Below are 56,864 nucleotides of genomic sequence, written 5' to 3'. Positions count from 1 at the left end.
TGCACGAGGTGGAGGGCCGCGAGCTGATTGGCTGGGCCGCCCCGGCCCTGCCTGCGGCGGCTCAGCGGATCGAATTCAAATCGGTACCGGGAGCGGCCGCGGCGGGACGGGCCTCAGCGGGACCAGGTGGCGGCGGCACCGCTCCCGGTGGGTGTCGGCTCTCACGCGGGGCGGGCGACGGAACGGCAGTAGCCATGGAGCAGCGCTCCGGGCTCGGTGCTGGCGCCAAATGTTTAAACCGGATCCCGGAAGGGCGCCGCCCACCCGCCCGCCGGCGGCGGCCAATCGGCGGGGCCGCGCCCTCAGCGGCTAGTGCTGGGCGGGGCCGGGGCCGTTGGGGCGGCGGGCGCGGGCCGGGCCCAGAGGCGGGAGGCGACGAGAAGGTCCCCGGCGGCGGGAACCGGCCAAGGTGGGCGCCGGTGGCCGGTGTGTCCCCACCCCCGCCGGTTTCCCGGTTAACGCTTCACCTCCTCCCGCCCCGCAGAACCGGCGGGACCCGCGATGCGGAGCGACCGGTGAGCGTCCCCCGTCCCCGACGCTGCGCGGCGGGAGAATGCAGCAGGCGGAGATGGGGACCGGCGACAAGGTAATGCCTCCGGGGGGGCGGGAGAGGGACGAGCGGCCACCCTCACCCTTCCCCGCACCCCCGGGGGTTCCCGTCTCCCGCGGGCGGCGGGGTCGGGCCGGTGACAGCCCCCGGCGCCGGTTCTCCGGGCGTGGAGCCGCCGGGATCGCAACGAACGCGCGGGAAAAAAAATTTCTATCCGTATTTCTATCTTCTTCTAAATTTCTATCTTCAGTTTCTATCCGTAACAGAATTTCCTAAAACTTATCTTTGCAGCGAGCAGGACTTCCTCCTCGCCCCGTTTTTTTTTTTTTCCTTAATCAAAGGTTTTTTTCACTCATTCTTTTTAGCTTTCTGCTACGCATTAATATTCCCCTTAACTATATTTTCCCTAGAGGGAAAGAAAAGGAGAATTCCCTCGGGAATACTGTGGGTGCCAGGGCTCAAGCTACGCCAGAGAACTGGTTTCAAGGTTCCTTGGTTCAGAGCAAGGCTGCGACCTTTGACTTGGAGCTACCCAAAAAATGCAATTAGGTTTGATTCCACTTTGACTGTTATCAGCAAATGGATTATGGCGCTGCTGGGTTTTAACATCCCTGTCTTTCTTTTTTTTTCTTGATGCATAGGAAAATCATTCTTCCGAGCCGTACAGAAGCGTTTTGAAAACCCCTTTGAAACAAGCAGCTACCTCACATTCGGTGTTGACGGAGCTCCAGCCCGACTGTCAGCCTCTCACCACCCCCCCAAAACCTAAAGAAATCCTCCCAGCGGATCCATGGACGCCGACTTCCAACCTGAAAATGCTGATTAGCGCAGCCAGTCCGGAGATTAGGAGCAGAGAGCAGAGAAGAGAGCTGTCAAACAACCCCAGTGAGGTCCTACAGGCAAAACACTGTTTGCAGGTACATTGTAAAGCTGTCTTCTGTATTTACTTTTTTTTAAAAAAGTTAGCTGAAGGCTGTTTATTCAGTATAAAAAGCTATACATTAACATGCTGCAACGGTTTTAAAATTTTGATTTCGGAGGATTTACCAAATATAAGTAGGGATATTGCCTAGTATATTGCCTAGTTACAATGGGTAACGTTTTGCTGGTTTTATTTCACAGACAAAGGAAAACACCAGTCCTTTGGCACTGCTCACAATAAAGCTGTTAATGATCTCCGTTTGCACATTTATTGAAAAAAATTTCAAATTCTCTGTTTCTTATTTCCATGCAGGAGCACTTATCGGGAGACGAATATGAAAAATCTCAACCAAGTCGCAAAGAGAAAAGTCTAGGATTACTGTGTCATAAATTCTTAGCTCGATATCCTGATTACCCCAGCATTGCAGAGAATAGTTACATTTGCCTGGATGAAGTAGCTGAAGAGCTTAGTAAGTTGGTGTATATGCTATTATATATTTCTTCATACAATCGTGCCAATAACCTACATTTTTGCTCCGTAAAATTCTGAGTCCCTGCTGCATACTCGCAAACTTATTCAAACCCGTCTTTAAACTCTTCATTCTTAGAGCAATTCTTTTAAAAAGCTGAAGTTTCTTCAATGAGCTGAATTCAGAAACTCTGAATTATGTTTAATATTAAACATCTAAATTATTGCCGATACCACAAATAACCAGTTGCACCTTTTTGGATCTAGAGATGATGGCTCAGATTAGGGGTTGGATTTTTGCGGCAGGAACTAGCGTTTCTCAAGCTGAACCTATGACTTCCTGTCCAGTCGTGACACCAAAGTGAGAAACAACTTTCTGCTCTCTGTGATAATTAAACTTTCTCCTTTTGTATCACTATTTTTAAGTCACGCCAATGATCTACGGAGAATCTGAGTTGCTAACATTAAGCTGAAGCTTTTTTTTTTATCAGAGCAATGAAATTAGAGAATTCTACAGATTATAAAACTGATAATAGTTACAATTTATACTGCTATAAAATATTTGGTGTCATTATATCTTCAGAATACGTTGGGGGACACAGAAGAGGGATGAATTGCAAATTAAACAAAATTGTCTATTTTATTTATACTCTGTACAAAATATCATCTCTTTTAGAAAACGCCTAGTCAAAACAAGAATTTAACAGTCAAAAGGACAGTGTGTTAATAGAGTAACATATACAAGCAAGTTGCAGAACAGTTGTCTACCATGAGTTACCCAGGATATTTAATGAGATGATCTAAAATTGATGCAATGAATAATTAAAAATGGTTTGGGATTTTTTAAAAGCTGTATTGAAACCCATCGAGTGGCTCTTCTGGCAACAGTAAGTTTTCTTAAGGAACGCTGTAAACCAAGTGTAACTGTGGAAAAGCAAGTCCTTATATCTGAAACAAGAATTGTTTTCCTTGCTGGCGAGATCTATGAGGGCTATTTTCAGAAACCTTTGTAAAGAGGAATTGGCAAAAGTGGCTCAGAAGTGTATTAAGAGAAGGGGGAAGTACAGGTAACTGATGCCTTCTCCGTGCAAACCATGTTTCAGGTAAACGTCTGACGAAACATATTTTATGTAGTCGAGATGTCACGTTCATCTTTCCTTTTTTTTTCAGATGTTGAACGTAGACGCATATATGATATTGTGAACGTGCTAGAGAGCCTCCACATGGTGAGCCGCCTTGCCAAGAACAGATACACTTGGCACGGGCGACACAATCTCTCCAAAACCCTGCAGGCTTTGAAAAAAGTTGGAGAAGAGAACAAATACACACAACAAATTCAGATGATCAAGAAGAGAGAGTATGAGCACGAATTTGATTTCGATGGTGAAAGAAATGAAGACATGGCAAGATCTTTTGGCTCAAGTGAGCATTCAGAAATGTCTTTTGTCGAGCTCCCAGGAATGGAATTTCGTGCTGGTAATAATAGTCTGTAACGCCAAGAATAATACATGCTTGTAATGATAAATATCTATGAACTTGGAAAAAACATTTATTGGACCTTTTTTTTTTTTTCTGAAATGCTAGTGCTTGAAAAGCACCACAACTGTTTGTGGTGAGAAAAAGTGCTCTACGCTCTTTCAGTTCTCATTCATTCAATTCTTGCACACGTATTTTGTTCTTACAGTGCAAGAACAAGGGGGCACCAGGTGAAACTATCAAACGTACCCAACATACAGTCCAATTTGCAGGATTTGTTACCATTGAATGTTATAGAAGCCGAAAGTATAAATTACTCAATCTATTTTTTTAATTTAGGTTTGATTAGTGGAAGAAATGTTAATTAAGGGTTGTTAAATACATTGTATAACCTGCAGTTAAGCATCTTTAAGAGTACAACTTGATAGGGAACGTGTATAAGGGGGAACATCGCACTTCTTTGTAGTTAGACGTGGTATCCACCTAATTATCTGATTCTTGCCATGTAGAAACACGATTCTGGAGTCCACGTCAGCCCTGCCTAGTTGCTGTGTTGTTTGTTGTTATAATAATTGTTAGTGACAAATTTCTTCAGTGTTTTAAAAATGTCTGTAGCTGGCGTGTCACCTAATACTTTAATCCTTTCTCCTGTCTGCTGCAGCGTCAGTAAATAGCAGGAAAGACAAGTCTTTACGAGTGATGAGTCAGAAATTTGTGATGCTGTTTCTTGTGTCGACTCCTCAAATAGTAAGCCTTGAAGTTGCTGCTAAAATCTTGATTGGAGAAGACCAGTTAGAAGACTTAGATAAAAGCAAATTTAAAAGTAAGTAAAATGCTGCTGTTGCTGGCTGCTTTTTGATCTTACTCTAAACAGAAATATCAAGTGTAAGCTTAGGTAGTGTAAAATACCATCATCTTTTTCCTGCCATAAAGATATTTGAGCCTCCAAAAACTCACTAAACACCTTGCGCAGTTTTTAATAGGGACCCACTTGTGTATAGTCATGGATCCATAATGACCACGTAAGAGAAAAAGTCCATTAAATCCTCTCTCCTGAATGCCACAAGGCTGCTTACTGGTCACAATTTCTCTTTCCCTTTCCTCAAGCAGTGTTTCAAAGATTTCACCGGCATTTCATGAAAGGTGCCCCAGAATCATGCAAATCTGTGTTCTGCTCATATAAGTTATTTGTTGGAAATCTAAAGAAATTCTGTAAAAGTCCTGTTAATAACTTACACGTGAGAGGAAGTGAAACCCAGTGCTTAACTGCCAATTATTTCTTCATTCTTTTACCCTGCTCTCAGTTCCCTGCATGCTTCCTCCTTTTCCTCTTCATTCAAATAAAAAGGTACTTCTAGGTCTAGCTGTGTATGTCTAGAATAATCAAAAATGTGCCTGCTCTTGAGGGATCAAGAATTAATTGCGGGTTTCATTGAAAATTACACCCTTCCTTGAGTCTCAGACAGACTCAATTGCTTTTTTTTTAGTGGAATTGTGTCTATGCAAAAAAAAATCCTGATCCTTGTTGGTTTCAGTTCGTAATTTCCTTTCCACTGCATCATGGCAACATAGAGAGAGAGGGTGGGTGTGTGCTCAATAGGGAGTTTTTGTTTGCTTTCATTTTTTCGTCTTCTTCCAGGATGTCTGTCTTGCAATAAAAGCATTTTCAGGGCATTCCATCCGTGTGTCTGTATGTCAGGTATCGCGTGTTTTACTGTGTTCTTGGTTAAGAAGCATAGTCCCAACTTCTACAACGTGCTTGACTTTAAATTTTCAGTAACAGCAGCTTTGGCCTAAGCACGTTCACTTTGCAGCCCAGAAGTCACTTGTGATTAGACTGCTGCCTAAAACCTTTCCCCAATTGCTCACCCTGAAGACAGTTAAAAACCACGCAGGATGATTGTCCCGGTGGATTTTAGTGTGTCTCTTCCCTCTAGTTCCCATGTTCAGCACTGCGTGTGTGTACCTGCCTTTTAAGCTACTTATTTTCACTACAGAATTTAGAATCCTATTGTATAGGTTTGGTCATTGCACAGAACCTAATTTGTTTTGAAAATGTTTTTTTCCTATATTTAGCATAATATACTTAGCGGTAATTTCTAGCTCTGTATCTGACATTCTATATTACATATAATTATGTAAATTATAATTTTGTGATATCTTATATTGTGATATGTTATTTCATAGTATAAATACCTGTTCCACAAAATTGTTCGTATAAAAAAATAATAGAAGGTTTTCCTTTTAGCTGCTAAAAGGGTGTTATAACATTTTTAATCTGAACTATGTTAACTTGTTAATCAGAATTGCTATACTTTACATTTGTTTATTTTATTTCAGCCAAAATTAGGAGACTTTATGACATAGCAAATGTTCTCAGTAGCCTTGAGCTTATCAAGAAAGTCCATGTTACAGAGGAGAGAGGCAGAAAACCAGCATTCAAGTGGACCGGACCTGAGGTCTTGCCAAATATTCAGGGTAGGTGTATGTGTCATTTCCTTTTGTTCTGCTGATGATTTTGATCGTTTCTTTGTTTTCTCTGCTAGAATTTTTTTGACCAAAACACAGAGTAAACTAAGCAGAAAGTTTTTACTAGTCACACCACTGTCCTTGCCAGCGCCGCACACCAGTATGTATTTCCACGTAGTCGATGTACTCATACTGAAACTCTCACGTCTCCATTTTTGCTGCTGCTAGTTCTTCAATAATTATAAGCCAGGCTCAAATAACTGCTTTTCGTTGCTGAATCTGCATACGATACCTATTTACTCTCTGGGTTTTTCTCTGCTTTTTAGGTACAAAATTTGAAACAACTTCTACGACCTCTCCCTGCCCTATTTCAGAATCCATCCCTTCCAAAGAGCAGTGTTCGAAAAACCTTTTTCCTTCAAGAGGAAAGCAAAACTTCACTCGGCATCCATCTTTAATAAAGTTAGTTAAAAGTATAGAGAACGACAGAAGAAAGATCCAGTCTGCTCCCACCAGTCCAGTTAAAATAAGTGCAAGTACGTCTCTTTTTCTAAGTTTGTTTTTAACTCAGATGTAGTCTTGCATTACATATTCAGACTTGCCATCTTCTCGCAGGAGATACGGATGCGTGGGTATGCCTGCTTACAACAAACATGTCTTAAGAACTGTCAAAAATACACAAGATGGGGAAAAATATACATCGCCTGTAAATCTGAGGCCTTACAGGACTGATAGTGAAGACAAAGCTGAACTGATCTGTGTTCAGCGCGTAAGCTCTGCAATTAGTAGAAGCTCTTTCCAGTTTGGTGGACCAAATCCAGGCACAGCTTGTGCAATTGCAGCGAAGTAAATATATTCATTGAGATCTGGACCAAATTCAGCACTCTATAGGGAACTCCAGTTGCCTCTTTCACACCAAATACACGAAGAGTGGCATATTACTATTTTGGGTTTAAAATTAATATTAAATCCCTTTTAACATACCACTGTCTACGCTTTGTGTGATGTCTTACTAGCTACAAACCTTCTGTTTGTGTAGTGTAGCTGATTCTCTGGATATTGTATCTTTCTGTATGAACTGCTCTAACCCTGGTTTGTTGTGGAAACTGTGCTTTAGATCTTACTATCTAAGCAGTTCTGTATTCCATAAAATTGCCAGAAAATTACCTATCAACATTCACGTTCTCGTTAGGTATCCTCTTTGGAGGGAAAAAAAAAAATGGAGCTGAGGCTTTAAAATTTGGTTGACGTAAGCTACCGTCCAATTGATCAAATCCAATCTGGGCTGCGGTTTGAGGATAACATGAAGCCTTAGTGTCTTCTCATTAGATGTGTATGTCACGTTAAATAATGTATTCTCCTCAAGCCAAAATTTAACTTTTACATTTGATGTACTAACAGGTTTGTTTTGTTTTCCCCCCTCCAACCAGGTACTGATCAAAATATATCAGCTTTCCCAAGTAAAATGGCTCAGGTTCCAGTAATTGCTAAACATCAGCTGGAAGGACAATCAAAGTAAGTTAGCACAATTATTAAGGTGAGAAGCTTTATTTTGTCACTGGCTGTTAAGTTAAAGCTAGGCTCCGTTTGAATTGGGCAACAATCTGCAAAAAAGGGTAATCCCTGATACTGCAGGCTATTTTTTCACTTATTTTCTGTTTAGTGGATTGAGAAGTACAAGTTTACGTTAAGTCTTTGTATGGCAGAAAATACAAATATACGAATGTCAGGGCATTCATTTCTGCATGAAGGTATTAAAATTTTTTTTGGCTTTTTTTGTTTGTTTGTGGTTGTTTTTTTTTAAGGAAAGCAAAAGAGATGAAAATGAAATTGTCGAGATCTGCTTTGGACTGTAATTTGTCCTTGCCTGAGGTGGTCCTCAAGCCCCAACCTCCTCGCCCTGCAGCACCCTCTGAGCAGCCGGCTCTCCCGCAGCCACTGGGCGTCTGTCCTCCAAGCCACAGCCCAGTCTCACCAGTCATCCTACCTCAGACGCATTCTGGTGTTTCCTATGCCATTTACCTGCATCCTTCCCCAGCCCACACTGTGACAACGTACAGCCCGAGTTTCATGTTGCAGCCTCTACCGCGTGCTAATTTAACTGGAATTGAAAGTGTTAATTCAAAAGTAGTAAATAAAATATCCACTGAGGAAAGGGACAATCAGATAGCTACAGATGATCCAACAAAGTGCCTGACAGCTAAAGAAAGACCGAATACAAAATCAGAAAATTCATCAGAGCGGTGCCTTAAAAGATCACAAGCATTACAAGAGAATAATTTATTTAAAAGGTGTAGAAGTGATGAGGAAAGCTTTGATACTTCGCTGGTAAGTTCAACTATTTTTAAAATGCCATCTTGTAGCTTAATGATGTTGTCACCTACTCATTTTCAAAGTGATTTAGGAGCCTAGTGTGTGGGGGTGTTTTAAATAACATTATGCTTGAATGGGTTGACATTCATCTGTTGTGCTTGCTGATGTTTGGGGGGCTGTTTACACACACGTGTATCTTTCTCTCTCAAGTATCACATAATCTTACTGGTATTTGCAAAGCATCAGGCAGAATAAACAGTAAATATTTCCGTCTAATGCGCACGTTGACGTTGGATTGTTGTAGGCGTAATAATGCAGCACATGAAGAGAATAAGAGGTTCAGATAACACTTGATGCGTATGGAGAGACGATCTGGATTTCTTTCTGCTCCTTGGTTGCTGAATGCTTTAGTGGCTCTGTAAATTATTAGTCTGCTTTAAATTGCGCTTGCCAAAACAGTGGTGAAATGTTACCAGCGTGTTGTGACAACACGTGGTGTCAAACGTCCTTGAGCTGTGAAGGAGCAAGAGGGGATAACATGGATCCGGTTGTCTTACTGACTAGAAATGTTTACAGCACAAACTTGGGAATCAGGAGAAAGGAGAAAACTTGCCTTCCTAATTTTGTATAAATGTCATTGTAGACCTGTAATTGAGAATGTTAAGTCTTACAGTCTCTGCCTTTGTCTTTCTATGTGCTTTTTTTAAAGGGAGAATCCATTAAAAATGAACGACCACCTTCCAATAGCTCACAAATGAATCGTGAAATGGACAATTTCCAGCCAGAGAGACAGAACAAAACTGAAACATTAGGTCAAAACATGGCAAATTGCTCTGACCAGTGTAAAAGAGAAGATATTCCAGAAGATGAGGGCAAAATCAAAACCAAACAAGACATACCTGTAGCATTTGCCATTCCTGCTCACGAGGTAAGCTTTGTCAGACCCCACGGCACAGCTTGCCATTACCTGGGAAAACACCACTCGGAGTCTTTGCAAAAGGAACAAATAAACATATAAAGATTGTCTTTGGTTGGATTAATTTTAGTGTGCTGTTAAAATCTTATTTTGTAGGAATGTAGGACTTCTATTTCTGCATTAAGTACAACAGTAAGAGGACACGAAGTGACTTTCATGCTTTCATTGGGATGAAGATCATAACTAAGTAGATGAAGGCAACATTGAGATCCCTTACCTCCCCAGTCCTTTATTTGTGTATATTTAGTCTCAAATACTTTGATTTACAACAGAATCACATGAAACTCTCTTAGTCAGTAAAATTTGGTATTCTGCAGTTAAGACTTCCTACTGTAGAAAACCTGAATGAAGAACAGTTCTGTTGATGAAAACAGAACTTGTAAATGCAAAAGGATTGTCTTCCAATATTTGTCTTAGGAAAAACACAACCCAAGAATGAGGTGACACGATGATTACGGGGTCCAGATGTTTCTTCTGGAAAAAAACCCCGAAGTATTCAATATCAGGATTTCTCTTTTGCCCAGTGTAATTGAACTGTGTTAATCCCAGATGGATTTCCAGTTCCTCACTGGGGATATCAACTGGAAATGGAGCCAGATGACTCCTGCACAGTCGGGCAGTCTTAATTTAAAGAGGGTGTCCTTGAGTCAGTTGTGTCTAATTTCAGACAGAAGGTAGTACAGGCATGGAATACAGGATCCTGGGAATACAGGGGATAAAGAATAAGAACAAGGCAAGGGGGACACAACTTTGGAGAAAAACTTCGTTTTGTGTTAATTACGCATTTGGGGTAAAGGCGTATTGTCTTTTTCTTTTTCAGACTTTTTTTCCATCTGGCTATCTTATTCCTCTTACTCAGTGCACCCATGGCAACAAGGCAGGCTTTCCTGATGAAGAGAAAGCTGGGATATGTTCACTGCAGCACACTACCTACAGCTCACCCATTGCTGGTGAGTATTAAATCATAGAATCATAGGGTGGTTTGGGTTGGAAGGGACCCTAAAGATCATCCAGTTCCAACCCCCCTGCCATGGGCAGGGACACCTCCCACCAGACCAGGTTGCTCCAAGCCCCGTCCAGCTTGGCCTTGAACACCTGCAGGGATGGGACAGCCACAGCTTCTCTGGGCAACGTGGGCCAGGGGCTCACCACCCTCACAGGAAAGGATTTCTTCCTGATATCTCATCTAAATCTCCCCTCTTTCTGTTTGAAGCCATTACCCCTCGTCCTATCACTATATGCCCATGTAAAAAGTCCCTCCCCAGCTTTCCTGGAGCCCCTTTAGGTACTGGAAGGGGCTCTAAGGTCTCCGCAGAGCCTTCTCTTCTCCAGGCTGAACCCCCCCAACTCTCTCAGCCTGTCCTCACATACAGCTGTCTGGCTTAAAGGATTGTGGGCCACGTTCATCCTACTAAGGCAATGGCTTGGGTCCCAATTTTTAATGCCCTTCAACACTTGATTTTTCTCTTTCAGGCGTCATTCCAATGACGGCATCTGAACTGAAAGCAGTAAACATCCCTGCTTTTCATATAACGCCCTTGAATATAATGCTGTCGCCAACTTCTATAGCTGCTGCACCTGTACTGAGCGGCTCCAGTCTCAATTCAAGCAATACCAGTTCTGCCCCAAATCCCAGTTCTTCGGTTCTGAACTTTACACTGCAACACGTAGGACTGATACCTGCGGGTGTGCAAGTTCCTGCAAATCCCGTTCTTCAGCACGTGCCAGTCTCTTCACAACCAGAAAACGTCAGCCATAGCTCAGAAAATGTGAACTTGCAAGAGGAGAAGGTAAGTAAAAATATATTGCAACTTCCTGAGCGTGGTGGGTGGAGTGGGGGGTATAGTGCAGTTATTCCTTTACAGCTGGTAACATTTTTAAACAAACATATTTTTTTTTAATCTTTATAAATCAGCAGTGTCGAAAAAGAGCTGGCAGTGAAGGCCAGCGTAAGTGCAATATGATTGAGAGGTTAGAAAGGAAGAACAAGTATCTCACTTGTTGTGGAAGCGGAGCCAGCTGGGAGATGACAATACGTGAAGAGACAACTGTTTTAGAGGGAGGATTTTGCACAGATCTGAGATGAGACTTATTAACAAATTGTCCATTTTTTACTTTATCTTATCTTTCCTTCTTGCTACTCTCCTAATCTACTTTCAAGTTAAAGAAACCAGATTTTTATTTAATTGGGTTTATATATATATTCATAGATATATCAAGGAATACAGGTATATTGTTCTCAGTAAAGAGTTGTTAAGTTTTGAATTTTCAGGAAAAAAAAAGTAGTTAGTGAAAATCCTGCAGAAACCTAAAACTAGAATTCACTTTTTTTTTTCTTCCCCTTAAATGAAAGTAATTTTCTCTCTTCTCTTTAGCCTTGTGTTCCAAAGGAACCCCAAGTGCCCCAGGCAGCTACAGAGAACTTTTTCCGCACCCCAGGAGGGCCGAACACGGGACCTTCACTATCTGTTAATTCAGATGGTACCAATAGAATCTCTCAAGGAACTCTGTATATTCCTCAACGAAAACTTGAAGTGTCAGAAGACTAATTTGAGGGTATCAAATTGCTGAATGTGTTGGCAGGCATCGTTACTGCTAACACAGTGCACACATCTTGGGTTGTACGATGGACAATGTGCGCTTTGGACATCTATTGGCGAGACCTCAGTACTGGAATAGCCTTAATTAATGCTTTGGAATTAAAACTGGCTCTTAATGAGAAAGTTAATGTCTAATAATTTTTCCAAAAGGCTTACCCGAAGTATTACGGCAACAGAGTTGTGTATCTAGTGGTTTTTGTGTTGCTTTTCTGCTATGCAAAGTAAGCTGAGATTGTCTTTGTACGGAAAGGTACAGTCTAGCAGTCAGTACAGATTTTGCACAAAGAAAAGTACTGTGAGTGTGTACATATTTCATGGCTTAACAAAAAGCCCGTAGTTAAAATGTCTTGCCTCCTACGTTCAAAAATGCTCTTTTGTAAAGTTAGTAAAAAAAAAAACCAAACAAACCCAAACCAAAAAATGAATTCTTAATCAAGTTTTATATAAGTTAAGAATTATTTATACTGTATTTCTAAATCGATTTGTTCAGATTAAACTTACATCAAACTCAAATTTTGACTTTTTACCTGAGTTAAGTAATACCTTGTGTATTCACTGGCATCTCTTAATTCTTTCTTTGTCAGGCAGGGGTGTCTCTGTCTTCTGAAGAAAGGGAAAATGGTATTTCATCAGAAGGGGATTTAAGTAACTCGGTCTGACTGCTGCACTCTATCACTAGAAATAGCATCTCCCAGTAGTAACGGTTAGAGGAAAATATAGTTATGAGGGTTGGAATTCAGAGTACCTTTGTCACCCTGGAGCATTCTGGAAAGTGCAGTCCAGATATCACAGAACTGAGAAGTTACAAGGTTTGGGCCTGGAAGTAAACAATGTTCGTAAGATTTGAAGATGCTCACTCATGGTTTGCCTCTCTCCTCCTATTAAGCTCAGAGTTTGAGCCCGGTGCACGCTACTCTACACACTCTAGAGGTTCTCCAACACTGGAGAGGCTTCAAGCCTAAGAGAAAGTTTTCATAATATTTGACCTAAGGTTTTTTAACCGTCTGAAATGGTTTGTGGCAGAAATCACCAGGGCGGTCGCTGAAGTCACCGGCTGTTCCCTGCTGCAAACAACCTCAGGTCTGGCTTCCAGCAGGAGGGAGCCCCGTGTCTTGGACGTGCCCACACCGTGCAGAGGCCGGACGGGTCGGTTCTGCGTTCTAGCTGAGACCAACATCAACTTCCAACTGTTGTTTCTCCGCTATTCCAATTCCATACCAAACAGGTTAAGTTAAACCGACTGAATGTAAGTACATACAGCAGAGTCTTCTATGCTGAAGGAAGAAAGGTGAAGCCTCCTCACGCAGCTCACGCTCATCTTAGATGACACAGAATAAGTAACAAATTAAAGGAAAATACAGTGGATCTGCCTCCCCAGGGGAAACATGCCTGGCTGTCCAAAGTAGGACAGGAGAAATGGTAGCACAGCCCAAGATTCAGGCTTGGACTGGGTGAAAAAACAGGTAAAACAGCTAAAACAGTGAAACTAACTGCTTTGCTCTTTAGTAATGCAAAGTTATAACACAAAATACACCTGGCAGTATAGGAAATACTCCTACATGAGAGGGAGAGAAGAATAAAAGGTGCAACATGGAGGAATTCTCACTGCAGTGGTGAGTAGGTTTTTTTTTTCTTCTCCAAAGGGGTAATCGATTGATCTTCCTTACACCTGCTATCACTTTAATTCTAGAAGTATAAAGGCAGAGACTTACAGGAACTTGCATTACTCAAAGGAAACAAAGTACACACCTTTCATTTTTGGACACGGCAGTTGACAGAGGAAGAACCTGCAGTAATTAAGCTCGGAGAAATGGCCTTCTCACAAACTGTGCTCCATTCTGAAAATCTTAACATATATTCTGACTTGCTGCCTGGTGTCCCTCGGCTCCTGTCAAAATACAGCTGCTTGCTGCTTCACGTGGGCTTTATAACGCCCAGCACTCTGTTCTCGTTCATTTTGCAGGCTGAAAAGCCACCGCTTCTCTGCCTCTGTCACCCAGAAGACTTGCTTTTGGCTCTGCCTACCTGAGCTCGCTGCTCTGCCCGCCCGCCTCGCCTCCCCTCGAACGTGACCCGAGTGCCCGATGTGCTCCCTTGCCAAGCTCGAGGGAAGTCCCTCTGATCCTCAGGCTCGTTTCGCTTTTGATATGCTGCGTTCCAGTGCTCTGAGCCGTGGTTTTTTAATCCCTACCTTTGATTTACAGAAAACACTACATTCCTGCTCCACCAGGGATATAAAAATCCGTGTGTGTGTGTATGCTCCAGTTGCGTATTTCCAGTCTGTTCTTCCAACCTCATGTCCTGATAGCCACAGTGGACCAGGGATTATACGAAATGCCAACTAACCCATAGGGGCCCGACTGCTCCTCTGAGCCGTAAAGAGCCTCTCAACAAGACTGGCACCCAGGGGCCACCCCGTATCTGGGTTGGCACAGATGTACAGGAACGAAGCGACACTCAATACCAGGAAACTAAAGGTTGTTCCCTGCCCTTTCCCCTTGAATTCTCTGACAAACTCAAAGGGAAAATACTTAGTGCCATTTCAGGGCAAAATCTTGCTCCAGAAATTTCCCCCCACTTGGTTACAGTGCGAATCCATCCAAGTACATGATCTACACAGAACCATAGAATGGTTTGGGTTGGAAGGGACCTTAAAGATCATCTCGTTCCAACCCCCCTGCCCTGGGCAGGGACACCTCCCACCAGCCCAGGTTGCTCCAAGCCCCGTCCAGCCTGGCCTTGAACCCCTCCAGGGATGGGGCAGCCACAGCTTCTCTGGGCAACCTGGGCCAGGGGCTCACCTCCCTCACAGGAAAGAATTTCTTCCTAATATCCAATCTAAATCTGCCCTCTTTCAGTTTAAAACCATTACCCCTCATCCTATCACTACACTCCCTGATCAAGGGTCCCTCCCCATCTTCCCTGGAGCCCCTGTAGGTGCTGGAAGGGGCTCTAAGGTCTCCCAGGAGCCTTCTTTTCTCCAGGCTGAACCCCCCCAGCTCTCAGCCTGTCCTCATAGAAGGCATCGATGTGAGTGAGGATCAATGAAGATCCAGTTCCCTCAAATGTCAAGGGTCCTATCTTACCGGTCACCGAGGGTGCATACACAAAGTGGTTACAAGCTTCTCAGCGCTTTCCCTGAACTCCAACAGCAAGCTCAGTCCTGACCCAACCCCCCGCTGCTGTCTTACAAGGAGTCATAGAATCAAAGGACGTGTTGGGTTTGAAGGCACCTTTAAAGGTCACCTAGTCCCACCCCCCTCCAGCGAGCAGGGACATCTTTAACTAGATCAGCTTGCTCAGAGCCTCATCAAGCCTGGCCTTGAATGTCTCCAGGGATGAGATGTTCATAACATGTACATTGTTCCGTCACCTCTGCATCCAGCCTTATTTGACATAGGCAGAAGAGTTCCATTAACTATCCAGGGAGAATGACCAAGAAGAGATGGAGTCCAGCTCTCCTGCTCAGGGGAAGAGAGTCCTCCAACTTTACACCAAGGATCTGTCTCTGCATTAACAAACCTTTGCTGGACTCAACAGTCAATGGTTCTACAGGTTCCCAGGAGTTTTCAAAGTAGCCTCAGCAAACAGACCCCTAAAATCCTAGAGCCTGACATGGATTTGGCATCTAATTTCCTTTCGCTCCCATCAAAGTCCCGGAGTTGAGACTCTTGGCTTCAGACTCCTGGTGTTGAACCCCAAGGCTGTGAGAGCTTGGCCCTTTCACACACAGCAAAGTCCAGGATACTGAACGAAGCTTCCACATTCAGACACCCCTTTAGAAAAAGAGAATCAGCTTCTAAATCTTTCAAGCACTTAAAATAAAACCCTATAAAAAGTGAGTTTTAAGGGCTTCATACTTTAGTCTCCACTTCTCTAATAGGTCTGCAGCATCATCCGTTTCCAAGGCATGGCAAATATCACTACAATGCTGAACTTTATATATATTAACTAGCCATCTTAATGCCTAAAGCCAGTAAAAATTTAAGATTAGAGTGAAAAGCCTAACTCTCTGTGCCCTAAAAGACAAGCCAGTTGTATCTATCAGATCATGAACTGCTGAATGAAATTCTATTTGGTTCAAAACCGTTGAGTTCCAGAGGTTCCTACAAAGAGGTGTTTGGTGGTTTTTTAATAGCTGTTTTGGCAAATTACTTTTAGCAATGTGACCGTTTATGAGTAAATCCGCGCTTCAGGAACCGTTATTTATGATTCACCTTTAAGCAATGCGGTAGCGACCGTAAAACTTCAATCTGTATTTCTGATGGGTTAGGCTGCAGTTCGGAATGCCCTCTAGGTGTAACCCGAGGGGCTGCATTGTTGTCCACCTACTCACAAGTGGACATAAGGGGACAAAATGCCAGGCTTTTGTCAGAGGTTATTTTCAGCTCGATGATAGCAGTGGCATTGCTCAGATCCCCACAGCCCTCTCGCGTTCCCCTCCCCTCCCAGCTTTTATAGGGCCGACAGCGGTGGCCACTGCATTTAAAGAGTGCTGGAATCCGTCGCGTTCAAACCCTCCGAGCCCTAAGAAAATAGGGCGAAACATCAAGCGACGCCGGTAAGTAGACTATATCGTGTTCTGCCAAGCCTGTCTGATATAAGGGTATTATTATTATTTTTTTTCCTAACAGGTAGTAGAAAGAGCTTATTGCTTGACAAAGAAAAAGGTGTAGGTATTGTACAGAAAGGCGAGTCCTACCGAGCTGACAGCAGTATTGTAGGCTTGGAGCAGCCAACTGATAAGAGAGATTCTTCTGGGCTTCTCGGCTTGGGTAGTAGCGACCGGTGTTACAGGAACGGGGCGGTGGAGATCCTCGTTAACGAGAGACGTGTTTTGAGTACACGCAAGACTGGGTAACAGGTTTCAGAAGCTTTACAAAATTTAGTTAGAAAGCTCCAGAATTAGGTTTTCCACAACCAGCGTGTCTTTGTACGTATACTTTTTAAAGCACACAGATTTACGTGCTTTCATAAATTCTCGGATAAAAGTATTCTAGAAGTAAAAAAACCAACCAACCAACCAAACAAAAAATAAAAAACAACCCCAAAAGCTCAAAATATTTGGTTTTTATTATAATGGGGTTATATATTGGTTTTATATCAAATGAGAAGAAAACTTCTATGCAGACTCGACAGAAAATGGCCAGATAAGAATGCAGGATGAAAGAATTCCCACATCCACCACTCAAGCATTAAATGAGCACGACTGGCCAAGTCTTCGGAAAAGCCCTGATAGTTTAAAAATAAAAATTATTTACTTTGAAAATTTTTCTACCTAAAGGTAAGATCATTTCAAAGAATAACGCCTTGCGGGTAGATAAAATAATTCGGTGTCTGATCTCAATCATCACGGCAACATTTCGCAGTCGGTTACAGTTTTGCTTGGCACTTAAAAGACTTAGTGCGTGGATAAGGATTTAGAGAAGGATTTTGTGGGAGGAAAAGTGAAAGCTGATAGCCCGGGATTAGGTCTGGAAAAAGGAACGGGTCATTTGTACAGCAGGATGCGGTTTCCCCACAGCAACGGGAATCAAACTAAACTCTGCGCGTGTAAGCGCGGGGTTGGTTTTCTCACGTCAGAGCCAAGTACCTTGTTCCAGTGCCTATTTTTTGGAGGTGCAACCTGGAATTTCTGCAAAAGTGTGGATCGAGGAAGTTTTAAAAGAAATGCAACATCACTATGCCAGAAAATAACAGAAAATTATTAGAAATTAGAAATTATTAGAAAATTAGAGAAAGCAAGGGATTCCATCACCTTTGTCCATCATGTGCTTCGTATCGAGTCACTTAAAATCTTTTGTTCAAAAGGGCTCCCGTAACTTAGAGTCACCAGTGTCAAAGAAAAAAATCAGCATTTACTTTCCTGGGTCAGCGTGGAAATTCCCATCCCTTGATCTCCATGCGCTGGTTTACTGCAGAAATAAAGGAAAAATGGGAGTCGTCATGAGATCGTGGTGGGGGCTCAATCTATGACACTAACTAATAGAGTTTACCTGTGTCTATAGTCCGCTGAGTGCACCGGAATATAAGAAATATGATTATAAGTACATAACGATATTGCATCCTTCATTAACTGAGCTCGCTCCTCAACCACAAACGTTTTCTCTGTTGTGGGTCGATTCTGCCGAGGGGTAACGCTTGCTGCAATGGAGTGGATTTTGACGCACACACCTTTCGGCTTTGTTTTTTGGTGGAGTGGCGGGAATCGTGCTTTACGCTGCGGGCACATGAAGATAAAACGTAACACAGTGAGTGTTAGTTGCAGAGAAAGAGAGAAACTACAGCAGCATTTTATTACTGCTTTTATAAAGGAAGCTCTATGTCATTATCCCCACGGCGCCGGCGAGGCCGGTAACGCTGAGGCCGGCGGAGCGAGTGCCTGGTGGTCACAGGACGGGTCAGCGGCGGAGCCGTGATTAGATACCGGAATGAGGTCCCGGCTGCGTTGGCATTTCCCACAGGCTTCAGCTGGGAAAAGAATTTCAAACGTAGCCGTGATACCCGCGTTTCAATGTAGGCAGCGATTTAATTTGATACCATTGCTGTTTGTTTATTAGGTTAGGAATCAGTCTTTTACCGAGATTAGACCAAACAGCTAGCTGGGACTGAAACCGAGACACCAGGCACATCCTACCCATCGCTCCCGGGTCAGCATTCCTACCAGCCCGCATCAAGACAGACACGTCCCATCCTGTTCATCCCCCTCAAAGCCACCCTGTAGCACACGTGGCACCCTCAGATAATCCTCCCAGCCACCCCAGACGGGCCCTCTGCAGCCCATTCAGAGGTGAGCTGGGCTCCAGACTATCAACTGCTTCAGCATTTAGCAGGGAAAAGCCTCATATTTAGCAAGGAAACACCAGAATTACTTTCAACACCTTTTCCACTTGCACCGCGCTGTCTCACACCAGCGCTGCCTTTTACTCCTCTACACAACTTCGTCGGGACAGAAGTGCACCCACTTCCCCTTTAGATCAATGGATCTAAATATATTTTTGGATTATATTCTTATCAATAGCACTCCGACCAGAGTGAGACGCTCTGTGACAGTTGCGTGACATCCAGATTTGTACGGTATGACTAATAGCTCGACACAAGACGGCTCACGCGGTTTTTTTGTCATGCCTGTGCAGAGCACAGAAACCCTTCAAAGGCTTCCTTGCTCCGAGGGTAGCCTATATAGCAGAGTTACAAGCTCTAAATAATGAGAGGCACGTACCCTTGGCCGCAAATCTAACGCGTATGAATTCTACTCCCCGTAGTAGCTTCATTTTGAAAAGGAACGACACGAGCTGCTGGAGACTATTCGAGCACGACCAAGAACGCTCCTCCAGCTTAACAGTACCGTGCCTGCCTGCCAACACGCCGCAATAGTCGTACTCAAAAATGTCTCTGTCACGTGTTTAATCCATCTCGAGTGGGCCCACTCTACTGCCCACGAGATCACCAAAATATAACAAGGACCACGTGGTCGGCGGCCACGGCACGTTAACCAGATTTAGCCAACAAAGCGCAGGGAATTTCAAGGGGATTTAGATACTGACACCCGCTGAAATTAAGTAAGACTTTGGGTATAATTTTTTCTACGACAAATAGGAGAACAACTTCTATTTGCACATTGTGAGGATGGAGATTTATCCACCGCTGTAATTTAGATGGGTAGAAACCTTTGAATGCCATACACCCTGTGGAATTTGCTTGCTCAGGGTAACGCGGCTGCACAGGCAGCATCCGCAGGGATGGCCGCTGCCATCCAGGGCTCGGAGAGACGAACAAAGCAAGGATGCGAGGAGCAGGGACTTGCCCCGGTACCTCACCCAGCAGCTCGTCCAGCCACAGACACCACGGCATCCGCTGCCGTTCTCACGCCCCCATCCTTACCGGAACGTTTTTTACTGTGACTTCTTTCTCCTACAGCTTCCCATCAGGTGATGCCAAGAAAACATGGAAAATGTGTGTGCATGCCCAGTCACGTTACTATACTTAGCACCAGGAGCGATGGCTCTTTTAAGAGCTCTAACCACGGCCCGTAACAGCACAAGGTTCGCTATCGCGCATTATCAGACGTTTTCAGAGATTATTTTTTGCCTTCAGCTAATGATGTAATTGGAGCTACTTTCTAACGAGCATCCCAGTGCCGCAGACTGAAACGCTTGGTGTGCCTTTGAGGGGAACTAAAGCAGTTTTAGAGAGACTTTAGAGTTGTAGGAGATACAAACTGGTCTCCTCCAGCGCTGCTCCAGCCAGGAAGGGATTCAACTGGAAACGTGATTTGAAAGGGAAGATTGTGAACACAAAAAAAATCTCATTTCCATTTTCAAGAAAGTGTCGCAAAACTGATCTTTATCTCCCATCTCTTCTCCTTCTCTTAAAATGTTTGAAGCATTACCTGAAGTATTCTTTTAAGAGAAAAAAAAGCCACCAATACAAAAGTATTTTAAGAATAGGAGAAAATATAGAATGGAGGAATGAGACGAGAAGATTTTACCTCCATGAAAGATTTCTCGCTGTTCTTTTATCTCCCATTTAAAAGAAATAAAAAAAAATCATAGAATCATAGAATTGCCTAGGTTGGAAGGGACTTTTCAGATCATTTAATCCAACCATCAACCTAACTCTGACAAAAAACATCATTAAACCATATCTCTAAGCACTATGTCTACCTGTCTTTCAAATACCTCCAGGGATGGTGCCTCAACCCCTTCCCTGGGCAGCCTGTTCCAATGCTTGATAACCCTTTCAGTGTAAAAAGTTTTCCTAATGTTCAGTCTAAACCTCCCCCGGCGCAACTCGAGGCTGCTTCCTCTCGCCCTATCGCCTGTTCCTTGGGAGAAGAGACCGACCCCCCCTGGGTCCCCCCTCCTTTCAGGGAGCTGTAGAGAGCGAGAAGGTCTCCCCTCAGCCTCCTCTTCTCCAGGCTGAACACCCCCAGCTCCCTCAGCCGCTCCTCACAGAACTTGTTCTCTAGACCCCTCACCAGCTCCGTTGCCCTTCTCTGGACACGCTCCAGCACCCCAAAAATATATATAAAATATATATTTTAAGAGTGCTATCCAGTAAAGTCCTCACTGAGTAAGACGGGACCAACTTCAGCCTGTTCCTCGCGTGCAGTTATTTTTCTTATTTCAGCTACATCAGGTTTTTGCTTCTTACTCGTTACATTACAGATAAACAGAGTTAGAGGCGAGCTGAGTTTTCTTTTCCTTCTTGCATCATTACTGTTTTGCGACTATCAGAGCAGGTCGGCTGGTGAGCAGCCTCCCGAGAGAACCGATAGGGTCTGAAAGAGGTTAACGATGTATGACAGCAAGAGGACGAGGCCCATCGAGCTGGGGAGGTTGTTCAGCTGAGCGTCGGTCAGCCTCCCAAAGCGGAGGAGAGACGGGCTCCTGCCTGAGTTCGACAGGCATGCTGCACACCGCAGGTAACAGCCACAGCAGTGAATATCGCAGAATCCCAGCATGGTTTGGGCTGGAAGGGACCGTTAAAGGCCATCTGGTCCAACCCCCTGCCATGAGCTGGGACATCTTCAACTAGACCAGGTTGCTCAGAGCCCCGTCCAACCTGACCTTGAATGTTTCCAGGGATGGGGCATCCACTTAAACAGGGTGAAGGATATACTAATAACCGCAGTACTGAAGCAGAGATGTTTGGATATGCTGGTACCTCCACTGTTATCAAACATCGATGGTTAAAACGTGCTACGTCTTCAGTGCCATTGTTTCAGCGTGTGCGCACACTCCTGCGCCATCTTCCTGTTGCTGCACAGACACGTCTTTTATACCACTGCGTGGTTTTTAGTGTCACAGACACGTCTTTTATACCACTGCGTGGTTTTTAGTGTCACAGACACGTCTTTTATACCGCTGCGTGGTTTTTAGTGTCACAGACACGTCTTTTATACCGCTGCGTGGTTTTTAGTGTTAGCAGCCAGAAAGAATTCCCCGCGGCTTCAGGTTAAGCTTGCAGAGCTGGCAATTTTTCATTTCATTCCAAAATTCAGAAGATAGATACACTACAGAAGTCGCTAAAATGGTGATAAACATGGGACATTGGCGTCCAATGTACAGGCATAGTAAAACGTTAGTCAAAAATGCCAGCCATTTAAAATACCAGCTGTGTTACGGCACTGCTGTGATAAATTCCCCTCTTTCTCTTGCTTGACTTCAGAAGAACATTCTCAGGGACCGGGCCTCATTCAGCCTTCAAAATCCTTTTCTTAGTTACAAATAGCTCACGGTGAATTTAATCAAATACGAATAGCACAAGCAGGCTGCGAAAGAACTATAATAAGAAGGTGACGGGTTTTCCAAGAAGGAGAAGGAAGGTCTGCGCCAGGAGGTCGGAACAAGCCGATAATACGATGGGCAGATGACAAGATGACGTCCCAGCCTTTCCAGAAACGATGACTCAAACCAGCAAAACAAAAGGGCACGCCGTAGGCTGGAGTCGCTTCAGAGGGGTGACAGCGCAGTCAGCAGGAAGGGCACTTTCTGAGCCGCCCTGGCTCCGACACTGCTCTCCTGCGTGACCTTGGGCAGGTCACTTCAACAGCACCTGGAATAGTAAGGACTGGAATAGTAAGGACTACTCTCCTCTTTTTTCTTTTTTTTTTTGTTTTAATCAGATGTTTAGATTTTTAAAACAACTGACAAAGAAAAACACGCCTTAAGCCCCTCAGGAACCTCTCTGTTATTCGTTTATGACGGCTGTGCAGCACAGTGATCTCACAGCTGCTGTATGAGGAATTCAGAAAAGGAGCCAACAACTTTTTCTATTAAAGCATCCTCTGAAATAACATCGTACATTTGTTAAACTTCAAAGCGGAACTATCCGGGTATGAATTGTATCAAACGATATCGCACTGACAGAGAAAATTGCCTTTGTACATGTTACCGAGGAGGCTCACGTGGCACTGGATGAACAAGCACTTGGAGAGGTATAAACGGTACTATAAGCTGTCTCTTAACAGAGAGTTTAGGTAGAACACTGTTCTGTAGAAAATTTAATGCCAAATACCATCCACACTTTTGCTTAAACTCCAGCAAAGCTTCAAAGTGTTTGTTAGCTTCCATTAAAGTTTGCCTCGCAAAACCAGATCAACACACACAAAGCAAAACCGGAGGGGAAAAGGCTACACTGGGATACAGGGGAGAGCAGGATTGAAAGGAAATGGCTATTTGTTGGAAAATAAATCCTAGATCCACTTCTCCAGAAGAGGTTTGAGTGATGCTGGCACCTTTTTACTGAAACGCTTTACAACCCTTTCACATATTTACCATCACAACGTACTGAGCTAAGGAATATCCTAATTGCAAAAGAAGGTGGCAGAGGATTTAGACTGTCCCTGTCCCCTGAAGCGCTGGGGGAGCACCTTCACCCGTGGATAGGACACGTTCCCGCTGCCGCACAGGTAGGTACTATATGTGGGCTGCCAGCCTGCCCAAAACCCCGTGACACCCACTGTCCCAGGTCTCCCGTCCTCAGCTGGGCTGTAGAAGCTGGGTGGACTCCAGCTGCCGCCTCATCTCTCTGCCAGCAGATAACCTACACGTACTTGCGGTGCAATTCTCACCAGCAGACATTGGCTCGGGGCCACCCTGCAATAGCAGTTGACTGGAGAGGGCGGGGGGGGGGAATAAATTAAAAAAAAAAATTAAGATCAAACTGTTCCGCTTGAAATAATTCACTCTCACTGATGTATTTATTTCTGTAATGTGATTTTTCTAGGCCACCCTTCAGATACCAGGATGCCGAACTGGGGAGGAGGAGCCAAATGCGGTGCCTGTGAAAAGACGGTGTACCACGCGGAGGAAATCCAGTGCAATGGAAGGAGTTTTCACAAGACGTGCTTCCTCTGCAGTAAGCTGGGCTACACTCTTCTAACTTCACAATAGTCCCATAGCTCTGTATAAATCTTCCATAAAAGCTAGTAAATCTGCTTTTGTATTACTTTGCATGCAATAAAGAAGCTTCAGAGTTCCCCCAATTTAACGTGCTTGCTCACAGGCCACTGACAGCAGGCTTTTTAACACCCTGAGCAACGCACAGGACGGTAGAAGCAAGCAGCATCAGGCTGAATTTCACAGGGGGAAAGTTTTGTAAAGCATCTTCCTTCTGGGAAAGTTCGAAGCAGAGGGCAACGTGTTAACCACCCTGCCCGAAATAGCACAGCAAGACCGATTCTGGCCTGGCACCCTCTAGAAACCTAAAGGTGAAACTTGTTTCCCACCCTTTTAGTAACGGAAGGATGGAAAACTACCACATCAGTTTTCAAAGCAGCAGCCCGTTTTCCGAAATGCCAGTTTGCCACTCCACAGCAGCTCTTAATATATTACCAAGCCCTTTCTAGCCCTTTACCCCGAGCAACCTGCCTCTCAGGCTCCCAGCTTTTCTTCTTCCAAACCTGCGTTGGATGATTATTGTTGGGGACACAACAAGTGCTGCAAAATCACAGACTGGCAGGGGTTGGCAGGGCCCTCTGGAGATCATCCCCTCCAACCCCCTGCCAGAGCAGGGTCACCCAGAGCAGGTGGCACAGGAACGCGTCCAGGCGGGTGTGGAATGTCTCCAGAGACGGAGACTCCCCCACCTCTCTGGGCAGCCTGTGCCAGGGCTCTGCCACCCTCACAGCAAAGAAGTTCCTCCTCATGTTGAGATGGAACTTCCTATGCTCAAGTTTGTGCCCGTTACCCCTTGTCCTGTCCCCGGGCACCACTGAAAAGAGCCTGGCCCCATCCTCCTGACACCCCCCCTTTCAGTATTTATAAGTGTTGATAAGATCCCCCCTCAGCTGTCTTTTTTCCAGACTGAAGAGACCCAAATCCCTCAGCCTTTCCAGGTCCATCTCCAAGAAACCCTACCTTCTGTCCCACAACGTAGCATATTATGGGTTTGTTTCAAGTTAGACAGTCTAAACAAACAGCACTCCTAAGACAGAAATGTGTCGTCTTAGGATATTATAGGAGATCGCTACTTTTATGGTGAATCCTAACATTAATTCATTTCACACAAGAAAGCTGAAAGAGGTTACCCCGGTGTCATCAAAATCTCCCACCGACAGCCTACAAGCGCCTCAGTCTCCTCCTTCCCCATATTTCATAGAGGCCCATTTCACTTACTCTTTTACTCCATGGACCTTGGTAACATTTGGCAGGGAGATTCCGGGAATTTCACTTTCTCTGCAGATGAGGTAGCACTTGAAAAATTAGAGAAAAGGTGTCAATTCAGCTCCGCTTGCCCTTTGTGGAGGGAGTAAACAATTTGATAAAGGACTAACAGTTTATTCTGCAGACAATGCTTGAGACTTAGTACCTTTACGGCATGAATTCCAGCATGTCGGCTCAGAAGCCACCGAATCCAAATTTTCACTCTCTTTTCCAGGAGGGATAGAGAGCTCTCGTTTGGAGGCATGAGGCCGATATTAAACGCTTACATGACACAGTAGAATCTGTAGAATCGGTCCAAAGGACACGCTTAAGTCGTCTCTGCCTTTCCCTGAGTGCCCGGCAAGTGATGCCTAAAAGACCGAGTGAAAAAGAATTCCCTCAAAAAGTTTTCAGTTAATTGACAACCTTCGGCCAATTCTTACAGAATGGTAAAAATCTCACTTTTGTGGAAACCAGACACTCGTTGCTTCCATGTGCTGCCATAACAATGAACACTAGGTCCCAGAGAAACAGGAGGGAGAAGGACATGAATGTAGCAATCATGAGAAAAGGATTAATTTACACTTGTGCTTTATCAAACGCTAGAAAATGATATGGCACAAGACGACAAACAAGCAGACTCTCCAGTGTCTAACAAAAATAGACTGCTGTCCTAATACGGCATAGTTAATATAATAATACTTCTCTCCCCCCTAATATTGGAACAAGTTTAAGCTTCATTCCTGGTATGACTGATTTTATTTTTTTTTGTTAGTGATTCAGGATAACCAACAGACATCCATTAGCGCCAAACATTTGTTTCATTTGTTGTGGTTTGGGTTGGTTTTTTTTTTTTGGTTGGTTGGTTGGGGTTTTTTGGGGGGGGTGGGGGGGTGTTATTTTATTTGCCCTTTGTAGTTTTAAGTCCGAACTAAATTATTAATAGGTTAGGTACTAAAAAAAGTATTCCCAGCAGAAGTATGTTTAAGGTCAAAACCTAAAGATGCATCTAAGCCCAGCTGGCACGCGGGAGGTATGTTAATTGGCTTTACTTTTCCCATGATTCACACACACTAATCAGCGGCTCAGGACGACTCAGCGTCGTGTATCATGTTCACGAGCTTTTCAATGAACCCATTATAGGATTTCATTTCTCAACAGAAGAAAGACAATCCTTCCCGACCTAATCTCAGGTACGGAAACAGGTAACCGATTTAACTGAGCTGTCATACGTTTTTGTATTAAATATATTGAAAATATATTTTATATTTTACATTATATTTGACCAGACACACAAAACACGCCAGCATTTTTTGATCAAAAAGTTCGATTTGGACAAAATTATAAGCAGTTCAAGCCAACCTGTTAAGACCGTAAGAATGAGAGAAGCTGAACTATAAATCACACTCTCTCCACTCCATAGTTTTTCCCTACAAACATTAGGGGAGAGAAGCTCCTTTCCAACAAACCCTCTTTCCCATGCAGATTGCCGTTTACCTACCGTGTTTTCCCTGTCAGCTTTTACCTAAACGGCAGCTGTGAGGGACATTTGGCAGGATCTCACGCCATCAACCTGAAACTTCTTCGTGCCGGCTCGTGAAGAGTATCTGCCGGCGGATGACAGGTCTCAAAGTTATTTCAACAATAGCCCTTCAAGGGCTTTTGCTCCATCTGTCGCAGTGAATTGATACTCTATCCCCAAGGTGCCCGAAATAGAAGCACTTTATCTGCTGCTAGAGTTTCCATCATCCCTCAACTCCCTTAGCAAACATAATTATCACCTCAAAGCAGAAGAGACTGTAGCACGACCAGATCAGGTTCGCGCATTTACAGAAGCCCCTCGTTTTGTTTCCATTCACTACAAAGGTCCTCGCAAATTATTCTCCCCTCTACGCGGCACAGTGACAGAACTAAAGCTGCAGCGGTTCCACTATCAGCTTAAATTCTCTGATGTGGATGAATTTTAGACTCACAGCAGGACAGTTAAAATAAACATGGAAGGGAAAAGGGACTGATCAAACACTCGGTCAGCTCTCCTAGAGCTTGAACTTCCAACCACTTTCAATACTCGTGTATTTCACAGGTTTCCGATGTTTACATGAGCTGAGCAACTTTATTTTCCAAGCTATCAACAGCCCACGCTTGGCTGGAATGCCCTCTGTGGGGCACGCACTTTTCAAAGCAAGTCAGAGAGTCTAGAGGCAGTCTATTTTCTTATTTTCTTTTTTTTTCCCCCTCTCTATCACCGTTGACACTGTACAATTTGTAAGAGGTGCTGAAACTTTAAGCATACTATGAAAACCCTGATTTTCTTCTATTGGCACTGCAAACAGAAAGCTTCACCCTCTCTCGATGGGGTGGGGGGCTGTCTCACACCAAGTTCCCCAAACAGCGCCAACATGAGGAGTGTAGCTACTGTTTTTATTCCCATTCATTATTGTTCAACTTTTACGCGTAAGCACCAAGGGGATCCACTGGACCAGTAACAGGATTCAGCCTCTAACCACTGTGCGGGTTCCAGATGAGCAGAGAACTGGGGAGAGAGTCATCTGGCTTCCACGGCCACCTGATGAGAATAACCACACATGAGACCGGCCTCAGCAGCACTCATTAGCTCCAGGTGTAGCTTGTGTTTCTCAAAACACGGACACTTGCTTGATGAGACCCCCAAATAAGCACCTGTTAGCACTCGTTAGCTTTTGGTCCTTCCAAGTTGAGGCTGGGGTTCAAGCAGTGCCGTAGGGGATAGAACTTGTATTCCATTATGAATGTCAGGCGTCCCAAGGACGACTTCTGTCCTGGAGCCTCCCAAGACCTTTCCTGGTGAGCTAAGCCAAGCAGGACTTCTCTGTAACGAACACGATGAGGAAGAGGCTTCTGTTTTTGGAACAGCTATAGTCATACTCTCGCCATCCTGGAGGAACTCTAACAGATCCACGACTACCAGTTATTTGGGGTCATTGCTTCGCCTTGCACTACAGCTCAAACAAACAAGGCTAGATAAATAAAAAAAATCCACAACCTGCTTGACTCCGTCTGGACAATGTATGTACGTTAAATCCTCCTTTAGAAACACCCCACATTAAAATAGGGTGGGCTGAAATGAGAAAGCCACCACGGACTCCGAGTGACTATCTTGGAAGGTGCAGATGCACACAAGAATGAACACCGCTACACCTGCCTTTTTTTTTTTTTTATTTCTTTTCTTTTTTTTTTAAGGCTTGGGAGTTTAGGATGATGATCCCAAATCCGTCTGAAGCTTCCCAGATCTAGACAAATTGTCTCGACGAGCCCATGATTTTCCTAGGGTTAGGATATAACTTCAGAGTGGCAGAAGAGGAGCACGTTGCATGCACGAACAACTATTTTAGCAACAACCCAGTGACCACAGACTAACACCCTTTTCCTGTATTTTTAAAGATAAACAAAAAAAAAAACCCCAACCACTAATTGCAATTATGCTGAATCACATAAATTCAAATTTGAAAACACGGATGTGTATCCCTGCCTGTCTCTCCCCGTTTTCAGTGGCTTGCAGGAAAGCTCTGGACAGTACCACGGTGGCAGCTCACGAATCTGAAATCTACTGCAAAACTTGCTACGGGAGAAAATACGGTCCCAAAGGCATTGGCTTCGGACAAGGGGCAGGATGTCTCAGCACTGACACTGGCGACCACCTGGGCTTGAATCTGCAACAGTGAGTTAAATCCCACTGCCGACACCTTTTTCTGGTGCTACCTGTCACTTAGGCGGGTATTTTAGATATTTTATTCTGTTTCCATAACAACATCTAGCGTAAATAGCACAGCAGACTTTCCTACAACCTTTCCTTCAGTGGACATAGTAATTTGCCAGTTTTTAAATGACGTTCAGGCTCTTTAAGCCTTCTTTATAAATTATCTCCTCCTTCAATGGGCAATTATTCTGCAGAAGCAGCCTTTATACGCCACCACACACATAAATATTCACTGCAATTGTAATTTGCCATTAGTAGCACAGTAGTAAAGTCACATTCACTGTAGAACACGAGAATATATATTTTTTTTTTCCTGTCAGAGGCTAAAATACAGTTAGGTTTTACTGTTAAGAGAAATAATCACACTACCACATACTGTTAACTCCTCTCAACGGGGGAAATAACATTTCTAAATCCTCCCTGTGGCTCGCATAACACTTACAAACACACCGAGAATATGTTTGAACAAAGGAATTCTAATGGGATACCATCTTCCAAAAGCCTCAGCTGCACATAATTATCTCTGACAGCACATTTTTGTAGTATTTTTCTACGATTCTCAAAGCTGCGCATTTCCAAATCAACGACGCTTTCTTCTGGTATTACTATAAGGAAACCAATTAACCAATACGCTACGCAGGAAATAAAAGCTTAAATAATGTATCTAACGGTAGCTCCTTGTAAGATATGAATCCATTACGGGCAGAGTTCTGCATCAGAAATCGTCACGTCCTGTAGATTTAATGACCTGTTGCAGCCCAACAATCCGATAATTCGAAAGTCATTCCGTGAAAGGCTTTACGCCAGCACAAAGACATAAAGCACGAAGTCCAGAAACACAAAGCAAAGCTGCTTTCCGGAGGCGCCTCTGACCCTGGGCCAGCTGAGAACGCCAGTTCCCTCTCCAAACGTTACACTCGCTAATGAAACAACTGCATGCAAAAATCGAATTTTTATTTTCCACTCACTGAATACCAGCAGCCAGCCAGTTACAAAGAACAGCGAGGTCTTTTGCTTGTATTTCCCCCCTTGCCTCCCAATAAGACAAAATTCTTTTTTACTTTCACTTTTCATTAATCTTTTCCGCATCTGGCTGCTGTCAGCTCCATGTCTTCATCCCAAACCAGGTGACATCACTCTTTACAGTATCAGCTTTTCAACCACACAACATAGAATTCAACAGAATACTGTCATTTTCTCTTTTTTCCCCTCCTTTTGCATGTCTTAAATACCAGTAATTTAGTATTTTTTTTTAATCCCTTACCAAAAAATCATGACATCGTTATTTCTAGACCGAAGGTAACATTTTAAGCAGTATTTTAAAACACTGAAAACTTCTGTTTTAGGGGGTCACCAAAGTCTGCTCGCCCTTCTACACCAACTAATCCTTCCAAGTTTGCCAAAAAGATAGTAGATGTGGATAAATGTCCCCGTTGTGGCAAATCAGTGTATGCTGCAGAGAAGATCATGGGAGGAGGAAAAGTAAGTAGTTACTACAGCACTAGAAACAAAACATACTCTTATAATGGGGATGATAAAAGGCCAAGGACCTCTCTGCTGTAGTTTGAATTTTTACTGGTAGTCATTCTACTACCATCTCTGGGGATATTCATAATTTAAACGTTTAGTTGTAGTGGCAATTGCTGCTATATTAAAGAATTCCGGCGACTAGAAAAACAAAAGCCTGTCTCACGTGACATGCTAGCTCTCTGCTCTAGGAACTCTCACGACAATATTACTTCTGCACATCAAAGCAGCCAAAACAAGAGTAATATTTGTAGCTCCCCGCTTTTTACTGGGCATTAAGAACAAAGTCACTAGGTGAGATACTGATATGGGATAATAAAGTAATTGAAAAAAAAGACTTACCTAGAACGACTAAAAATAGAAGCCATAAGACCAAGAAAACAATTTTAACGTTTTCACACTGTAAAAAGCAATAGCTCTTTGTTTCTTGTCTCTGCTAGCTGTGCGCTTTCTGTAACATACGATGAATTGTCTTAATTTCCTCAGCCTTGGCATAAGACGTGCTTCCGCTGTGCCATTTGCGGAAAGAGTTTAGAATCTACAAATGTTACAGACAAAGATGGAGAGCTCTACTGTAAAGGTAAGATCTGTAATGAGCCGGACCGGGTTATCCAGTCAATCTAAAGTTACTCTTATTAGACCTAGTATCGCCATCATGATTCACCCTGTTGCATGCTTAACAACTTAGTGAACTTTCATTTTATCTCAACAACTTTCTGAAAGCGAAGGAAAGAGCTACGGTAACACTGCAGTTGCCTCTTCTACCATTAACATTTAAATTTCAAAATTGTAATTTTTCTACAAATATGCCAATCTCTCAGATCCATTCTCAGACCTTCTAACAGGAACACTGGCCATATCTGCTGGGCAGGCTCTCGTACCTGCATTCTCTCTCACTCAAAAAAACCACAGCAAACCAAACCAACCACAAAGATACAGATCTTCAAAGGCCGTCTGTTTAAGGTCATGGTCCAAACTGTACTTCTTCCCAGTAAGAGTTAAAAGATACTTCCAACTACAGTGGTAGTACAGAAAACACTTTCATGCTGAATTATACATCCAGGTGTTCTTCTCAGAACAAGAAAATTCACAGACTTCACTTGACTCTCAGAAATAGCTTAAAGGGGAAAATATACAAAGTTTTTGTATCCTAGGCTAAACTTTACAGAGAATCCTAAAGCAGAATACTTAACTTCTGTGACTTTGGGTGCAGTCTGACAACTGCCAAGTGATCAAATTAGCGTATTTGCAGAAAAATGCTGACCATTACTACTTCCTTGGCAAAGTTGTGACAAATAACCGCACATACTGAGCAACACCGAATTAGAATGGCCTGGTTTAAACTACCATCGACAGTTTCTGGACTATGCTCTAGTTCTTTTAACCCCCTTTGAAAAATCTCTGACTTACTACTCAGCCTGTATTACCCATACAGACCAAGTTTTACTGAGTATTTTCAGGCAGGAAAGTAGCTTGAATGAAAATGTTACTTAGACCTTAAATACATACCATTCCTTAATGTTTTTTTTTTTTTTTTTGGAGAAGATCAGATATGACTTGCTTAATTCAAATACGTGATTCCACCTTCACTATTAGAACTTCACTATTAGAACCACCTTCACTATTAGAACCTTCCTTCCTTTTAATAACTTAAATTTGGTTGCAATACTGAAACCAAAAGTCATTTACCTCTGTATGAAAACATTCAGAATACCATTTACCTCCCTCCTTCTTTTGCAGTTTGCTATGCAAAAAACTTTGGTCCCAAAGGAATTGGGTTTGGTGGCCTCACTCAAGCGGAGAAGAAAGAGTGTGAATGAGAAGACGCAATAGACTCAAACTGCTGTTGATGCCACCAAGTGATAGCTGTCGAGTAAAACATTAAACTTATCACATATTGCTAAGAACCTAGGGCATTTGTTTAATATTTTCCACTTGTAGGAAAAGCTTGTGAGCATATATCTTAAGAAATCCTTAGATTAGATTTAAAAAGTACAGTAATAAAACAAGAGTAATGTTTGTTTTACAGTAAATAAAGACAAAAAAAACCTCTTATGGAACATTACTGCTTCTTAAACTAGTATTTACGTCCCTTGAGTCTGGAATTCTAAAGACTCAGCATACTGTCCCGCTAAGACAGAGGTACTTCATGGAGCGCAAGGGTCAGAACGCTCCAAGCTAGGCCATGCTTTCCTTTGTTCAGAATGTAACGCCGTCTACATTTCTACCAAACTCCTAATGGAGCATTGAATGTTCTGACATTTTGTGTTATGGCAAAGTAGATGTTATTCACTTCGAGAAAATTAAAAGGTATTTGAAATTCTTTCAAAGGGAGAGATTTCTGAAGAAAAACATTTTTGTAGAATAGCGTTGTAGGTTTTGTTATTGTATGTTTTCAAGCTACAATAAAGTACTGGTATTGCTTCACATTATTCTTACGTGAATTTACTTGTGGTTTTGTGTTCTACAATGTCGCGGATAAATGCATTTCACGAAGATGAATGAAATCCCTCATTTCTTAACTACAAGAACTGTGCTTCATTACATTACTTTTACGTTGTCAGTTCTAAATGGTATTTAATTTTCTGACCTTGATCCGTTTCCCTACTGTTTTTTGTTATTACCTACTTAGACTTATATTCAAAACCACACGGCCCAGCTGTCCACTCCAGACTCTTCCTGGGAATGTGGCTGACATCTGGCTATTAAAGATTTATGCATGCAGCTGGGAATAATTCCCTCTTTTTATACACATTGCTATTTGCCATCATCACCTTACCCATTTTCATCCACTAACAGGGCATATATACCTGCAAAACATAAGGCATGTTTTACTTACTGGTTTGTGCCAACCTGTTCTTAAATATCTCACTGGTCACATATCCCTTGAATCTATTTCAGTCTCTAAAAATACACTTAGAAGCAGAAAAGCTCTATTTTATTACATGCAAACCCTCCAAATACAAAGACTTAACAGAAGGTTTCACAACATAAGCAATAAAATTACAGGGTAATTGTAATATTAAATTTTAAAATATGAACACTCTTAATTTTCAAATATAATTTTCTTTTATTATCTGCAAAATAAAGCAAAGGGTACCAACACGGTTTTGAAATTCTGCCCTAAAAACTTACCTTTAAAAATATATTCTTAGTGTCATCTCATCACATAAAATTTCAAGTAGTTTCAGCTCAAACTATATAAACAGACATATAGTGATTGTTCCATATACAAACCTGCTGCAGCTTACGCAAGATAGGTTTAATATTTGAAACAATAACAAAGCCAAGCAACTTCAGAAGATTTTGTAAAAATTAACAAAATATCCAGTTTTATTTAGCTTTCAGCTCCACAGTTTTAGAAATTCAGCACAACCTCATACAGAATGAATGTTTTTCTCCTTTGCCAGATGAAAAAGGTTGTATTGCTTGGTCCAGTCAACTACATTGGGTTTGAACATACCAAAGCAACTGCACTGAAAAAAGTCTGCAAGATTCTGGAAGCATCCAAGACTGAAAATGAGAGAAATATCAATTAATAAACCTAGGAAAAGAAGACCGCAGGCAGCAAAAATACACATTCGCCATAAGACAGTACTTAAGCTATAAAGCTATCAAGGAAGACAGCTCAGGGAGAAGAGACTTAAGAACAGCTCTCTATTGAGCATCATTCCTTTGCTGAACTTCTACAACCTGCACTACATTTAAGAGCCAGAGCAGATTAAGTTCAACTCAAATATTTCAAAGCTAGTACTTCGTAAGATCTCATCTGCTAACACACACGAGGAAACACCTACTTCTAGTGTAACAGGGAAACTTTGGTACTAATTTCTCTATTGAGCTAAATACTGCAAGCAAAGCCAGAAAGGGGCCAGTTCATACCTTAATTCTCTTTCTGAACCTACAGAACAGACACAGAGATTGATGAACAAATTAAAGGACAACATCCCCTCACCCCCAAAATAGCATCTACTGATTAGAGCTATGGATGACTTTGGCACATCTTTTTCCTGCGTACGCAGCCATGCAGAAAGAACCCCCGTAGCTCTTATGCTGGCTGTTTATTTCCCAGGGCGAAGGAAGTTCTCAGCAAGGAAAATGAGGCCCATTTCCTCCTCTTAGCCCAACTCATCACAGACACATCCACAGACTACCATTTTTATTTTTTTTTTGCATTTATGAAGTAGTGAAGCAAATCTGTACTGAAAAGATACATGCTTAATACACACTGCTCATTAATACTCACTTGTACGGAGTTCTCCTGACTGAAACAGGATGCTTAGAAGATTTTCTCTGCATCAGGAGGTTCATTCTCTCATGCGAGGTCAATCCCAAGAATGCAATCTTACAGAAAGGAAAATATAAGTATTGGTTAAAACGTGAACACCACATATTAAAATTCTGGTCACACGAAAAGATCCTATCCAGAGGGATGGAGGGGAGGAGGCTGGCCATATCTCACAAATAACGCCATAATTAATGACTGAAAAGTATGTTTTTAAACATCACTTGGACTAAAACAGAACCCAGCAAGCTGTAACATTAATGCTTCCGCTGAGATGGCAAGCTTAATTGGGATGACTGTAATGACTACTTTTATCGATGACTGTAGAAGTGCAAGATCTACAGCAGCTAAGCACCTATATCCTCAGATCTTGTCTATATGCTACCACACAGATTAGTAGAAAAAGACCCCCCAAAAAAGACAAAGTAGCCTAGCAAAAATGATGAAGTAGATGTCAGAGACTCAACAATAACATTTTCATTTTCTTGATTCCATGTCTTCTTTCACTGAGTTTCACAATGAGATTTATGGGTTTTTTCTGTATTTTTGCTAACCTATTCCTTTTCTTGGTTTTTTTTTAACCAACAGAAATCTTATAAACCCTTATAAACAGCTGCAAGGTTGCTTCACTGAATGACACGCTGAATATCATAAAGCGGTACATTTACAAATGACTGAGGATGATATCTCAGTGTCTTGGACACCACAGAAATCCAGCAGCGCATATTTTAAATTGTGCAGTTTTTTTTTTTTTTAAACAAGATGTAAAAAAAGTCTTTAGCTCAGGATGCTTAACGCACATTCAAATGACACATATTTCCTAAAAGCTGCTAAAGAAGCTGTTTGCTAGATGTTTTAAGACAGCTCTTCTCAATCTTGTTTGCATAGCCAAGCTCTCTCTGAGAAAACATAAACAAGAAATGTGACAGTCCTCATCAGGATAAAATCCAGGTCATGTATTTTTATTATAGCAATGGGATTTAATACAGTCTAATGACGCACTGCTGAGCTCTGCCATAGAATTTTCAATTCAGGACTAATTGTGCTATCAAACTTTTGGGCCATTTTTGGGGCAGTAACACCACTTCGATTAGTCAAATATGTGTATTGCCTTTAAATACACCTTTTTATAGGTTTGGAATTTTTGATGAGCAGTGAACCCAGAACTCAGTTATAGGAATGATTTGCAGACTGATCCTACTTTTAACATGGGAATGTTGAGTGCACAATTACCCATGAAACGTAAAGAACTGCCTTGAGATTTAAGAAAAAGACCTAGATATGACATTAATTAGTCAAGGAAAGCAGGCACAAAGTTTTTATGGGAGCAAATAATCTAGGGAAAAGCCTTACTGTGATGACTCTTTAAGAGAGAAGCATAGACTGAAGCAAAACAATACCTGATAAAGCTGAACAGTCAGCCCCAGCGAAGCCCACAGAGTATGAAAACAGGCTACTGTGAAGATGTAGGAAACCCAGGGAGAACAACATACTATCTGGGTGAAGTACGTCCATGCTCCATCTTGATGATAACTTGTTGCGCAATGGTTTGACCAATCTGACAAGACGCATAATCAGTTAATTATGTTTTTAATATGGGCCACTGAAGAACTGAACAAAGATTATTCGCATAGAATGAATATTACATTGCAATATGCTCTAGAAATACCACACTTAATATATCGTGTTCCCACCTGAAAGCACCCACACAGATACATGCCTGCTTGCTATTCTGGCTGCATAATCTTTACATCATGTGGTCATAATCCACCACGGGAACATTCAAGGCACTGGCTATGTACTTTTTTTTTTTTTGGCAGTTAACTAGTGATACTGAATAAATCGTCATCTCTCATTGTCAAGACTTCTGAAATTTTGCTTCATGCTTATTTGTAGATTTAGGACAAGAATTTATCATTTTTCTTAAACACCATCATCAACAAGAGACGACATTATGGTGAAAAGCCCATGGAAGCAATATTCTACCACTATTTTACCACTATTAAATAGATGTAAACTGGAATATCCACTGTAATAACCACATATGCCTTTAACCTATAAAAAACCCAAACAACTAAAAACAGTGTAACATTTTTTGCCTCTATGTCAGTAGAACAATAAAGAGGTTTTCCTCCCACATTCCCTCACACACAAGAAATGGAGAAAATAATACACTTTTTGCATATGTAAGAGCACCAAAGGTATTTCCAAGTAACAAAATCAATAAAGCCTTTGCAATAATGTATTTACAAACTTACTTTCTATTGCAGTAAAGCGTATCCAGACTAGAACTTGTAAGTTGACCTTCCTCCACGTGGCTTCCCTATTTCATCTCTAACAAAACTGCTTTCTGATATTGTATTTTCCAACGGACATCCCACTAGAGCTGTATCTTAGTTTCTACTCAACACAAGCATAATCAGGTATTTGACCAACGACTCAGATATGATATATTTTCATTTAAAGACAGGATTACAAGATAACATAATCGCTGAAATATGGTATCACTTGCGCAGGTATAATTACACTTGCTGGAAATGAAAAGCTGAAAAATAAGGACCACACACATGCACCCTTGAAAGCTAAATTAAAATAAATTAATGGATACATACAGAGAAGAGTTCCATAAAGTAGCCAGACACCGGTCATAGTTAGGAAAGACAGGAACAATAGGTAGTAACGATGGTTCCCAATGCCTGTATTTGAGGCAAAGAAAAAAAACAGTTCAACATTTTAAAATTCAGCAGTATTTGCATTTCCCCTTAAGTTAATGAGAATAAAAAGAATCAAACCCACTTCTTATTATTACCTCTGCTATTCTCAAGTGAGTTTGACAAGGCTGATCTTCTGCCTCAACTTTCTCCTGCAAGCCACCCCAATTTATATAATAGAATGAGTTCTGATAGTCAACCAGGATTTGTCTCTCCTTCAGAGCATGCCTTCAACTGTTTTAGTGAGATGAGGACTAATTATGCAACCACAGCCCTCCCCACGCACACTACAATTGTCTCATGTAACTGAAAAATCTAAGCCATTCAATTTAATTGTTTGACCTTTGTGCGCTTCAGAATTGCAAACATATGCCTAAAACCATGCCGGACTTCTGACAGAGAAACTGTTACATGAAGATATACAATTATTTTTTCTTTAAATTACAATCAGCATTGCTCAAAGCTTTGAAACAATGCATCAGAAGGATGTCTCACCACCTTGTGAATAGCAAACACTGTAAAAACACTTCCAAGTATTTAACATTAAAAAAAAGCAATTGGACAAAAAATATGCTGAAAGTATATTGCTACAGATGTAAAGCTCTAACCTTTCTATCTTGAGCATCACCAGTAATGAGACGGAAAGGAAGAAAGAAGTTGTTCCTCAACGAACGCAAGAACATCCAAAACACCCTACGGGGTTATCTCAGTGGGCCTGCTGCTCCAGCTGCTGTCTCTGACAGCGACAACCGGCAGCATTAGTTCAGGAGGACAAACGAGCCTGACTGCTTTCTACAGTTCATTCTCTTCATCCACAGCTACTGCATTACAATGTCAGAGCACACATCCTCGTCCAGTTCTGTTAGTATTTACTTTCGGGCACATTGTCCAAAAGTTTGTCTAATGCCTTTCTGAACCTTCTGATACTGCCTGGATCTGCAAACCCTTACAGCAGCAAGCTCCAAAATTTCACTACGTGCCACGTAAAGACATTCTTTCTTTACCACCTCTAAATCCCATTGCTATTCTCACTGAGCCTCCCCTAGTTCTAATATGATGTGCTTGGCAAATAACAGTTCTGCAATCACTTTAGCCACCATCTTCATTGCTTTTTTTTAAAAAAAAACAAAAACAACTCTCAATCATGTCCTCTGTTCCTTCTTCCCTCAAGAGAAGAGAGTCCCAGGCTTTTTGGTCTCTACTCCTAGGGGCACCACTCCATCCCTTCAATCATTTTATTTGCCTTTCTCTCTGACACCTTATTTCCCTCTGGCACCTACCTGTAACCCCTTCAGTATCAACGGTGTATTCTTATATCAGGCGTGCTCTCTCTCTAAGGCATTATTTCTGCAACTTTTAAAATATGTGGCATTTTCAAATTTGATAAAACAAACACTCTCACCTACGCACTGTCCAATCCACAGAGAATGCTGGTCATATCTGGCTACACATGAATTACAAGCCAGGCAGTGCATAGATCTCAAAGGCTTCCTTACCTAGTTGAGGATGAAGGAAAAGAATACAGTCATGGCAAAAGCATTTATTTCGCTCCAAGTTTGGAGCCTCATCTCAGGGGCACGATCACATTTTGTACAATTACTGTATAACAGACCCCACATCGCAGAACACAGATGAGAACTATACATCTTAGTTTTACAAAAAGAGATTGAATTAATAATAATAATAATTATTATGCTATTTTATTAAAATTAGAGGCCAAGGATCTCAATGCCTCTCTATTGTCACTGTAAAAAAATAATAATAAATCTAAGTAATATACAACAAACTGTGCATGTAACACTTCCATGACCAGCAATAAGCTTTTTATAACAGTATTGAGTAAAAGCCAGGTTAAAAAAAGAATACAAATACCAAAGGCTCACTTACAAGACACGATGTGCAAAATGTTCTGAAGTCCAAGCAACCTGCTTCTGCAAGAGCTACAATGTTCTGAAAGACAAAAGTAGTTCACGCTTGCATTTGGATCACATTTGCAGGGAGATCTATGAAGATTTTTACATTCGGCCTTTTGCAGTTCATAAGCATTTTGACTGACAAGCACCAATAGGAGTAACTCGCTTTTTAAATTAAAAAGGTCCAGGAGAAACACAACAGACTAATGCAACTTCACTCATGCAGGACTGTTCAGAAAAGCATTTCTATGTTGGCAAAATTAATAAATAATGTGAATGAAATAGTCTTAAAAATGAGATGGTATTAAGATACAAGGTACCTCTGATATAGTCAGCCAGACTTCAGAGAGATGAGGAGAGCTGCTGTATTTACTGTCCCTTTATGAATACTAGATAGACAATGTTTACTAGTCCCGTGGCAACAAGTTAAAATTGCAGTTTATTCTCCCAGACAATCTAAAGAAATACCACCTCACGGAGAGCAAAGAGACCGCAAACAAAATGCTTTCCTTAATCCACAACCTGGGGAGACCAAATCCTAAATTCTCTAGTGATTGGTTGGCTGTGATTTCTTTTTGCACTTCTAAAATAGAGCTAGGAAATAGCATGCGATTTACACGATGCTTAAGCACCAAAAAATCAAACCATTATACACATCCTCAAAGCATCCGACAAAATTTAAGCCGTCTCTAGCCTTTGATATGTCATACAAACATGAAACACTGTAGAAACGCACTGTGAGTATCTCTTTCTAACCTTTGACAACTAGAGTGAAAAATCATTCAAAATTTATATTTATTAAGTGAAGGTCTATGTGAATTTATATCGCAGATAATGTCAGTGGTGTGGGTCTGTACGATGTTTGGTACAGACCCACGTTTCAATGAGAAGATGGAGGCAAGTAAATTATGTCAGGATGATGAAGATAAGGAAACAAGCAGTAGTAGAAGAAATTATCTGTGATCTATGTTGTTCAATGACAGAGCTAAACACTTAAAAAAAGAAAAAAAGTTTTTTCACTGCTCTCAAGTTGAACAAAGATACACAGGACGACAAAAAAACCAACCAAAAATATGTATGTGTTGCACCAGGTGAGCCCTTCCATTCGTTTCACCTACCTCTTTTCTTTCTTTTTCTGAAGTCTTAATATATCCAGGGTCAGTTCTCCAAGTTTTATAAAAATAATAAAGGAGACCCACCACACTGAACATGACGGTGATTTCAAGAATTGTATTGGTCACATGTAATATTCAGGTTAAGGAATATATTCTTATATATATTCTGATGTCACTGCTATTTGTCAAACAAAATATTCTACAAAATTAATTTATGCTATTTTACAATCAACAAAAAGGAACAGAATGATTTTTGCTTTTATAGTAGGATCCTCTCTGTCCTTCGGAGGCCATTATATCACAGAAGCTGAATATTCCGTCATTTGAGTGTTGAAGAGAAGACTTTTACAACTGTATAAAGCTGCATCACACTACAGCTCCCTGTCCTCCTCACTAGCAGAGCGCAGACTTTTGCTTCTGAACATTGAAGAGACTGAAAATTAATTCAACTTCTTTTTTCCCCCCTCTGAATTCTTTCTATTTTATTTAAACAATACCAATCAGACATGCATAGTTATTAAGCTTCCAGCAGCTGTGAGATTTGTTTGACTGCTGCACACACCCCTAAGTCACCAAACAGGCTCTTACTCGGACCGTTTTCTAAGTCTTGCCCTCTCTTGTTGTTCCAGCTAAAAAAACTGAATATATTTAGATAAAAAAAATGCAACTTCAGTCAACCTCTGTCACTCAAAAAAACCACGCAACACTGCCAAACACTTCTGAAGGTAATGGGGCAGCTACTGGGAACCCTTCTTCCCTCGCAAATATACTAGAAAAACCGTGATGATACAATGACAAATTTCTGGTCTAATTGGACATTTTTATTCTTGCAGACCCTTTGCTTTTACCCAGTGGCTGACTGTTTTAATGACTGTATATAGAAGAAAGTCATCTCTCATGAATTCTTAGCAGACTTAAAATTCGGTCCTTTTCATATATAGTTATTTGCTCCAACTTCTCCAGCAGACAAATTATTATCATACTCGACAGAGGAGATATAGTCATTAGGAACACAACTTTTACGCTATGGAGTAAAGAGATCTGTATGTCAGGTGAAAGAGGGAGAAAAACATATCAACTATCTCCATACAGCCACAGAGGAATGCCGAGTGGGATACATTTCATACCAATTAAAGTCAAGCATTGAACCTGAGAGCTCAAGCTCCTAAAGAACAGTCCATGATGCCACCAAGGAGCAGCCAGGGAGCCCAAGCCTGGCTCCCATCTCCAGTGACCACTCAGTCACTATCTAAACTGCACAGTGTGAATAACTCTTAAAAAAAAAAAAAAAAAAAAAAGTGCTGCAACCTCAAGATTGTTTTGTCTTACAAAATAAAACCACTGCAAAGCAGCTCTAATTAAAATCAAGATAATAAATTATGAAATATTGGTGCTGTCTATTAACAGTCATACAGCTGCGTTTGTTACGATGCAATTGCAGGGTCCACTACAGAAGTCAAAATGATTGCCTGTGGATACCGCTGGTCTATTCACACTTCTATTCTTTTTTGGAGCTGGCAGTAGTCCTTAACTAGAATGGCTGGATTTTCATTCAGACAGAAATACAGGTAACTAGAATACTGAACGCTTGTATAACACTCAGATCTGTGACCAGCTCCAGAAGGAAAAGACATTAATGAGAAAGAGGGTTGGACAGTGAAATGGAAAACCATCCACTTGCCCATCTCACCAAGCTGTGGTTAGACCTTCCAGAATATTGCTACACTCTTTATCTTCAGCAAAGTGTCTGACTCAAACCCCTATGGTTGGATTTTTTTTTTCCCTTTTAATTTAGATGACACCAAGAAAATCTTCAAACTTCACAGCGCAACACCGAGTAACTTGATCTTCATTTAGACAAGCATATGCGTCTATCCCCAGCGGGAATATACTTGATCAGTTCATCGAAGTTAATCCTGATAATTCTAATAAGAACATCTTAATTAGGAAGAGTACAAAGGAAAATGCCAGTTAAAGGAGGAAGTAATTAAAAATTAATTAAAATTGTGTAGCAATATACTATAGCTGGTTTAGTAGAAAATTATTTACAGTTCTAAGTATCTCCCTAAAGGCCTTTTCATAGAACTTAATCAATAAATAAACAGATGCCCCCTGTGTAACAACAAAGCAGGGCACTGAAAAGAGTGTGTAAGCTACTAAAATATTTTTGTACTTTATTTTTGTGCAAAGCCTTTTCAAAGAAAGTAAATAAAAGGTAGACATTAATGCCCTGTACACAGAGGATGCAGCGTAACCTGTGAATAAAGAAAGATGGGAGACTGGAAGATCTATTTTGGAGGGACATGAAGAAATTTGTTCCCTGTTTTTTGCGGGGGTGGAGAGGGTGTTGTTGTTGTTAAAAGCAGAAGCACAAATACCACTAGCTATCAAATCACTGTCATTTCAGAAAGAAGAGATGTTTTGAAAATTACTATTAATGCATGTGTTATCCAGTCACACTACATGCCAAAATACATTACTGTATGAGGGTCTCAATGAGGAAGATTAGAGTCACATGGAGGTGGTAACAGGGACAAGTAGGTTAATAACAAAGATGTTTTCATTTTGATATTCCAGTAACATAAGAAATAGTTCAGAATTGTACACAAATATCTGCTAAAGATGAAAGAAGGTATGAATTTTTAGTCCGTATGAAACTTTAATTTAAACTCAAAGATACTCCACCCCTGCTCAATGGAAGTAAACCAATCTTACCACACGTTAAGTCATGCAGAATTATCTGGGACTGCTCATTACTCTTTGCATGACCAGGCTTGGACTTATTAGGAAGAGTTCTATTGCATTTCTTGACCAAAAGGATATCAGGCAGGAACCAGAGAAACCAGGTCACGGACATCCAAAAAATTGAACTTAGCAGAAATGCTGTGGGAAGATACCTTAGATTCTTGAGCCCCACAAATTGCCTGAAAGAACATTGGAAGAAAAAAATATTTTTTAAAAACGTATTTAAAACTTAACCCCGTAGAGTATAAATTATGATTTGTTATTTTAAAAACTTCACACCCAAAGTATATTTCATGTCTCTCTTAAAGCAATCAAGAATTGTCACTCAAAAGCATTATTTAGGCAGATGCGTAGGGAGTTAACAATGCAAAAACAAAACAGATGAATGCACTGTTCCAGCCTAAAATTATGTATCAGAAGTACTGCAGCACTAGGTGAAAAGTGCCATCTCTGCCTATTTGGCCACTGATAGCATTGCCATTTCAAGGAGCACTGACTCTTGCACTAAGTGTTGACAAAAGACGGAAACCTGCGACACAGCTTCAGATAACACTGGGAGGTCCGGGGAGCAGAGGGGGAGGGAATGGTTCATTAAAACTCATTCTGTGTCACCAATACAGAAGGAAAAGTCGAGCTAAAGCACATTTCTGAGTGTCTACCAGGTGCAGACCTTCAATAACACTCTCTTTATCATTAAAATTAGCTAACAGACCGCTTAAACACTTTTTGCCCAAATCTTTCAGTGATGAGAAACTATTATTTTACACACCTAAGACATTCAATTTCTGTGGTGGCTCTAAAAAGCACATGCATTTAAATCCTTCACACACTCTGCAACCATTTCTCAGGAGATATTTTTAACGCTAAGTGAAACTAAGCTCTGAAAAGAATACTGCATTAGATACCTTACATGGCATCTATAACAAATAAATACATATACAGAGAGAAAAAGCCACAAACCTCACAAACAGAGCCATCCCAAAGAGCAGGAAGAGAAGCAGACCTCCTTTCAAAAGCCAAGAATCAGAACTTAAGTTCACCACGTGTCCTATGGCCCACATCAACGTCAAGGAAGACGCCCACAGCAGGAAGACCTGGTTATTGTTAAAACATGACAAAGTATTCAAGCAGGACTTAGTTCAAAATTATTCAGTTCATGTAATAACAAATGCTGAAAGACTCAAGGTAGACAAGACAAAGTGACACGTGAACACATCAAAGGGGGGGCTGGGGGGGAAGACACAAAACCCCCCCACCCAAACCACTGCTACACGCTTCTAAAGCATTTTACTTCTGTGCGCTCAATTTCATAAACCTTAGAAGATCCTCTTGAGAAAAGAGATAATTGCATATTATTCTAAACATGGAATGCTGTTATTTCCATTAGTTATTACTTGTCAAATTACCTCATATTTCTCTACTGTTTTCAGTAACCTGTTATTTCTTCTGCTTCTCATTCTTTCTTCCTCTTTTACCATATAAACCATGAAGCGATTCAGACTTCGATAAGCAAGGTCCACTGGTGTCTCTCCCTTTAACAACAGAAATGTTTGTTTCTTTATGCACTTAACACATAAATACTTTCCTTTTTACCAGAAGCAAGAAATAAATATAGCTAAAACAAGAATCACTTGGCAGTTACCCCTCTCCTCCCCCCCCCCTTTTTTTTTAAGGCAAGGGTAAGCTAAATTCAGAGTTTTAACATGCTTAATCCAGTGCTTTGTAGTTCTGAAAACTGATACTTCCAACCAGATTATATCCATTTGAGTTATCTGTTGGACTATGTCCAATAACCTGAAACGCTATAGTGTCAGTAAGCATGTATTATTCTAGCAGAAAAGGAAGGTTTCTTGTTTATGCTAACTTTTTAAAACCAAACAATGTCTTAAGAGTCATACATATGAATAAAAAGAAGTGGCAGACGGAAAAACTGCACAGCTTAATACACAAACCCTGAATAGCTACACTGTACGAACATATCTATATAGTCATAGGAATCGAGAGCTTACACTTCTCATTATCAGTTTTTACAAATATTAGGACAAATACTTTCATATGTGATGGCCCCTTTTGAACGTATAAACAGGCATTATCAAACACTGGTTTTCACAGGGTGACATACATGTTTTTAAAGGCTTTAAGAGTCTCACCAGACACCAAGATACTGTTATTTTTAAAAGTCTGGCCGGAGTCATTACTCCTCACGACAATGTTTTGACGTAGAAAACAGACAATTTAAAAGAAAAAAAAAAAGAAAAAGAAAAAAGGGAGGATCCGCAAAGGACACAATTATGTTCCGAGTGAGTGAAAGGATTGGCTGTTCATCAAATGAAGGTTGCAAAGAATATCTGTAATCATACTTCGTGTCACACCACACGAAAGGTGCTAACTCCTTCTGGAAAAGGCTAAGAACGCCCGGCTCTTAGTCAGCCCCTGTTCCAAAGGAGAGAGGACTCAGATTTTTCTTTACATTCATTTTACACGTTCACGCTACGTGGAATGAAATATCATGAAAGAAACTGTACCTTGACATTTTTTACGTCCAGGCTAGCACCAGCTTCCAGCAAGAGATCCACTGCACTAGTATTGCCTGACGTTATTGCCCAATGCAGTGCAGTGTTCTTTTGAACATTGTCTACAGCATTGAGAGAGGGGTTAAACTTTAAGAGAAACCTCGTGGGTTCTGGTCTAGATGAAAATAAAGTATAAAAGTTAACAAACAGAAGATAACCTGCACTGGAGATGAAATTTTTGAACGTCTTCTAAAAACCACTGTTCCCAAACTGTGAAATAACAGCAGCTACACAATGCTGTGTCTCAGAACAGGCTCATCAAAGACAGATTCAAGTTTATAATTCAGCACCCGCCCTGAGGGTTTTTCTCCAGAATATGTTATCTTCCAATTTTAATAAATATGAGGTACATAGATAGATTATATCTTTCTACAACACTGTATATAAGCTTACATCTCCACATTTTATTTATTCTAAAGGCATTTTACTGTGCCCACCTCCATTTATTTTATTTTCTGGGAATTAACGCTGCAGCCAACTCAGCTGCAAACCTAAACTTCCTTAAGAAATTCTTTTGACTTTCTTTGCTATATCCAATTCACCACTTCATAACTCCTGATCTCTGAAATACTGTATATTTTAATACAACTAAAAGTGAAAGGAATGAGTATAACAAAAAGTTTTCATACGAAAAACCATCTCACTGCTTCTTGGGTATAATAAATAGCTTCTTTTTAAGTTATTCACTACTTACCCAATCACTTTTTGTGCTGATAACATTAAAGGTGTTTGTCCATTCAAGTCTGTTGTGTCTATGTTCTAAGGATAAGAAAAAAAATTATAAGCAAGTGATTACTAGCGATTTCAGGAAACAGAGAGATGGTCAGTTTCAGAGGTATTCAACAGGCTTAGCTTCACTGCAGTACTGAAAGAAACCAAATTATACCAGCCAAGAAGCAAACATTCATTTAAAAAATTTCTTCCCCTCTGAGTCTTGCATGTCACTCCTTTCAGAATACGCTGAGTCTCCACTATGGATATTTTTAAGGCAGACTCTCCACTACGGATACTTTTAAGGGAACCATGTTAACCACATTTCTTATCCTCTTTTGTGCAAAAATACTATAAATGAAGTGTGCCTCACAAACCAGCGCTAACCATCTTCCTTGCATAAACAGAGGTACATAACAGAATGTTCAAGTACATAAAACTAGTTTATTAAACAACAACAAAAAAAATTATTATATATAGAGATACGTAATTATTTAAACATCTACTTTGTGTTACCTAATCTTCTTTCTTTTCACAATGAAGGTTTCCTTCTTCCCTGTCTCCACCCATCATTGCATCAGACCAGATTTACTTAAACATTTAATCATTTAGATTTTTAGTAGAAGACCGGTAGGATAAAAACTTCCTTAAGTTTGTGATATATAGCATTGATACCTACGTTCCAGAAGTCAGTTACTCTACTAAAGAGAGCTCTATGAGAAAGAAATACCAAATCTTTAAATTTTAATACACAGTGTTTCAAAGAAACAGTCTAGATCATATAAGAACTCTCCTCTCCTTTTTATTTGACAATTTACACTTGTCCTTAATTCTGCTTACTTCAGATGTAAGCTAAGCAGACATCAACTAGAGTGGATACAATATAAAATTACAGAAAATACAGAAAACAGACATTTCTAATAAAAAACTCAGACCTAGTCTGATCATCTATTCTTCATGCTTCAATTGATGGACAATTGCACAGATTAGTAGTTACAAATTCGTAATCAAATACTAAGTACTTCATGACGTATACACTTCACATACTGCTCCTTGTTATCAGGTTTAAAAGCCAGTTGTTATTTATACAGCACCACAAATCTGCACAGCCTTAACAACTCTCCTTAAATGCTCTGAATCGTACAGCAATGACAAGAACAGGACAGATTATTTAAAAAAAAAAAAAAAAATCCAGGTTTCTCTGAGTCTATGGTACAGGGAAATAGTTGTCAAATACCTGCTTATCATCTAGAAAACAAAACAGTTAATTCTGAAATGTACGGTACACGGAGGCAGCTACTCGCAAGTAGAAAAGAATCCTTGGGACATCAACAACATACCTGGCCTTTTGCTATGAGATAAGCAACAATGGGCATGTGCTGAAACAGCACTGCTAAATGAACGCTGCTGAATCCTTCCCCATCAATAAGACTGGGATCCGCTCCACATTTCAACAGTAACATGACCATAGGTAGGTGTCCTTGTCTGTAACGATATATGAAATGAAACTATAGAGATGACAAAAAAAAGATGGAAATTTTAATAAAAGCATTGCCTTAATAATTCTCATAGATACCCTCCCCAAAAAGTTTCCTTTCAGATTCTGGTGTTTTTATTCAGGAAATTCCTTCTTTTAAATCAAAAGTTTATATGAGAAAGTTATATTAAATATATACCTTAATATGTTAATCTAAGGCAAACTGTTGATTTAGAATACGATGATTATTCTACAGCAATTTCTCCTGTGAGCAGTCTTTCTCAGAAGTATCTAACTGTGTTTGGCAGAAGGCTAGGATAGCCTTCTCTTATAAGAAGAGAGCCATGCTCTTACAAGAAGAACGAACTGATCTTCCAATGTCAGAATTTGCACAGAGCGACTGCGTGTGTGTAGTGGCAGCTCTATGGAGCCCGAGAGGAAAAGCTAATGCCACCAGGGGAAGAAGGGCGAAGACCTCTCTACATGCCTCTGAACAACAAGATGTCTTACACTGATCCTACTGCTACACGCTTGTGCTTTAAAGTCCAGGACTGGCAGCATTGAGTCTTACGAAAGCACGTCAGGGGAATCTAGTGCAGAAGCTAAAAAAACTGAAAGCGTATTAACTAGACAGGCTGAGATCTGAGGGAATCCATGACAACAACTTTTTCAGACTTAAACTGTGCCCTGAGAAGCATCAACAGTTAATTAATTTCAGCGCCCTAACACAGCCTTCTTTGCCCAGTAAGGCAGAACTTATGAGGCAAAGTCTGAGCAGCACTCCTTCATCCCTAGGGAAACTTCGAATTCTGAGTCCAAGTGACTGAAACACAGATACGCACATAACACAACTTTGTGGCCTGCAAAGTTACCAGGAATCAGAGAACAGATTTCAGCATTATTATGGACACGCTGTGAAGCTCCTTATACCTCAATAAAATAAACATACCATAGAATTTGATTTAAGATGAGCACTGTTGTGCTACACAAAATATAACTGTTAATACTACTGGGTTTACAATTAGTAGTTGTAAGCAGCGTACCTAATGGCCCAGTGAAGGGGAGTTGAATTCAAATCTCCGCCTAGCTGATCCACTATTGCCCCTTTGGAAATATAATATCTGTGTAACAACAACACAATAAGATTAAAAATAGACATAATAAAACATTAAAACGTCAAACTAAGGGTAACGTAGCTCTAGTAGTAAATAGCTCATAATAATAAAAAAAATCACTAGAGAAGTAAATGGACAAAAGTATTTTTTCAGTAAAGGATGCTATTTTGAGAAAATATTTAAGAAAAAAATATAGTAATTAGCAAGGCACTTATAAAATCAGCTTTAATCTTTGTTAAACAAACCAAACCCAGGAAAAATCTAATGATTTCATGTACTACAGGATTTCACATACAAAGAAACTGTGGTAAGTTTACATTTCAGTGACATTTTCACCAAGGTAACTGGGTTAAAATTTGAATTTTATGCTTTTTTTCCTCAAGCAGCACGTTGCTTTGTTTTGAAGTATACCAGCAACAAAGTGATTATAAATAACGGTGGCAGAATACTTGTGTTACTTTCACAAGGACCCTAGAGCTTACTTAACCAGCTCCTGTCTGTTGTTTATCGCTGCCCAGTGAAGAAGAGTCACATTTTCTTTGTCTGGTTGTCGAACATCGTACCCTGCTTCTACCAGTTCTTTGCATCGCTCTACAAATCCATACCTTAAATGAGAAAAAAAAACCCATATCTATTTAATTATCATTCATTTGTTAAGTATTCCCCAGTTTAGAGAGAGCCATATACTAAAGAAAAAGTAAATCTCAGTAAGCACCACCCAGCAGTTCCTACTTGAGCAAATTCCCCATTGTGTTTCATAGAAGTCTTACAAAAAGAGTTGGGCTGAGCCTCGATGCGTAGAATTTTCTGCCTAAACAAAACAAACCTGGCCGAGATACCATTGTTTATGATAAAAATATTTACAATAGTACCTTTAAATGATTTTTCTTCTTTCACTACTGTCGTGGTTTAACCCCAGCCAGCAGCCAGGACCACTCAGCCACTCGCTTACTCTCCCCACTTGGGATGGGGGAGAGAAATCGGACAGTAGAAGTGAAGAAAAACTCAAGGGTTGAAATAAAGACAGTTTAATAAGTAAAGCAAAAGCCACGCATGCAAGCAAAGCAAAACAAGGAATTTATTCCCTGCTTCCCATCAGCAGGCAGGTGTTCAGCCATCTCCAGGAAAGCAGGGTTCCAGCACGTGTAAAGGTTACTTGGGAAGGCAAATACCATAACTCTGAACTTTCCCCCCTTCCTTTTTCTTCCCCCAGCTTTATATATTGAACATGATGTTGTATGGCATGGAATATCCCTTTGGTCAGATGGGGTCAGCTGTCTCTGCTGTGTCCCCTCCCAGCTTCTTGTGTCCCCCCAGCCTGCTCGCTGGCAGGGTGGTGTGAGGAGCAGAAAAAGCCTTGGATGCCTAGCAATAACCAAAACCACCAGGGCACTATCAACAGTATTTCCCATCCCAAACCCAAAGCATAGCACTATACCAGCTACTAGTAAGAAAGTCAACTCTGTCCCAGCTGAAACCATGACAACTACGGGGAGAAAATGGAACTGTAAAATTTCTCTTTGTAAAATTATCCAGCCTGGCTCACATCTGGGGACACTCCCATCTATTTCAACATTCTGCACATACAGAACATGTACTTACTGCGTAGCCTTGACAATATCACAGGTGCTGGGGTCTTCAACAATGGGATTCGGTCCTTGTAGCACTGGCAGATCTTTATCCCCATGGGCGCTATGACAGTTGTGCGCATGAGGTCGATGAGGCCCATGGCAATGGTTTTTACACTGTTGGTTAACCAAACATCTATCAACAAACATTATTTATACACTGCACATCACACCTCCCTCTTTACCAGAAGCGCATGCTACACTTATTGCAGAATCATAGGATGGTTTGGGTTGGGAGGCACCTTGAAGATCATCTGGTTCCAACCCCCTGCCATGGGCAGGGACACCTCCCACCAGACCAGGCTGCTCCAAGCCCCATCCAGCCTGGCCTTGAACCCCTCCAGGGATGAGGCAGCCACAGCTTCTCTGGGCAACCTGGGCCAGGGGCTCACCACCCTCACAGGAAAGAATTTCTTCCTGATATCTCATCTAAATCTCCCCTCTTCCAGTTTGAAACCATTCCCCCTCGTCCCATGGCTCCCCTCCCTGATAAAGGGTCCCTCCCCAGCTTTCCTGGAGCCCCTTTAGGGACTGGAAAGGGCTGGAAGGTCTCCCCGGAGCCTTCTCTTCTCCAGGCTGAACGCCCCCAGCTCTCTCAGCCTGTCCTCACAGCAGAGGGGCTCCAGCAATACATACTTGTCAAGTTGCATTAATATAAATAAGGAAGTTAATTTCAAGCACAGTTAAAACCGCCTGACGAGACTAATCCTTTCAGTCGCCACAGGGACACAGGAGGACACACGGGAAATGGTTAAGGTCCATCAGGCCACATCGCGAAGGCGTTGAACGCCCTGCGGAGCCGGCTCCCGACACAACGGCCCGGGAAGCGACACCCCGAGTCCCACAGCAGGTTTGGAAGCACACGGCCACCGGAGAGCCCCTCGCCCGGCCCCGCTCGCCTCAAAACCAGACGCGAGGCGCTAGAAGAGGAACCAGAAGGGACGCAGGCCTCCCTCCTCGGTGCGCGGCAGCAGCCGGGGCCAGCCACCGCCGGGGGACACCATCCGCCGGGGATCACTCGCGACCCCCGCCCCGCCGCCTCAGGGGGCCCCGGGGCTTCGCCGCCGGCCCCAGCCCTCAGGCAAGGGCGGTCCCGGGCACCTCCCCGCGGCCGGGCGGACCGAAGGCAGGGCGGCCCCCGGCAGCACCCTTCCCTCCCCAGCAGCCGACCCCGGGCCTCCCCTCACCGCCGGGCCTCCGGCGGCCATGCTCCCTGCCCGAAGCTCCGCGCCCGCCGCTGCTTCCTGCTACCGCTTCCTGGTTACCGGCTCCGGGAGCGGCAGCGAGGGCGGGGCCGGGCGGCCGCTGTACCGGGCTGGGGCCGGGCACACGGGGGCCGGGCAGCCGCCCGCCGGGCCGGGGGGCGCAGCGGCCTGTTGCGGGGCAGAGCCTGGGGAAGGCGCCCCTGACCTCCCCCGCTGCCGCAGGGCCTCTTCCGCAGGTGGGCGGCCTCCGGTTCCCTTCAGTTCTGCCTCAGACTGCTCCTTCTCTTTCCCATAAGCAACAACGTGGAAATACTCATGCGGTGGGTGCTTGAATTTTCACACAGGACCCTCTCCAAGGTTGAGGACAAGGACCAGCTCCTTTTCGGCTAGCACAGTCTTCAGGAATCCACCTGAAAGCAATACCAGCCCCATGTCTTGCCTACAAAGTGATTATAACTGGGGTTATAACCTATCCCACCCGCACGCCTTGTACGACAGGAGGAGCCGAGGGGACGCTTGGAGCCAGCGCAGGGCTCAAAGGCTGACAAGTCCGTGTTAAAACATGAGAAGGAGTTGCCAGCCTTTATAAAGCTCGTAAACATGTTGACGCCTGATAATGTTGTAAGCAAACGTTACAGTATGAAATAATTAGCCTCATAGTGAGCGCATGTCCAAAAAAACCCAAAACAAACAATGCCTCATTTACAACTGCCTGTGTGCTGGTTAAAGCAGGAGCGAGCATCATAAAACACGTACGGCAGTTAAGGGAATCATAAATCCGTCCTCTGACGCTCAAGGGTCTGATGTTGCAACCTTAATATCATTAATTTGGCATGTCTTCGTATGTAGGTCCTGCAACTATTTTTAAGGGGGGGAAAAAATATTTTCTTTTTTATATAGTCATAGCAAGACTTTCCTTTATCATTAGAGCAATATCTACAAATTCAGTCAAAGAAATCCACCCCCAGTACACAGCAAATGGCCAAAATAAGCGGTTACCAACTATCTGGAGAGAACTGAAAATGCTGGTTGGTTAGCACTGTGGGCTGACATCAGCTGGAAGATGCCCTTGTTCCTTCCTTCCTCCTCTCCCTCTTTGATCTTGATCCATGGAAAATCTCAAGCGCAATGCAGCATCAGCCGATGGAGATCTGGCTGGGTTTGGGGGCTGTGCGCAGGGGTTTCTGATCTGGTAAGAGGAAGGCTGGCCAGGCACATCACATGTATTTTCAGCTGAGTGTTGCTGCCTTGGAAAAGGGATGGTTCTTCATCACGTTCTTTTAGGAAGTTCATATCCTGTTAGTAAGTTTGACAGCTGCCAAAGGTTCTGAGGCGTGCACGTCTTAATGAGAAGATGGAAAATTCCAGAAAAAAAAATAATCAAAGGCTTTATTGGTTTGTTTTGTTGCAAGAAATAAAAAGAAACTCTTCACCATCCTACAGCCCTCAGGCTTGTCAGATCTGATGCTGAAAACAGTAATAGTAGCAGAGATTCACGAAAGTCACCAAAATACTGTAAAGAGTGCTGTTACCTTCCAGATCGAGTGGCTATCAAAATGCTTTGGTTTTTTATGACTGCTGATAGCACCTTGTACTTTCTATAAACTTCTGCTGAGATTTTCAATCATTTTAAAATGCATTAGTAAGCTGTATGAGGTAGGTAAACATTGCTCAGAGCACTCCTCTTACATACTTGGCCTTTATTTGCTTTTCCTGATCTTTTTACTGTCTGATCTTCCTGTTTCTTAGGCTTCGTCCTTATACCCTCCTTTTGTTTTTCCAGTTTCAATCCACCTCTCATCATAATTTATTGTCCAGAAGGAAACAGACCGCTACATTGGGATCCACGATAGCTGCTGAAAAGAAGGCTCAGAAAACCATATTCCAGCAATACCGATGTTCATGAGCACGCTAAATCAATACGGGAAGGTATTCCCACTCAAGCTCTGTTTATCAAGTATTGTGAGTTTTTTTTCTCTGGTCTCGCTCCAGCAGGTCATGCCCCCACGCCTGCCCCAAGTCTCCTTCCACGACGCTGCAAAGGTGCAAGTTGAGCACCTCCTATTCATGCGGCGGATTTAGCGCTGGAATATCCCAAATGGCATAGTTTAGGCCCCTAAGTTGACTAAAGGAATAAAAATAAGCATTATTTCCGCTATCAGAGAGAAATTGGCAAGATGATTTTAAAGTGGTTTTATTTCTAAATTCATGTTAATTTTAGCATGTTAAAAAAAATAATTTAAAAAAAAATTATCAGCCATGGAACGTGTTCAAATCACCAAAGAAATAACAACTGTTATTTGTTGTTGTTTAAATCATCTGAAACTGTAAATGTTATGAATTTTTAGTTAAAGTTAGTACCTTAAGGAAGCTGTTGCAAATACTGTGGGCATCTGCTGTCCTCCACGGTTACTGAAGAGTGGGTGAATAATAGAAACCTGCTGCAAACAAACAGAAAAGATTCCCTTCACAAGATCATTTGGAATGAGGCCAGAAAAAAAAAAATAATTCTGAGTGTGGCTGCTGGAGGCTGCTCACGGTACATTAGGAAAAATTGCTTTATTCCAAATAAACTACCACTTGCTTTCCCAGCATTATTGTGGAAGAACAAATGTGGTTACTCATAGTCTGTAAGTTGGGCTAGCAATCGACGTGCACAGAATGAATGCAAAACCAAATTCCAGTTGACAGGTTAATACAGATTTTCCTTCCATATGCAGAACTGCTACATAAATAGATATTAAAGCAGCTCTAGTTGATAAAATATTGAGAGCTTTAATTTGGTTCAGTATCACAAAATGTTTTTTATATGATTTGAATACAGAATTGATGTTGGGGAAGCTTAGGAAGAAACACTCTTCCTAATTCTAAGGTACCTGTGTTAATTCTAAGGTACCACAAAAAGATTTGGTGGGCGCTTTGCTGCTTCAGTATGTAACGGATCCCAAAAAATGCAGAAATAAAAATAAAACTGAAGAAGAAAAGAAGTTAGTATTTTCCAGTTTGAGAGTTAGGATTTGTTAAAATAGAGAAGTTAGAGGTTTTCTGCATTATCTGAGACTGTTCACAAACCTTAAATCACTTGATTATATGGTATTGTGTGACAGTTGGTAGCAGTAATTACAGTAGTATGCTGGCAATTTTCAGCTTGTTCTCTTTAAATCTTTGTTACCTGCAGATCTCACCTCTAGCATCCTTTTTTATCCTTAAAAAAACACCAAACCAACCTTTCCAAAAATAGGAAAAAGGAAGCTTTTCCTCCTGCTACAACTGGCTTTACGAAAGAATTCATGTTTGCTGTTGCTGGAACCTCGAGCAAAGCTCCTAGGGGAAGGCAAGATTTGGTCCTCAAAGAACAGATGGGAAAATTTCCATTTTAAACTACATACTATCTTTATTGTATTCGTGGTTTTTGGAACATATAGTGGTTACTGATTTAATGTAATTTTTTTTTTTAAACAGTCAGCCACTATTATCTCACAGCATACAGTGACAAACTAAGCTTAAACAGGTTTTGGTGAACTATTTGTGTACAACAAATTGAGGCAGAACTGAACAGCTTGATTTTTTTTTTTTTTTGGATAATGCTGCACAGTTAACACATCTCATTTATTTATACTTGGTGAGTAAATTTGCTCAAAGTACTTAAGTGTTTGCATGGGTAAGAACAACTTCTACTTGTTCGCAATCCTTAAAGGACTAAGACTTGGATTAAGTCCTAAAACAATCATTCTCCCTCCCAAACAGCCTTTTACAAGTGACTTTGCCCGTGATTAGTGTCATTTTGATTAGATAATGGTAAAGAGATCCTTAGGTGTTTAGCAGCTCTCAAATAGCATTTTCCATTCACTGGATAAATGACAGAGAAGCAAGTATAAGAAAAAAAAAAGCCATTAAATCAGGTCAAATTATATGAAAATTGCAATTTAAATAGTATAATGCTTTTTTATTATGGCAAAACATCATATTATGCATTTTATGTTTCCCCTTATTGCTTTTGATGCTGTTTTATGAAGCAGTATAAGATTTTTGTATGAAAGTGTATCTTTTCTGAAGAAAGAGTTAGAGGGCACAGATAGCATTCAGTTTAATTCTGGAAGCTACCTCCTTATTCTGTTTCTCCTAAAAAAAAAAAAAATAAAAAAAAAAAATCTTTCTCCGATTCTGCTGTACAAGGACTTTTTCTGAAGCCACAGGAACAACACCGCAGACCTGCCAACAGAAGGGTCATTGTAATTACACCTCTGTTTACACCCCTAAACTAAAGCCATCAACTCTGCCTGTGAAATTTGAATAACATGGATTGTACGTATCCTCAGAAGGTTTCAGATTCCTTTTTGGTATTATTTGTGCACAGCCAGAGGTGGTACAGAGGCACTGGGCTATGACACAACAACTGATGTACTCCACTTTGCAAGTTCTCAAAGGAAAAAGACGTCCAAGAACACTGGCTAAGGGTTCTTGATCTTGCTGAATTGCCACGAACTGTCGTTTAGGTGTATTCCACATATTCATTTCGTTGCTTGCTTCTCTTCCAGAGGAGGTAGTAATAAGCACGTGTTATACATTCAAAAGCTGACACTTGTTTTGGCTGGAGGAAAACAGGTAAAGAAGGAACATCCCTCTTCACTGACAGGAGCCAAGATTTTCACTAGTTAGTTTATAGTAGTACAAACTGTCAGCTACAGCTGTGCAAGAGTTACTCAAGTCGGCCTTCTCTGTTCTGGTGCCTTCCTACCCCTCGTGTCTTTTTGTCAGCTGTGACTTTACAGACTAAAACCTACAAAACCTTCAGGCTACTACATGCAGAGAAATGCTTAGGAAACTCTTTCATAAACAAATGTAAGATACTTCAGGAAACCACAAGAGGAGGCATCACTCCAATAACGTAATTTTCTAAAGAAAACATTAGGAAATTAAATATGTTAGAAGGAAGCGACATTTTAACATCTGGTAATTGTCCTCAACGCTAGATCATCCATTTCCTTTCTCTTTCGCTCCGTCTTCACCTAATTACACCACAGTTGTGAATCACTTCTCCTTAGTGACTGCATCAAAGCCTTGCTTATATTTGACTTATAGGGGGAAGGGCTTTTTGATACATGACCTGCAGCGTTATAGAGAAAACTCATCACTAAGTGATCCTCACATACCACCTGTAAAGCCAAACATTAGAATAAAGCATACTTTCCAGACGC

The 56,864-nt window shown here is 41.6% G+C and overlaps 3 protein-coding genes across 4 annotated transcripts; 2 read left to right on the top strand and 1 right to left on the bottom strand.

Moving 5' to 3' along the window:
• Window positions 1-345: 345 nt before the first annotated feature.
• On the top strand, window positions 346-12,177 carry E2F8 (E2F transcription factor 8). 2 transcript variants are annotated; one of them, XM_063332527.1, is made up of 13 exons: window positions 346-586; window positions 1,192-1,467; window positions 1,785-1,941; window positions 3,111-3,362; window positions 4,078-4,239; window positions 5,757-5,894; window positions 6,212-6,421; window positions 7,316-7,400; window positions 7,691-8,213; window positions 8,908-9,126; window positions 9,995-10,124; window positions 10,648-10,964; window positions 11,550-12,177. In XM_063332527.1, the coding sequence occupies exons 1-13, from the start codon at window positions 554-556 to the stop codon at window positions 11,721-11,723; spliced, it is 2,676 nt and encodes an 891-aa protein (XP_063188597.1). In that variant the 5' UTR covers window positions 346-553; the 3' UTR covers window positions 11,724-12,177. The 2 variants fall into 2 exon arrangements, with proteins under 2 accessions (XP_063188597.1, XP_063188596.1); XM_063332526.1 differs by having other exon boundaries at window positions 3,111-3,416.
• Window positions 12,178-16,178: 4,001 nt separating this feature from the next.
• CSRP3 (cysteine and glycine rich protein 3) lies at window positions 16,179-32,615 on the top strand. The gene is made up of 6 exons (XM_063332525.1): window positions 16,179-16,335; window positions 23,508-23,639; window positions 28,454-28,622; window positions 30,008-30,143; window positions 30,675-30,768; window positions 31,929-32,615. Exons 2-6 carry the CDS (start codon window positions 23,528-23,530, stop codon window positions 32,006-32,008), a joined length of 591 nt encoding a protein of 196 aa, XP_063188595.1. The 5' UTR covers window positions 16,179-16,335; window positions 23,508-23,527; the 3' UTR covers window positions 32,009-32,615.
• Window positions 32,616-33,226: 611 nt separating this feature from the next.
• Window positions 33,227-52,013, bottom strand: ZDHHC13 (zinc finger DHHC-type palmitoyltransferase 13). Its single transcript, XM_063332524.1, has 17 exons — window positions 51,649-52,013; window positions 50,436-50,578; window positions 49,316-49,438; window positions 48,762-48,839; window positions 47,582-47,726; window positions 46,225-46,289; window positions 45,483-45,645; window positions 44,364-44,489; window positions 43,918-44,051; window positions 43,036-43,136; window positions 40,216-40,340; window positions 39,072-39,134; window positions 38,587-38,680; window positions 37,086-37,169; window positions 35,874-36,031; window positions 34,435-34,532; window positions 33,227-33,701 (listed from the first exon to the last, which is right to left on the bottom strand). Exons 1-17 carry the CDS (start codon window positions 51,667-51,669, stop codon window positions 33,566-33,568), a joined length of 1,857 nt encoding a protein of 618 aa, XP_063188594.1. The 5' UTR covers window positions 51,670-52,013; the 3' UTR covers window positions 33,227-33,565.
• Between the last annotated feature and the right edge of the window lie 4,851 nt (window positions 52,014-56,864).

Source organism: Chroicocephalus ridibundus, chromosome 4, assembly GCF_963924245.1.
Source record: "Chroicocephalus ridibundus chromosome 4, bChrRid1.1, whole genome shotgun sequence".
Taxonomy (NCBI): Eukaryota; Metazoa; Chordata; class Aves; order Charadriiformes; family Laridae; genus Chroicocephalus; species Chroicocephalus ridibundus.
The sequence above is the reverse complement of the archived record's forward strand: the minus strand, read 5'-3'. Positions and strand labels throughout refer to the sequence as shown.

What these genes read in the sequence shown, in the direction of transcription:
- E2F8 (XM_063332526.1), top strand. Translation starts at nt 554, where the DNA reads ATGCAGCAGGCGGAGATGGGGACCGGCGACAAG. An exon ending in AAAGCTTTGATACTTCGCTG is followed by an intron (nt 8,214 to 8,907) that starts GTAAGTTCAACT and finishes CTTTTTTTAAAG; the next exon opens with GGAGAATCCATTAAAAATGA. An exon ending in TGAACTTGCAAGAGGAGAAG is followed by an intron (nt 10,965 to 11,549) that starts GTAAGTAAAAAT and finishes TCTTCTCTTTAG; the next exon opens with CCTTGTGTTCCAAAGGAACC.
- CSRP3 (XM_063332525.1), top strand. Translation starts at nt 23,528, where the DNA reads ATGCCGAACTGGGGAGGAGGAGCCAAATGCGGTGCCTGTGAAAAGACG. An exon ending in AGATCATGGGAGGAGGAAAA is followed by an intron (nt 30,144 to 30,674) that starts GTAAGTAGTTAC and finishes TAATTTCCTCAG; the next exon opens with CCTTGGCATAAGACGTGCTT. An exon ending in TGGAGAGCTCTACTGTAAAG is followed by an intron (nt 30,769 to 31,928) that starts GTAAGATCTGTA and finishes CTTCTTTTGCAG; the next exon opens with TTTGCTATGCAAAAAACTTT.
- ZDHHC13 (XM_063332524.1), bottom strand. Translation starts at nt 51,669, where the DNA reads ATGGCCGCCGGAGGCCCGGCG. An exon ending in GTTTCTCTGGTTCCTGCCTG is followed by an intron (nt 40,341 to 43,035) that starts ATATCCTTTTGG and finishes CCTGAATATTAC; the next exon opens with ATGTGACCAATACAATTCTT. An exon ending in CAGAAAAAGAAAGAAAAGAG is followed by an intron (nt 39,135 to 40,215) that starts GTAGGTGAAACG and finishes TTTGTCTTTCAG; the next exon opens with AACATTGTAGCTCTTGCAGA.